Here is a 63,959-nt window from a genome sequence, read left to right as displayed (position 1 = left end):
AAATCTCTCTACTTACCAGAGGTTCAATTTTATGTAGCGGAAGGGTTTCAGCAACAAATAAGTTTCAGTATTAAGCACGTACACATTTGACTATTGAACTCGTTGGTATAATGGTATTTATATCACGAGAGGGCGCTCCGTTGTTCTAAATTGAGTACCTGGTATCCGTATGTATGTACTAAAAATAGACCTTGTATCTGGGAAGACGGTGTGTGACCTCGGGTCAGGGAGAACAACAGAATTGGGGTCTTCCGTTGGAACGTACGTAAAAAGTTGTCGTTTTTGGGGAGTTGGGTTGTTGTTACGTGTTGCTGACACTGAAAACGACATGGCGCCCTGAGTGTCACGAGGGAAGACTCACCACTATATGTTTGCCAGGGGATAATTCTTGAATCAGGGGGGATACCTCATCACTTTCACATCATTTATTACCTGTACCTGCTGTGACTGACTGGAAGTATACTCAAATTTTGGGAGAGCTGGAATAAATGCCAGAATCATCAAAATCAGACAGCCGTGTCTCAGGGCATCTGTTCGTCTGTCAAGAGACAATTGATACCGCGGCTCTACGCGGAGCCCCTCAACATACTACAGTTTTTGGTAACACGGATGGGGTGGTGTTGATGCAGGTTGGACGCTGGTGCTGTTGATTTTGACGGGTGATTTTCCAATTGCGGGCCGGGGAGACTTCAAGCTGTGCGGTAGTGTGCTACGCCGAGGTACTGCGGCGGTGTACGGGGTTGCCAACCAACAGCCAGGCGGCGTGCGTTGGCCGGGCCGACGCGGGGTGTGCTGAGCCAGGCGGAGGTTTGTGAGCTGGACCGGCGTAGAGCGTGCTGTACCTGTCGGCGTGCGGGGCCAAGGACGCGGAGCGGTCTGGTGTGTGGCAAACGGAGGACGGAGTTCGTCGAGGGTTTCTACCGCCAGGAAGCTGTCCATCTCCAAGACCAAGTGGACTGGACTGGACTTAAGTAGTAGTAAATTGCTTGAAGTTTGGTTCATGTAGCGGGTTGTTGCCCAATTGCTGTACATATACGTGGGATTCCAGTCAGTTGCAGGTAAAACTTGTTGACCTATTAATTGCAGTTGTAATTGTGATTTGGTTTTGTAATTTTGTAAAGTTACTGAGTAACGTTAGTGTACTTGTTGTATGGTGGTGTAATGGCGACCTCGGAGTCTGCTCTGGTCGAGCAGTTAGTTAAAGGGGCTAACGGATGCTTTGAAGCAGAGCCGACCCACTGTACAGAGGCCAGTTAAGTTGTCATGTTTTTCCGGTAGGCCAGTAAAACCAGGGGATCCGACAGTCAAAGAATGGCTCGAGGAAGTTGAAATATATTGTCAACAGTGCAAGATACCTGGTTCGGAAAAAGCGCAAATTGTGTTGAACCATCTGAAGAGTACGGCGCGGGATGAGATCAAATGCCATGGAGAGGCAGGGTTAAATTTTGAGTCTCTCAAGAAACTTCTTCATAAGCACTTTGGGGGCTGGGAAACGGTTCAGTCATTGCATAAGGCATTGTATGAGCGTGTACAATTAGAAGATGAAACACTATGGATTTTTCCAGGGTTCTGATCAGAATGTATGATCGGATACTGGAAGTGGCCTCTGACAGTGAGAAGGTTTCGCTGCAAGGTCTCCGCGACAAAGTTCTAATAGGACAGTTTGTGGCGGGGGGCTAAGAGTCAGGGTGTCAGACTTGAGTTAAGGAGATTAGAGTTGTCCAAGTCTCAACAAACATTTCCTGAATTGCGTGATGCTGCGCTGGAGATTTTTCGTGACCTTGAGAGAGCTCCAAAGGCAAAGCGTGCTCAGACAAGGCAAGTCGTCGCAGATTGCGATGAGGAAACACATGATCAGAGATCTGATGTGTTTGTTAATAGTGCAATGGGGAGCAAGGATCCCAAGCATAGTACAGAGTTGCAACAGATGTTGCAACAGCAGCATCAGATTATTAAGTGCCTGCAGGAACAGCAGGCCCAGTTGCAGAAGCAACAGGATCAAGTACTTGATCTTATGAAGCATTTGCTTCGTAGTCAGGAGTCTAAGGTTGTAGACAAGGGTGAAGTTGTGAAACCTTTTGGGAGGAAACAACATTGTTTGTTTCTCGTGCAAGCAACCAGGCCATTTTAAGAGTAGTTGTCCGAACCGAGACAGGAGTGCAAGCACTAGTAATAGTGGCACGCCAAGCCCTAAGGCTACAAACCGGTTACTGTTCAGTCAGGGGGTGTGCAGCCACAAGTAGGGGAGAGTTAAACTGACTCCCCTCACCACTGTGGGCCAAGTGGTTGAGGGATTTGAGAAAGAGGCCCCGCCCAAACTTCAGACTGATAAGGGAATGGGTTCCAATGTTAGGTCAGTAGATTGAAGTCCTTGATAAACTGGTACGCACCAGTCCAAGGGCGCAGGTAGAATTGGCAGGTTGTCCCCAGTTAGCGTTGTTCTTGACACTGGGGCGGAAACCTCCCTTATAAGTGCAGCATTTTATAGGAGTAAATTGGCCGCACATGTGACCGGAGTGGAGCCCGTGGGTACCTATTTACGCGTGTTTGGCGTAGGACCTTGTGAGGTACCAGTTGAAGGATATGTCCAGATTCCCCTGAGGGTTTTTCAACCAGACGGTTGAGGCACATTTCCTTGTAGTAAAAGAGAGCCCCGAGGTTGGTTTGGGGAGTGGGCGTGGCCCCGTTCTTTTGGGTTGCAATGTTTTGCACCAGTTAAGAAACATGGTGGTAGATCCCTCACACCGAGATGCAGAAGCATGGAATGTGACATTACAGTGGTATAATCTGACTAAAAGGGAGCCGGGTAGGGTTTCGGTAGAGCAAAAGAAGACTGTAGTTGTCCGTACGGGGCGTTGCACGACATTTATTCCCCCAAGGGAAGTGCGTTCCGTAAAGTGTAATGTGCGTGTACCTTCAAATGTGTGGGAAGGGAAGACTGTGGTGCTAGAGGGAATTCGGGATAGAATTTCGGGAGGGGGAACAGCATCAGCTCAGTTGGATCCAGGGTTAAGCAGTGGCTTAAGGGTCTATGATGCATGTGAAGTTGTGCGTGGGAACAAGGTTAATGTTCTTGTAGCTAATATGGGTGCACAAATGTTAGCTATTCCCCCACATTCTCAGGTGGCATTCCTCAGTGAGGTGTCCCCAGCCGTTCAGGTTGATTGTGATTTGGAGGGTAGTCAAGTGAACGTTTCTGTCAATAGGATAATGACCCTGTCAGGGTGGATAGTTATTACGACACGGGTCCGGAGGAGCAGAGTCCTCCAGAGTCAGATTCAGTATTGGGGAGCGATGAACCACAGAAGTCTGAGATACATGTATATAAGGATGGAAGTTTATTATCAGTTACCACCAGGAGTGGACTTAGGTTCATGTGATTTGAGTAGTGAAGAGCTAGATCGTGTTGTACATTTGATTCAGAAACACGATGCTGTATTTTCTAAGGATTCACTTGACTTGGGTACATGTGACAAAGTTCCACACAAGATACACACTGTTGTTGATGTGCCAGTGAGTCAAGCGTTTCGTAGGATACCTCCACAGTATATTGAGAGGTTAAGGAGTTGCTTCAGAGGTTTTTGGAGCAGGGTATCATCCAGAGGAGTGGCAGTCCATATGCGAGTCCCCATTGTTCTCGTTAAGAAACGGGATGGTGCTGTTCGCATATGTGTTGATTATCGGAGGCTAAACGCGAAGACGATACGCGACGCGTTCCCGCTGCGGCGTATCGATGAATCGTTGGAGGCTCTGCGTGGTGCGCGCTACTTTTCATCTCTCGATCTTGCGCACGGGTATCATCAGGTTGTAATGGATACGGAGTCCATTCCAAAGCCTGCTTTTCGTGTTCCTTTTGGGTTATTCGAGTACACCCGGATGCCTTTCGGGCTTGTAAATGCACGGGCACTTTTCAACGCACAATGGAAATGTGTTTAGGTGATATGAACCTCACCGAGCTTCTTATATATCTGGACGATATCCTTGTATTTCTCTGGCGATGTAGAGGAACACATTAGTAGGCTAGGTAAAGTGTTCACCAAAATTGCTGACTTTGGATTGAAGGTAAAAGGGGGGAAGTGTCATTTCTTCCAGTCACAAGTAACTTACTTAGGACATGTTGTGAGTTCTGAAGGCATTTCTGTCGATGCCGACAAGGTCCAAAGGGGCAAAGACTGGCCGGGTCCCACAAGATCTGGGGAGCTGAGGTCGTTCTTAGGATTGGCAGGATATTATAGGAGGTTTATTGCCGGGTTTTCTAAGATTGCAGCACCTCTCCATGAGTTATTGCCCTCATTGGTCAAGGGAAAGCCAGTTGTGAATCAAAAGAAGTTTGAGTGGACAGCAGAGGCCGATGAGGCATTCTGTAGGTTGAAACAGGTGCTCACGGAGGCTCCGGTGCTTAAGTACCCAGATTTCACTAAGCCGTTTGTGCTGGAGGTCGATGCCTCATTGAAAGGCTTAGGGGCATGCCTCGCCCAAGAAGATGAGCAAGGGAGGCGACATCCAGTTGCTTACGCTAGCAGGGGGCTTAGGGGTGCTGAGCGTAATTATCCAGACTATAGTTCGTTTAAACTAGAGTTGTTAGCGTTAAAGTGGGCGATTGTCGATAAATTTCGTGATTACCTCGTGGGGGCGAGATTTACAGTGTTGACAGATCATAACCCTCTTGCACATCTAAAAACTGCAAAGTTAGGGGCGTGTGAGATGAGATGGGTTGCTCAACTTGCTGCATTTAACTTTGGCGTTCAGTTCAGGTCAGGGGTTAGTAATAAGTGTGCAGATGCTGTTAGCCGGTATCCTGGCCATTGTTATTGTTCAGCCAGTGAGGTTGAACAGGTGTTCCAGTCAATGGTACACTCCACTTCAGTTCCACTTCGGGTAGATGTCTCACGGGCTGCCGTTCGTGAGTCAAATGTGCAGGATCACTCTCCAAGCGGAAACCCGCCGAGTGTGTTTCCATCATGGACTTCAGACCAGTTGTCGGCCTTGCAAAAGGACGATCCGGAGTTAGGAATTGTTTGGAGGCGTTGGGAGGCAGGTTGGCGTCCAGGGGAGCCAGTGGCGGATTTGGGTTCTGAGTCACCCGAGTTGAAAGCGTGGGGGTGGCAGTGGCCGCGTTTTGTTGAACGTGACGGGGTTCTCTGCCGTCAGGTCAACGATCCATTGCATGGAGAGTTGTTTCAGATTTTACTGCCGAAATGTCTCATCCCTCGGGTGATGCAGGGTTGTCATGATGGATGGGGACATCAGGGTGTTACCAGGACTTGCTCACTCTTAAGGAGGCGAGTCTATTGGCCCAACATGGCTACCATGGTACGCCGTTATATTAGTCAGTGTAGGCAGTGTATAACCGCGAAGGCCATGGAACCTAAACCCAGGACGCCTATGCGTCACCTACTTGCGTTTAGACCGCTCGAGGTTGTGGCGATTGACTTTGTGAAGCTTGACAAGGGAAAGGGTGGTTATGAAGATGTTCTTGTCATTACAGATGTTTATACCAGATTTGTGCAGGCGGTACCTTGCAAAGATCAACTTGCTGTTACGGTAGCCAAAGCTCTTATACAGCATTGGTTCACTCGTTTCGGGATCCCTAGTAGATACATAGCGATCAGGGAAGGAATTTCGAAGGGGAAGTAATCCGGGAACTTTGTGCTTTGTATGGGATAACTAAATCTAGAACAACACCCTATCACCCTGAAGGAAATTCACAGGCAGAACGGTTCAATAGAACATTGTTCGGATTAATTAAGTCCCTTAGTGAGCGGGATAGACGCAAGTGGCCTGAGTTCTTGGCTCATTTAGTGTTTGTATATAATGCCACGCCACATTGTGTGACTGGGGAGGCACCGTATACTCTCATGTTTTGGGAGAGAACCAACTATTCCTTTAGATCAGCTTCTTGGGAAAACTGACAGTGATTGGGGCCAAGACTTTGTAAAGAGCAGTCACAGTTAATTGATAGAGCTAACGAACTAGTCAGTGATAGAGTAGCTAAGGTTTGTAACCGTAACAAGGGCTGCTTACGATGTGAAAGCTACTGCAAAACCTATTGGAACTGGTACACAAGTGTTGTTGAAGAAATGTGCATTTCGGGGGCGACACAAATTGGCAAATGCATATGAGAGCACACCCTATGTAGTTGTTGGAGTTAATGACCATGGTGATGTGTATCACATCCGACCATTACTGGGAGGGGAACAAAAGAGTGTTCACAGAAGGTTGTTACGGGTTTGTCCGCCAGAATTTGGGGAGTCAAGCAGTAGTAGTGAAACTGAGTCAGATGACTCTGATTGGGGTTTTATTGAAACCAGTGGTAATGCTGCAGAGCAGACTCCGAGTTCGGGTGCGAAGCTGGTTGACCAACACAAAGTAGGGGAGCCAGCCACGGGGTCTAGTAGGATGTAAAGCCTCTTTGGAGATCCAAGCGGAGTACCCGTGGGAAGCATAAGAACCCATTTCATTTGCCAAGGTCAGCGGGTGCGCTGAGTATTTAATACCAAGGGTTGGTTGGTAGTGCCCTGTGTATGGCTGAAGGTTGGTTTAAAGGCCGACTGTTGGGAAGGACTGGGGTATCCAGCTTCCTTGCGGGCGCCCCCAACTGGATAGCAGCGCAGTGTCTACAGCCACCGTAGTCAGGTTTGTGGTTAATCATTGGGTGTAATTCAAGCGGGCAATGTGTGTTGGTGAGTCCCATTACCAATGGAAGTAGTTCACATGGTTGTATTGTTTTGGGACATAGTTTTGTTAAACGCCTTCGCCACCAGCGTGGATATTTTGATATTGAGTTGTCGAGAGGTACTTATTCGATAAAGTGTCTTGGGGAGGGTGGTCTCACAATTGGCCGTGTGCTAAGAGACCCTCAGCGATATTTGAATCAACTTAGGGAGGCTTCACCTAAGGTGCTTATTCTTGATCTGGGAACCAATGATCTGTGTTCTAGGGAGAATAGTCCGGAGGCGGTACATGTCTCTATGTGTAAATTAGTTAAAGAGTTTTCAAGTTGGGGTATTACGCAAGAGGGTGGTGTATTGTTACCGTTTTACCACGAACAAAGTGGCATGAGAAGTTACCAAGTTTCATTAGAAGAGTTCAATGAAAGAGTACAATGTTTCAATGAGTTGCTAGAGTGTTCAACATTCACAGAGGATAGATGGTGGCTGTGGCGACACAGGTCCATGAGAAATCCTAGCTTTATCCTTGACGGGGTACACTTAAACCAGTTGGGTATGATGCATTACGAGAAGACACTCAGCCGGCTTGTTAAGTTTTTGAATTTCGAGTTTTGTAAATTGACCAAAAAAACCCCTCTGGGTCTACTGTCTAACTTGATGTATGTCAGTATTCTGCTTTGCTAAGAGTAGCAAGAGTTATCATTGTACAAATGGACACATTGTGTTACATGGTCTGTTCTGCTGTTTATTTAACTGAAATTGTTAAAAAAATCATAGTTTGTATTGATTAGTAATCCCTGCGATCTTCAGGCGCAGATCGTTAAAGTAGGGGAGGATGTAGCGGAAGGGTTTCAGCAACAAATAAGTTTCAGTATTAAGCACGTACACATTTGACTATTGAACTCGTTGGTATAATGGTATTTATATCACGAGAGGGCGCTCCGTTGTTCTAAATTGAGTACCTGGTATCCGTATGTATGTACTAAAAATAGACCTTGTATCTGGGAAGACGGTGTGTGACCTCGGGTCAGGGAGAACAACAGAATTGGGGTCTTCCGTTGGAACGTACGTAAAAAGTTGTCGTTTTGGGGAGTTGGGTTGTTGTTACGTGTTGCTGACACTGAAAACGACATGGCGCCCTGAGTGTCACGAGGGAAGACTCACCACTATATGTTTGCCAGGGGATAATTCTTGAATCAGGGGGGATACTCATCACTTTCACATCATTTATTACCTGTACCTGCTGTGACTGACTGGAAGTCTACTCAAATTTTGGGAGAGCTGGAATAAATGCCAGAATCATCAAAATCAGACAGCCGTGTCTCAGGGCATCTGTTCGTCTGTCAAGAGACAATTGATACCCCGGCTCTACGCGGAGCCCCCTCAACATACTACATTTATATTTGGTGTACTTATGGAAATATCCGGAAAAGGAGCCAATGGTCATTGTCCCACTGCTTCTTACTGTCTTGCAGTTTTCCCTCTGACAACGCGTTACAGGGCGGAATCCCGCGCAAAGTTGACTTCGTCTATCTGTCCCCAAAAAGACTGAGAATGGTCCAAATCTGAAAATCTCGGTGGCATCTTAAAGCTCACATATTCCTTTGAAGTGAATTTCAATTCCATGTTTGTTGTAGTTATTGAAATATCCCGGAATAAGCCATTGGTTTTTGTTCCACTGCTTCTTATTTTCTTGCAATTTTCCCTCTGACATCGCGTTACAGAGCGGAATCCCGTGCAAAGTTGACTTCCTATGTCTACCCCTGAAAAGACCAACAATGGTCCAACTCTGAAAATCGCGGTGGCATCTTAAAGCTCACATATTCCTGTGAAGTGAATTTCAATTCCATGTTTGTTGTAGTTATTGAAATATCCCGGAATAAGCCATTGGTTTTTGTCCCGCTGCTTCTTATTTTCTTGCAATTTTCCGTCTGACATCGCGTTACAGAGCGGAATCCAGTGCAAATTTGACTTCGTATGTCTACCCTTTTAAAGACGGACAATGGTCCAACTCTAAAAATCGCGGTGGCATCTGAAAGCCAGCACGTTCCTCTCTCAACTTATGTAAGTTTCGATTCCATATTTGCTGTATTTATTGAAATATCTTGAGAAGAAGGTAGTGATTCTTGTCCCACGTTTTTTTATTTTCCTTCAATTTTCCCGTCATCCATCGTTAGAGGGCGGCATCCAGTGCAAAGTTGACTTCCTATGTCTGACCCCAAAAAGAATGAGAATGGTCCAAATCTGAAAATCGCGATGGCATCTGAAAAGGGCACATGTTCCTCTCTCTACTTACCCGAGGTTCAATTTCATATTTGGTGTATTTATTGAAATATCAGGAAAAGAAGCCAATGGTTATCTTCCCACTGTTTCTTATTTTCTTGAAATTTTCCCTGTGGCAACACGTTACAGGGCGGAATCCAGAGCAAAGTTGACTTCGTATGTCTGACCCCAAAAAGACTAAGAATGGCCCAAATCTGAAAATCACGGTGGCATCTTAAAGCTTTCATATTCCTGTGATGTGAATTTCAATTCCATGGCTGTTGTAGTTCTTGAAATATCCATAAATAAGCCATTGGTTTTTGTCCCGCTGCTTCTTATTTTCTTGCAATTTTCCCTCTGACATCGTGTTACAGAGGCGAATCACGTGCAAAGTTGACTTCGTATGTCTACCCCTGAAAAGACTTAGAATGGTCCCAACTCTGAAAATCTCTGTGGCATCTTAAAGCTCACATTTTCCTCTGAAGTGAATTTCAATTCCATGTTTATTGTAGTTATTTAAATATTCGGGAACAAGCCATTGGTTTTTGTTCCACTGCTTCTTATTTTCTTGCAATTTTCCCTATGACATTTTCCCTATCTCGAGAAGAAGGTAATGGTTCTTGTCCCACGTTTTTTATTTTCTTGCAATTTTCCAGTTGTCCACACGTTAGAGGGCGGAATCCCCCGCAAAGTTGACTTCGTATGTCTGACCCCAAAAAGACTGAGAATGGTCCAAATCTGAAAATCGCGCTGGCTTCTGAAAGGGCACATGGTCCTCTGTCTACTTAGAGCTTCAATTCCATATTTGCTGTATTTTGTGAAATATTCGCGAAAGAAGCCAATAATCCTTGCCCCACTCCTTCTGATTTTCTTGCAATTTACCCTGTGGCAACACGCTACAGGGCGGAATCCCGCAAAAAGTTGACTTCGTCTATCTGTCCCCAAAAAGACTTAGAATGGTCCAAATCTGAAAATCTCTGTGGCATCTTAAAGCTTACATTTTCCTCTGAAGTGAATTTCAATTCCATGTTTATTGTAGTTATTTAAATATTCGGGAATAAGCCATTGGTTTTTGTTCCACTGCTTCTTATTTTCTTGCAATTTTCCCTATGACATCGCGTTACAGGGCGGAATCCAGTGCAAAGTTGACTTCGTATGTCTACCCCTTTAAAGACTGACAATGGTCCAACTCTGAAAATCGCGGTGGCATCTGAAAGCTAGCATGTTCCTCTCTCTTCTTACCCGAGGTTCAATTTCATATTTGGTGTATTTATTGAAATATCAGGAAAAGAAGCCAATGGTTATCTTCCAACTACTTCTTATTTTCTTGAAATTTTCCCTCTGACAACGCGATACAGGGCGGAATCCCGCGCAAAGTTGACTTCGTCTATCTGTCCCCAAAAAGACTGAGAATGGTCCAAATCTGAAAATCTCGGTGGCATCTTAAAGCTCACATATTCCTTTGAAGTAAATTTCAATTCCATGTTTGTTGTAGTTATTGAAATATCCCGGAATAAGCCATTGGTTTTTGTTCCACTGCTTCTTATTTTCTTGCAATTTTCCCTCTGACATCGCGTTACAGAGCGGAATCCCGTGCAAAGCTAACTTCGTATGTCTGACCCCCAACAGACTAAGAATGGCCCAAATCTGAAAATCACGGTGGCATCTTAAAGCTTTCATATTCCTGTGATGTGAATTTCAATTCCATGGCTGTTGTAGTTCTTGAAATATCCATAAATAAGCCATTGGTTTTTGTCCCGATGCTTCTTATTTTCTTGCAATTTTCCCTCTGACATCGCGTTACAGAGCGGAATCACGTGCAAAGTTGACTTCGTATGTCTACCCCTGAAAAGACTTAGAATGGTCCAACTCTGAAAATCTCTGTGGCATCTTAAAGCTCACATTTTCCTCTGAAGTGAATTTCAATTCCATGTTTATTGTAGTTATTTAAATATTCGGGAATAAGCCATTGGTTTTTGTTCCACTGCTTCTTATTTTCTTGCAATTTTCCCTATGACATTTTCCCTATCTCGAGAAGGTAATGGTTCTTGTCCCACGTTTTTTTATTTTCCTGCAATTTTCCAGTTGTCCACACGTTAGAGGGCGGAATCCCCCGCAAAGTTGACTTCGTATATCTGACCCCAAAAAGACTGAGAATGGTCCAAATCTGAAAATCGCCGTGGTGACATCTAAAAAGGGGCACATGTTCCTCTCTCTACTTACCAGAGGTTCAATTTCATATTTGGTGTACTTATGGAAATATCCAGAAAAGGAACCAATGGTCATTGTCCCACTGCTTCTTACTGTCTTGCAGTTTTCCCTCTGACAACACGTTACGGGGCGGAATCCCGCGCAAAGTTGACTTCGTCTATCTGTCCCCAAAAAGACTGAGAATGGTCCAAATCTGAAAATCTCGGTGGCATCTTAAAGCTCACATATTCCTTTGAAGTGAATTTCAATTCCATGTTTGTTGTAGTTATTGAAATATCCCGGAATAAGCCATTGGTTTTTGTTCCACTGCTTCTTATTTTCTTGCCATTTTCCATCTGACATCGCGTTACAGAGCGGAATCCCGTGCAAAGTTGACTTCGTATGTCTACCCCTGAAAAGACCAACAATGGTCCAACTCTGAAAATCGCGGTGGCATCTTAAAGCTCACATATTCCTGTGAAGTGAATTTCAATTCCATGTTTGTTGTAGTTATTGAAATATCCCGGAATAAGCCATTGGTTTTTGTCCCGCTGCTTCTTATTTTCTTGCAATTTTCCGTCTGACATCGCGTTACAGAGCGGAATCCAGTGCAAAGTTGACTTCGTATGTCTACTCTTTTAAAGACGGACAATGGGTCCAACTCTCTAAAAATCGCGGTGGCATCTGAAAGCCAGCACGTTCCTCTCTTAACTTATGTATGTTTTGATTTCATTTTTGTTGTATTTATTGAAATATCTTGAGAAGTAGGTAGTGATTCTTGTCCCACGTTTTTTTATTTTCCTTCAATTTTCCTGTCATCCATCGTTAGAGGGCGGCATCCAGTGCAAAGTTGACTTCCTATGTCTGACCCCCAAAAAGAATGAGAATGGTCCAAATCTGAAAATCGCGATGGCATCTGAAAAGGGCACATGTTCCTCTCTCTACTTACCCGAGGTTCAATTTCATATTTGGTGTATTTATTGAAATATCAGGAAAAGAAAGCCAATGGTTATCTTCCCACTGTTTCTTATTTTCTTGAAATTTTCCCTGTGGCAACACGTTTACAGGGCGGAATCCAGAGCAAAGTTGACTTCGTATGTCTGACCCCAAAAAGACTAAGAATGGCCCAAATCTGAAAATCACGGTGGCATCTTAAAGCTTTCATATTCCTGTGATGTGAATTTCAATTCCATGGCTGTTGTAGTTCTTGAAATATCCATAAATAAGCCATTGGTTTTTGTCCCGCTGTTTCTTATTTTCTTGCAATTTTCCCTCTGTCATCGTGTTACAGAGCGGAATCACGGGCAAAGTTGACTTCGTATGGCTTCCCCTGAAAAGACTTAGAATGGTCCAACTCTGAAAATCTCTGTGGCATCTTAAAGCTCACATTTTCCTCTGAAGGGAATTTCAATTCCATGTTTATTGTAGTTATTTAAATATTCGGGAATAAGCCATTGGTTTTTGTTCCACTGCTTCTTATTTTCTTGCAATTTTCCCTATGACATTTTCCCTATCTCGAGAAGAAGGTAATGGTTCTTGTCCCACGTTTTTTATTTTCTTGCAATTTCCCAGTTGTCCACACGTTAGAGGGCGGAATCCCGCGCAAAGTTGACTTCGTATGTCTGACCCCAAAAAGACTGAGAATGGTCCAAATCTGAAAATCGCGCTGGCTTCTGGAAAAGCACATGTTCCTCTCTCTACTTACCAGAGCTTCAATTCCATATTTGCTGTATTTTGTTTAATTTTCAGAAAAGAAGCCAATAATCCTTGTCCCACTGCTACTTATTTTCTTGCAATTTTCCCTCTGACATCGCGTAAGAGGGCGGAATCCAGAGCAAAGTTGACTTCGTATGTCTACCCCTTTAAAGACTGACAATGGTCCAACTCTAAAAATCGCGGTGGCATCTGGAATCTAACATGTTCCTCTCTCAACTTATGTAAGTTGCAGTTCCATATTTGCTGTATTTATTGAAATATCTTGAGAAGAAGGTAATGGTTATTGTTCCACGTTTTTTTATTTTCCTGCAATTTTCCCGTCATCCACACGTTAGAGGGCGGCATCCCGTGCAAAGTTGACTTCGTATGTCTACCCCCGAAAAGACTGAGAATGGCCCAAATCTGCAAATCTCGGTGGCATCTCAAAGCTCACATATTCCTGTGATGTGCATTTCAATTCCATGGTTGTTGTAGTTCTTGAAATATCCATAAATAAGCCATTGGTTTTTGTCCCACTGCTTCTTACTGTCTTGCAATTTTCCCTCTGACAACGCGTTACAGGGCGGAATCCAGAGCAAAGTTGACTTCGTATGTCAACCCCTAAAAAGACTGACAATGGTCCAACTCTGAAAATCGCGGTGGCATTTGAAAGCAAGCATGTTCCTCTCTCTACTTACCCGAGGTTCAATTTCATATTTGGTTTATTTATTGAAATATCAGGAAAAGAAGCCAATGGTTATTTTCCCACTCTTTCTTTTTTCTTGAAATTTTCCCTGTGGCAACGCGTTACAGGGCGGAATCCCGCGCAAAGTTGACTTCGTCTATCTGTCCCCAAAAAGACTGAGAATGGTCCAAATCTGAAAATCTCGGTGGCATCTTAAAGCTCACATTTTCCTGTGAAGTGAATTTCAATTCCATGTTTGTAGTAGTTATTGAAATATCCGGGAATAAGCCATTGGTTTTTGTTCCGCTGCTTCTTATTTTCTTGCAATTTTCCATCTGAAATCGCGTTATAGGGCGGAATCCAGTGCAAAGTTGACTTCGTATGTCTACCCCTTAAAAGACAGACAATGGTCCAACTCTGAAAATCGAGGTGGCATCTGAAAGCCAGCACGTTTCTCTCTCAACTCATGTAAGTTGCAATTCCATATTTGCTGTATTTATTGAAATATCTTGAGAAGAAGGTAGTGATTCTTGTCCCACGTTTTTTTTATTTTCCTGCAATTTTCCCGTCATCCACACTTTAGAGGGCGGCATCCCGCGCAAAGTTGACTTCGTATGTCTGACCCCAAAAAGACTGAGAATGGTCCAAATCTGAAAATCGCGGTGGCATCTGAAAAGGCACATGGCCCTCTCTCTACTTACCCGAAGTTCAATTCCATATTTGGTGTATTTATTGAAATATCAGGAAAAGAAGCCAATGGTTATTTTCCCACTCTTTCTTTTTTCTTGAAATTTTCCCTTCGGCAACGCGTTACAGGGCGGAATCCCGCGCAAAGTTGACTTCGTGTATCTGTCCCCAAAAAGATTGAGAATGGTCCAAATCTGAAAATCTCGGTGGCATCTTAAAGCTCACATATTCCTTTGAAGTGAATTTCAATTCCATGTTTGTTGTAGTTATTGAAATATCCCGGAATAAGCCATTGGTTTTTGTTCCACTGCTTCTTATTTTCTTGCAATTTTCCATCTGAAATCGCGTTACAGGGCGGAATCCAGTGCAAAGTTGACTTCGTATGTCTACCCTTTTAAAGACGGACAATGGTCCAACTCTAAAAATCGCGGTGGCATCTGAAAGCCAGCACGTTCCTCTCTCAACTTATGTAAGTTTCGATTCCATATTTGCTGTATTTATTGAAATATCTTGAGAAGAAGGTAATGGTTCTTGTCCCACGTTTTTTTTATTTTCTTTCAATTTTCCCGTCGTCCACACGTTAGCGGGCGGCATCCCGCGCAAAGTTGACTTCGTATGTCTGACCCCAAAAAGACTGAGAATGGTCCAAATCTGAAAATCGCGGTGGCATCTGGAATCTAACATGTTCCTCTCTCAACTTATGTAAGTTGCAGTTCCATATTTGCTGTATTTATTGAAATATCTTGAGAAGAAGGTAATGGTTATTGTTCCACGTTTTTTTATTTTCCTGCAATTTTCCCGTCATCCACACGTTAGATTTGACTTCGTGTGTCTGACCCCGAAAAGACTGAGAATGGCCCAAATCTGCAAATCTCGGTGGCATCTCAAAGGTCACATATTCCTGTGATGTGAATTTCAATTCCATGGTTGTTGTAGTTCTTGAAATATCCATAAATAAGCCGGTGGCTTTTGAAAGCTAACATGTTCCTCTCTCAACTTATGTAAGTTTGAATTCCATATTTGTTGTATTTATTGAAATATCTTGAGAAAAAGGTAGTGATTCTTGTCCCACGTTTTTTTATTTTTTACTGAAATTTCCCCTCTGACAACGCGTTACAGGGCGAAATCCAGAGCAAAGTTGACTTCGTGTGTCTGACCCCAAAAAGACTGAGAATGGTCCAAATCTGAAAATCGCGCTGGCATATGAAAAGGCACATTGTCCTCTCTCTACTTACCAGAGGTTCAATTTCATATTTGGTGTACTTATGGAAATATCCGGAAAAGGAACCAATGGTCATTGTCCCACTGCTTCTTACGGTCTTACTGTAGACTATTTTCCAAGTTTAGTTGGCAATCTGGTTTATTGCATTTAAGAAGAAATTCAAGAAAAAACCCTCCCGGTATGTAGTTGCTGTCCCTCCCTTGAATATATGTGAGCTTCAAGTAAAGAGAAAACAAAGATAATTAACAGCACGTTTAATAAAGATCTTTTTATCATTACACTCTCCTAATGACTTCAATCTAAATAGAATGAAAAGGCACGCCGGGAGATGAGTTGGTATTCCAGCAATGATTTCTGCGTAATAACCCATAGTAAATTTTAGATAAATAACCCATATAAACGGCTCCATTATTTGCTTGAAAATGGCCTTGACTGAATAAAGATTTCAAATGATAACTACCCAACTGAATACTTCTGAACCCCCTAGGATGTATGATGATTGCTGATTTGAAACCCTGTTCTGAATTCTGTTAACTTGTATACACCGAGGCGCTAGCGCTAAGCGTGGCCTTTTTATGAAGCGCGCCCTCACGAGACGGCCGTGAAAACTCGGCACTGCTGCAACATGGCCGCCCCCAAATTTCACCAAGAAATTTGCTAACTGTTAAGGCAATGGCAAAAACGTAACACTTCAGTTGAAACGATAAAAAGTTGAAGAACGCAGTTGCGATGAGAACACAGTTTTTTTTTTTATTCTTACTCAAGCAAGCAGTTCCTCGTGCCACAAAGTCTAAAGGGAATGAGAGTTTGGGTTAGTAACAGATTGGCCAAACCTGGAGTATCATCCTCATCATACTTTGCCAGTCGCACCAGCCGGGCCACTGGGCGTTTGTACTTTCGGTCGTTGACTCGAACACTGACTACCCTCACTCTCTGGTCATCAATAGGAAACACTTGTGTAATCGTCCCCACTGGCCACTGAGACCTTGGGAGCTGGGGATCTGCTGTCATCACAACATCTCCTTCCGACAGGTTTTCCTCTTCCCTTTGCCATTTCTGGCGGGTTTGCAGGTTAGGAAGATAGGACCTAACAAAGTGACGCCAAAACTGATCGGCTAGTACTTGACTGTGCCGCCAATTCCTGCGACCCTTCAGCTCTCTCTCGTCATAGACCACCATCGGAAGTGCTGAATCCCGTCGCCCCATAAGGAGCATGTTTGGAGTTACTGGATCCACGTCAGCAATCTCAGAGGAGGCGTATACCAGAGGTTTTGAATTGAGGATACCCTCAACCTCCACTAGCACTGTGCGAAGAACTGCGTCAGTTACGGTCCTATCTCCAAGTACTGCCTTTAAAGCTCCTTTGGCTGATCTGACTTCCCGCTCCCAAGTACCCCCAAAATGGGGCGCATTGGGGGGGGGGGTTAAATTTGAATTTGACCTTGTACTTGGCAAGTCGCTGCACAATATCCAGCTCCATTGCCTTTAAAGTCTGCTCGATTTCTGTATTGGCCCCCTTGAAATTTGTTTCACAGTCACTAAGAAGTTCAAAGGGATTTCCTCTGCGAGAGGCGAAGCGCCTGTAGGCCATCAAGAAGTGATCGGCATCCAGACTTTCTAGAATATCGAGGTGCACTGCTCGGGTGGTCATGCATTTGAAGAGTAGCCCCCATCGTTTTTCCTGTCGCCGCCCAATTTTAACTGTCAGGGGCCCAAAACAGTCTACTCCTGTAGAGTAGAAGGGTGGCTTTTCCAGCTGCAGCTTGCATTCTGGAAGATCTCCCATGCGGGGCACCCTCGGCGTCCCTCGCCAGCGACGGCATTCTGGGCAAGCATGCAAGATTCCCTTTACCATACTGCGCCCCCGCAAGATCCAAAACCGGCGCCGCAAATGGGCGAACACTTGATCAGTACCAGCCTGATGACTAAAATAGGCATCAGCATCCTTTATCAGGAGTTTTGTGACAGGATGGTGTGGGTCAAGAACAACTGGATGGGGCTCAACCAAAGCAGTGTCTGTTGAGGAAGCCTTCCTTAGGCGACCTCCAACTCTAATCAGCTTGTTAACTGGGTCAAGTTCCGGTGCCAACTCAAGAAGACGACTATTTCGAGACAGTCCCTATTGAACAAAGGAGCACCGACTTCCTCCTTAAAGGTCTCGCTCTGTGCCTTTCGAAGCAACAAAATCTCCACCTCCTGGGTTTGTTTTGGAGTTAGAATACCATCCAGCAACTGATCATCTGGGTACAGCTGCCTTCCAACTGCACCGACCAATTCTGTCCAACTTGAAAAGGCTGTAAAGTCAACATCAACCTCTGAGGTAGGCACTGTGAGACCACAGAAGACACTCTTGATTTCATTTTGTTCAATGATAGAGTTGACACGAGTTTGTGCCAAGATACATGCACTGTCCTTCTGCCACTCCTCTTGAGGGTCATGAAGCCACCCTGGGCCATCAGTCCATCTGGAGCCTTTCCCTAATTTGGAAACTGGTAAGCTGCGGGTGACATCGTCAGCAGGGTTATCCTCACTTCGAACATAGCGCCACTCCATACCCTCAGACAATGTTTGTATCTAGGCTACACGAGTTCCAACGAAAACCTTGAACCTGCATGACTCTGACTGAACCCAACTGAGTACAGTGGTGGAGTCGCTCCACATCAGAGTATACTCAACATCAACTGTAAGAGCCTCTAGGACGACTTGCGCGAGTTGGGCACCAAGGAGAGCCGCCATTTGCTCAAGACGTCGCATAGATAGCAGACGCTTTGGTGCTACCCGACATTTGGCTGACACAAAGCTTGTGTGGATCTCCCCAACGCTGTCAGCGGTACGTAAGTAGGCAACTGCCCCATACAACTTCTCTGAAGCATCACAAAAGACATGTAAGGACCTCTTCGCCGTGGCTGTCTCAACAGACGGTGGTGTATAACACCGTGACAACCGTATCTGTGGGATATACTCCAACTCCGTGCACCACTCTTCCCATCTCTGAGTTAAACCAGGATCAGTTACCCTCTGGTCCCAATCCAGCTTTTCTAACCACAAATCACGAACAAGCAACTTGGCTCTAGCTGTGAAGGGTGCAATGTCCCCCAACGGTTCAAATTGACTTGCAAGGGTCAGCACATTGTGTTCTGGAACCTTGGCTGGGTGATACGGCTCATCACTCTTCCAGTCCCAGCATAGCCCAAGAGCTGGCTCTGGATCGCCCCCTGTGGGTCCAGTGACAACAATTGTACCTGACGAGTTGAACAAGCCTCATTGGGAAGACTCTCAAGTACTGTGGGGTGACTACTCGCATACTTCACCATCTGGAATCCTACTTCTTGTAAACATTTGCGTGTGCTCTGGACAAGTTGGATAGCCTCTTCTTCAGTGTCTCGACTGGCCAGCTGGTTGTCTACGTAGGTCTCTTTCTCTATTGTAGACTGGACTCGTGGATACTGGTCTACCCCATCCACAGCAGCTTTCTGAAGGGCAAATGTTGCACAGCACGGACTACATGCAGCCCCAAATGGAAGCACCAACCACTCTATGACAACCCATTTGTCAAGATGCTCATCTTTCCAAAGAAACCGAAACATTCGTTGCTCTTCCAGTCGGAGTCTAACTTGATGAAACATGGCGGGTTATATCTCCTGAAACCGCCACTCGACCCTGACGAAATCGTAAGAGAACATCCAACAGAGATGGACCCCAAGGTGGGGCCGGCAACCAGTTCATGACTGAGGCTCTGGCCTCCAAAACTCAAATGAGCAATTGAAACGAGACGGTTTTTCCCACTACTTTGTACATCATGACATGGAATATACCAACCTCGTAGTTGGTCTGCCGACAAGTCATCCACCGGTCCAAGAACCCTGACCTGTTTCTGGTCTTGGAGTTTCCGGATGTTACGTGCGACAATAATCTGCCAACTCAGAGTTTCCCTCAATCTTCCTCTGGTTTGAGCGGGCCAATGCCAATACTGCTTGTGGGAGACTGGAAGGTTTCTTGTGGTTCGGCTTCCACAAGAGTGGGAGTTTCAAGCCCGCTTCACCCCCATCAACTTCAACTTCCCTGGTGTTCTCTTCCAGCATGTTGATGGCAAGCTTGTCAATCCTCGACCGGGTTACCTGCTTTTCATTTACCTGAGGTAATTTATCAACTGTTATAAATTGCTCCATCAATTGGTGCAGCTGCTGGTCCGGTTGATGTGTAGCACATGATGTGAACAGAATGCCTCGGCCCTCCAAAGTTTTACAGGGAGAACCTTGGTGACCAAGGACAGTCCAGCCAAACAAGGTGTTTACTGCCACGGGGGAACTACACTTTGGACCACAGCGGGACTTCAGACGAAAGCGTGAGTTCGACATGGTCCGCACCGATGAGCACAGACGGTGAACCCTGTGGGCCCGAAAACAATGCTAGCCCTCGTAAGTGAGGCCACTTGTTTTGTAGATCTCTGCAGACACACTGTAATCAACTAGCTGAACATCTGGGGCGCCTGAAAGCACACTGTATGCCTTTCACTGTCTCCACGAGCAAGGACTTTGAAGTCAACACATTTTTCCCTCCAGCTGGTGTCACCCAGCACAGTGCTTATACAAAGTTGTTCTTCATGGCCAGGAATATTCAACTTGTCAACAACAGACTGCAGGACCATTGTCCTCTCCACACATTCATCCAACACGCCAAAGGTGTCAATGCGACCTGAAGGCCCATGCACTGTAAGTGGCACAACTTTAATCAAAACATCACGCTTGTAGTCCACTCTAGGGCTAGGCCCCACCCCTGAACACATTATTGCTTCCTTAGCTATGGGTTCAGAAAGTTCGTGGAGGCTGGTGCGGTGGTCACCTTTGCATTCTTTACACTTTTTAGGATACAAACATTCCTTTTCATGTTTCTTTGCACATTTTTTACATCGTTGGTTTGTCTTCAACCACTGCAACTTCTGTTCTCTTGTCAGGCCCTGAAATTGTTGACAAGTTTCGAGGTAGTGGCCCGATTCTCTGACTTTGCAATACAAACAGCTAATCCTCTCTGGAGTCATTGCAGATGCATTGCTTTCACTTGGGACCTTGGTCTCAGTAGCAATCTTCTTTCTGACTGCTGATGCAGTCGCTGCTGACTGAGGACTGGCTTTGGCCATGTAAGATCTGGATGGATACGGTTGGTTGGATGGAGACTTCTTTTGCCCCTGACTCCGCCATTGTGAAGACTCCCTGGGGGACTTTGACTTGCTTGCCTTTTCTATGAGGATCAAACTAGCTGGGCCAGTCTTCTTCTTTAACCATCGATTAAGATCATGTACTGTGTAGCTCATACCATGGCCTTGATTCCACATTTTGGACAGGAATTCTGAGTGAAGCCTCTCAGGCAATTTTTTGACAAGCTCAGTGGCATAGCGGTGGTGCTTAAGCTCATCACTAAAGTCCAATTTTTCAGCTGTTTCTACTGCTGTGGCCAGCTCATCTGAGAAGTAACGGAGTCCAGACCAATCATTGTACGCAAGGACAGGACGGGCCTCTAGCTGATTGAGTAGGCCTTGGACTATTCGTGCTGGATCCCCATATGCCTTATGCAACTGCTTCATTGTCGCCGCACATGCTCCATCTCCCAAGATGAGATTACGGTCGGCAATGGCTAGAGGACGACCTCCGAGATGACTTCGTAGGTAGGTGAATTTGGTGGCATCTGGCAGTTGATGCATGGGGCCTTTCATGATGCTGTCCCATAGAGATCTAAAGGTTACATACTGCCTAACATCATGCTCACTGTCGAACTTAGGGATGTCCAACTTGGGGAGGCTATCCCAAAATTCCAAAGCCATAGCCAAATGGGCCAGCGAAAGTCGTCACAGGGCCTTTACTGGCATTGGCAGCAGGAGTTGGGGATTTGCCCTTAGCCTTGGAAGATCCCTTAGAACAGTGTGAATGTTTGCTACCTTTATCACTCTCTGATGGGTCGTCACCATTGGAGGAACTTGATTCGCCCTGTTCTTCACCACTGGAAGTGTCTGTGTCCTCTCTTGAGGTCGATGGCTCTGGAACCTTGCCATTCTTGGTGGATTGCTGCCTGGGGGCACCATGCTGGGTTGGGGATTGACTGCCCACTCCTTCCATGGCGGATGCACCACTGATTAGTGAGAACTTGGAAACTGGCATGTCACTGAACAAACGAACTGTGGGCAAAGACTGAACTAACACGGTGTTAGGAAGAAATACGGAGGCATTTGGGTTAAAGACTTGTGGCAAGGAACTGGCCACTTGTACGCCTGCTGCCTGGTGTGAAACATACGAGTCTGCCATAACACACGAAACCGGCGCATTTATTATCCCAGGAGGATGAGTGCTTGCCACCCCGTGTGAAATGTATGCGCCTGACATGACATGCGAAATGTGCGCGCTTGCTGGCCCAGGAAGGTAGGTGCTTGCCGCCCCGTGCGAAACGTATGTGCTTGACATGGCATGTGAAGTGTGTTGACTTGCTGCCTCACGAGGGTTAACACTTGTCATGGGGATGGCCATGCTGTGCTGCATTAACGGTACAGGCTCGGGCAAGTGCGCATTAAGATTGACAGAGGTATTCATACTAATATCAGCCAACATGGATACAGAGGGCTCAGAAGTACTTACCCCTTCATTACCCAAGCAAAGGTTCTATCTTTAACTGACTCCACCTGCCCTGGTAAGTGACCACCCACTTTTGTTTGGTCTTTTTCTTCCTGATAAATTACATCAATTTCATGTCTCAGTCTCTCAGTTTTCTAGTTCTATCTCTGCCCGCCTCAAATCTGAGTTGATTTGAATTTCCATCTGCTTGGCTTGGAACTGGACTTTCGCTCTTTCCTCTTCCGCCTTCCTCCTGAGCTCCTCCAGTTTCCTGCGTGATTCCTGTTTTAGCAAGACGTCTTGTGATCTTTGACTTGGATGAATCTTGCTGAGGAGCTTGCATGAGGTCCCGCTGTACATGGAGGAGGTCGTCCTGTAATTGGGCACATCAGCATCTGCAGGTTGCCTGGCAGAAAAACACTTGGTTGATGAGGAAAACTTGAAGGCTGTATGACATGGTGGTCATGGGCCTCGGGGAACATGTCGCGGAATAACGCCCTTGGGTTTCTGGAACACGTGGCGGATAATGCTCTTGGGCTTCTGGTACATGTGGATAATGTCCCTGGGGATCCGGAACATGTGGCGGATAACGCCCCCGACGAACATGTAGGGTTTCTTCAGCTTGGGTTTCAGTAGTGACAGACATGTTGAACTTGACAGTTCTTAGTTAGCTGGATGTCATCCGGTTCAAAGGACCAATTTTCTGTAGACTATTTTCCAAGTTTAGTTGGCAATCTGGTTTATTGCATTTAAGAAGAAATTCAAGAAAAAACCCTCCCGGTATGTAGTTGCTGTCCCTCCCTTGAATATATGTGAGCTTCAAGTAAAGAGAAAACAAAGATAATTAACAGCACGTTTAATAAAGATCTTTTTATCATTACACTCTCCTAATGACTTCAATCTAAATAGAATGAAAAGGCACGCCGGGAGATGAGTTGGTATTCCAGCAATGATTTCTGCGTAATAACCCATAGTAAATTTTAGATAAATAACCCATATAAACGGCTCCATTATTTGCTTGAAAATGGCCTTGACTGAATAAAGATTTCAAATGATAACTTACCCAACTGAATACTTCTGAACCCCCTAGGATGTATGATGATTGCTGATTTGAAACCCTGTTCTGAATTCTGTTAACTTGTATACACCGAGGCGCTAGCGCCAAGCGTGGCCTTTTTATGAAGCGCGCCCTCACGAGACGGCCGTGAAAACTCGGCACTGCTGCAACACTTACAGTTTTCCCTCTGACAACGCGTTACAGGGCGGAATCCCGCGCAAAGTTGACTTCGTCCATCTGTCCCCAAAAAGACTGAGAATGGTCCAAATCTGAAAATCTCGGTGGCATCTTAAAGCTCACATATTCCTGTGAAGTGAATTTCAATTCCATGTTTGTTGTAGTTATTGAAATATCCCGGAATAAGCCATTGGTTTTTGTTCCACTGCTTCTTATTTTCTTGCCATTTTCCATCTGAAATTGCGTTGCAGGGCGGAATCCAGTGCAAAGTTGACTTCGTATGTCTGACCCCAAAAAGACTGACAATGGTCCAAATCTGAAAATCGCGGTGGCTTCTGAAAAAGCACATGTTCCTCTCTACTTATCAGAGTAGTGGGACAAGCTATAAGAGGCAGCAGGACAAGGACCATTGGCTACCTTTCCGAATATTTCAATAAATACAGCAAATACAGCCAATATGGAATTTTCCCTGTTGCAACACATTAAAGGGCGGCATCCCGCGCAAAGTTGACTTCGTACGTCTGACCCTAAAAAGACTGACAATTCTGAAAATCACTGTGGCATCTGAAAATGCACATGTTCCTCTCTCTACTTACCAGAGGTTCAATTCCATATTTGGTGTAGTTAATGAAATATCTGGAAAAGAAGCCAATGGTGCCAATGTTGCTTTTTTTTCCTGAAATTTTCCCTCTGACAACGCGTTAGTACAGGGCGGAATCCCGTGAAAAAGTTGACTTCGTATGTCTACCCTTAAAAGCTGAGAATGGTCCAACTCTGAAAATCGCGGTGACATCTGCAAGCCAGCATGTTCCTCTCTCAGCTAATGTGAGTTTCAATTGCAAATTTGCTGTAGTTATTGAAATATCTTGAGAAGAAGGTAATGGTTCTTGTCCCACGTTTTTTAAATTTTTTTCAATTTTCCCGTCGTCCCCACGTTAGAGGGCGGCATCCTGCGCAAAGTTGACTTTGTACGTCTGATCCAAACACACGATTAACCTTTATACGTTTTTATGGGCGGAGCCATAACTTCATCCCTGGCCTGAGCCTGCAGCCGATTGGCTCGCACAGTCTGCGGTCCGCAACGTTTCATTCAAGCTATCTAGAAACTATTGTGGTCATTTTGTTTTCAATTTTTCCTGTTTTTTTTCCGTTTTTCTGTTGGCGTCCGCCATGTAATTCTGTTGTCAGCCTATAGCTGGGTCATTACTGTTGTGGAAGTAGCTTGTGTTTACCGTTTGTAGAAGCGAGGTGAGTTTGCTCGATTCTGTAAAAATGTCAGAAACGTGGTCTTCGTTTTCCTGTATGCAGTGTACCTGTACAGTACGCGAAGCATGTTCATAGTGTACTTGTACATGTACATAGTTACGATACGTTCATGCGTTGTATGTATCTATCGTCCATTGGATGTCGAAGGTCAAATTTGCTGTGGCTCATGTACGCGTTTACGAAATATGGCTACAGCCAGGCTGTACTCGAGTTGTAATGGTGGGTGATTCATTTGTGCAAAGACTGCTAGATGACATTAAACAAAGAGGAATTGACGAATTTGAAGATAATTCTAACCTAAGTGTTTGCAAAGGGATTTGAAAAGTTACAGATGTTTGCGCTTTTTTTGCAACAGATTACTGTCATGACGGCCATTTTGCGCATATGGTCATTATGCTAATTGGAAGCAATAGGGTCTATTGTCGATCGGTTGATTTCAGCAGGTGGCACTCTGCGCTGAGGCATGCTGGGAAGGGAAAGGGAGCATCGCGCGCAAGTGATTTGACTTGCGTAAAATTGCCAACAAAATGGATCTTCATCAGTAGGCATATTGTAACGGAATCCATGAAGGACCCTGATAACAAATGTTGGATCAAAGAAAATAACTGAAATGTATGATACTTGGCCAACTTGCCAATCCGCAGAAATCTGTCAGCGGCTTATTTATTTTCTAAAAAAAAGTAAACAAAATCAAGTAATTAATCACACACGAATATGGCTATAGAGATAACAAATTAACTACAAGTAGTTGCTCCCTGCACGGTGCAGGGTGCAATGACATTAAATATGCTCCTGCACATGCTGGCCATTTTAAATCACACACATGTGAACATGTGAAGACAAACTACCCAGACCTCAAACCCAATGCGTGCGACGCCTCCCCCCAGAAATGGACCTGTAACAGAAAAAAAATACCCTGGCCACATGCACAAGAGCATAGCAATCTAGATATAAGGAATGGCTGGAGCGGAGTATCCCAAGTTTTTGTTAAAGAAACAAACACAAAAACTTACATATAGAAAAGACACAGGAACATCCCAGTTGTGGATGTTCCCCTGACCGTCCCAGTCAAAGAAGTCCCTAGTAGGCTAATTAACTTAACGATGAAAGGTGTGGCAATGTTAGACTGTTCCATTTAGTGGGACTAAACGTAGTGGTATAGTTCTACATTTAAATCCAGATCAACTGATATGGAAAGCAAACTACACATATATATGAACACCCAAAATATAACAATTTAAAATAAAATCTATAACACACAACAAAAATTAAAATAAAACTAATTTACAATATGTCAGAAGTTTCTGAATCTTACCAAAAACAAATTGTCGTATTTGAGGGCCAGGGGTGTGGCAGTCACTGATGAAAAACAAAAGAACAAGATGAACTTGTCGAGAAGGTTACTGGGTGGAAAAAGCTTGGTTTGGTTGCAAAACCAACAGAGAAGCTGAGGCAGCTTTTGCAAAATCAAAGGTAGGCCTAGCACTGAATACATTTTTCAAACAGATTTTCAACATTTTTGGAATGTGATTAAATAGACAATTAATATAAACATTTGAATTTAATTTTGGTTTGGAAACTGCCAAATCCGCTAAGCAAAGAAATGGGTTTTAGGCTCTAAAAATGAAAAAAAAACGTAATGTTGTGAATGTAGGCTAACTATTTATAAGGCCTAGCCTACTCAACAATCTGATTGTAGCCTGGTTGCACTTTGTTGGCCACACATCAAGCATCCAGACTTTATTTTGGTGCACTACAGAGGCAGACGTCAAACCATGTTGTTTGTACTCTCTGACATGTTTGAGGTTTCCCTTATAAGTATTCATCTCCCTGTCACACATTTGTTTGTGATCTTACCTCAGTTATCGACATGTAAGTTTGTAGTTTGCTTCATTGTCGCCACAGACCCCACGTGGCATTATTTCTTCAGGCAGTGCTATCTTTCATTGAAAGGCCTACATGTATTTCTTACACAGAAAATCGGTTACCAATAGGCTCACTTTTATGCATGTCCCTATTTATTATAAGGAGAGAAAGCTTTTATTGGATGGTGGTGTGATGCAGTTGCCATGTCCTGAATCCCTTTCAGAAGGGTGGGAGGTCTCCCCAGCAAGTTTGCCAGACACAATAAGGGCCCACAGTTACATCAAGACTGGTGAGCTTAAAGTGATAAAACATCTCCAAAAGAAGGAAGTCTCACAGTGGGGTAATAAACTGTAGTTGTAAGAGCTTTAGTAGTGTTGTATAAAAGGAACAATGTTGACAACATGTACTAACTTTTGAGAAAGAAACTTTTATTCTAAACTATTTTACAGCTTGTACAAGAGAGAGTGGGGGTATACTGCACATAGAGATGTTGCTTGGAGAGTGGTTGTGATGAGAATGGCTAAAAATGACCAAGTGGTAAAAATAGGGTTGGGAACTTAGGCCAGAAGAACAAGGGTAAATCTAATTATAAAGTAATAAATCCTGGACAAGAAGTCTGCAAGTGGAATGTGGTAGGAAGGCTAAAGCAATAAAAGTGGGTCCTTGTGTAGGGGTACTCTTAAATCAATTAGGAGGCTTGACATTACAGAGTCAGTTTTGACATTTCAGGGTCAAAAGTTAAAGGCTCCTAATCTATTGCTGAGAAAAATGTACACGGGATCTAAATGCAAGTATTTTTATTTTTATAAGGGAGAAAACGCTACAGAGCCATTGAACATACATTTATAAATAAGTTTGCATTTTTTCCGACATATTGTTTGACATATTGTTTTACAGCTGGACGCAAAGTTGGGCAGCATAACACTGATGGCATGAGAACTGTAGGACTTGGCAAAGGTCTTTATGTGTCTTGACCATGTGAAAGGCATGGCTTACCATGGCATCAGTGCAAACATCAGCTATTGTTTTGTACAGGGAAAGGTATGAAAGCCTAATCCTGTTCAATACAGTGAATTGTTGGAGAGTGCAACAAGTTAATGCCTATTTTAACCCTAACCCTCCAGCCTACTTTGGCTAGAAACCCTGCCAGACACCTCAGTCTGCATCATTTGCCAAAGTGGCTTGCCTGCCCAGTGTAACAAGATCCACCAGTTCTACTCTCCCCAAGGCCAAACAGCCTGGGGGTCTGTGGTTGCCAGTTACCACACTATCCAACAGTGGCATTGTTCAATAGGACTAGCTGCCGTTGTCTCAACATAGCCAGTGTGTGCCACTGCTGTTGATTGCCAAGTGCATCAAAGTGCATCAAACTTTTCACTTGGTGCACTGTGCTGCATCTGGCAGGGTTAGGGTTAATATAATGGATGAAATATTGCATTGCATTCGGTGCAAGGAATGAAAAACATCTGTTGAATTAACGGGCATTCATAAATACCGCAGACAGTCTTCCTATTCAACAACGTGCAACTTGACCGTATGATAGTTTGATTCCGATTGGTCATGAGTCTGTGTGCACACGGTTTGTTGCATGCGAGCCAGTTTGACAGTTTGCACAAAGAATGTTCCATTAAATGGATGGGGTGTTCGGGAAAATGAAAGTAAAATTCCAAAACAAAATTGCTGGAAATCATCATATATTGACTTCTTTTGACTTTTCTGACTAAAAAAGATATTTATTAATAGGAATAAATATGTGCTTAACCAGTCTTAAACTAACGTGTATGCAGCTTGGGCATTAGTCTTGTCTATTCTGAGCGGTATTAAATGCTGAAAAACACATATTTACTCCCTGTCTGAGGGATAATTTGTCAAGCACCTTTTAAGTGCATCAGCCAGTGTAATTATGTATGTTGTTTGCACCTGCTGAAGCAAGTCTTTGAATTAAGATTAAATCTACTAACTTGTTTTTCCCATGTTACGTTTAAATTTTATGTAGGTCATACTACTGACCAAAACCAATAAAGATCCATATTTTGCATGGGTGGTGCTGAACAAGGCCAGCGCGCAAGTTGTAACAGCAGAGTGTACCTGTGTAGTTGGGTAAATTGAAACCTTTTAATGGCAAGCTTACAATAATCTTCTAAGAATTTTGCATCAACTGAAATGCAATAAATCTTGGTTTGCACAGATTTTTTAAACCCTATTATTAAAGAGGAATCCTGTGTGCCTTGATATTGTTGTCAGATGTCCTTTTGTTTATTTTACCTTAAGCTTTATAATGAATGGCCATTGTTTATCTTTGTCAATTAATTTCTGAGAAACAAAAACCCAATGTTAGTATTAAAACCATGGGTCGAATCTTTACAAAAACCCAGTAACTGTTGCCATTTCGGTAATGATGTATTTGAATACATCAGTTTTGCAAATACTATATAATCATGACAGCATTGAAATAAATAAATGGTGTGAAATAAGTAGTAATTTTGATACAAAAATTACAAAAGATTTGTTACAAATAATACATTTACTTGTATCATTTGTTCTCATTTCATGGTTAAGGATCCAAGCTGGATGCAAGCATGTTGCAGCACTCTTTATTTGCCATAGTTGAAGCAGTGGAACAGGGGCGCAACAGCTCTTCAACTTCACAGAATATGGTGTGGAATGCTCCTCCAAAAAAGGGTGACAAGGTTCATAAGGCTAAATTTGCTGAGTACATTAAAATTGTCCGTGTAAAGTAAGATCTCGCATTGCAGAACACTGAAGCAAGTAATTGTGATACAGGTCCAAATATGATCCACGGGTAATTATAGACAGGGTTTCCCATCCTATTTCTGATTTTGACTTGGATTGTTTGGCCCATATTACTAATTGAAAAACTGGACTGCTAATGTACTCACAAGTGCAGCTTGACCCATCTCGAGAGACACTCGACATTTCAGAAGTGGAGAAACATGTTGATAATAGCATGACTGAGGAAGTACTAACAGTGAGTGAAGCATTCTCCAGAATTGAACCCGACTCTAGGCCTATAAGTGAGCAGGTTATTGGCAATTTCATAATAAACCAGCACCAGCAGCAACTGCTTGCACATGCCACATCACAGCAGAAATCAAGTGAAAAATGGTATGAACACAGGAAGGGAAGCATCACTTCTAGTACGGCAGGAGATTGTGCCGCTGCAGTAACTGGGATTCCTCCCAAACTAAAAGCTTCTCATTCCTGTGTAGCACGTATCATGGGGTATTATGGCAACCCTACATCCCCAGCCCTGCAGTGGGGAAGGTATTGCAAAGCTATAGCCAGAAAACACTATTTAGCACACCACTAATTACATAAGAAACATTCAGGTGTGTCATGTACAGACACTGGACTTTAGGTGAGCTTAAGGTTTCTGTATGTTGCAGGATCACCAGATGGGATCGTCAGTTGCAAAAAATGTGGCCATGGTCTTGTTGGAATAAAAACCCCTTTCACTCATTAAAGACACATGACAATAAGTGAACTTGTGAAAAGGAGGAATCATCTGGACTCATTAGTGATAATGAGGTAGTACATTTAGACGGGCTCCACAAATATGATGTCCAAATTCAAATCCAGCTACTTACAAAAATGAGTGGTGTGATTTTGTTGTTCACACAAGTTCACCCTCTGACAACATGCATGCTGAGCGAATTCTTTTTGATGACCAATACTTAAATGTGTTAATGCCTGAATGGAGTTTCTTCTTTTCCAATGCAATTGTTCCAGAATTGTGGACTGGAAATGTCTAAGAACAAGTACTTAAGAATGCAGTACAGAAAACGATGGAAAATGCATGTATGCTAAAGATGCTCGACGAATCCACATTAACAGCAATGTCAGTGGGTGGTTCTCGTTATCCATGTGGGATTTGTGGGGAAGATTGTGAGGGAGATCCCATTGATGATAGTCACTAAAGTATTAAATGTGACAAATGTTACTTATGGTATCATTATTCCTGCATAGGACTTACTGGCCAAGAAGTCTCCTTAGGTAGAAGAAAATCGAAATGGAAATGTGACAAGTGCAAGAAAGAGTCACAAAAACATAAAATGTGTGTACGTTCAGGAGATTGATGTATCTTCACAAGTCATATCAGGAATTGTTGTCACATCATCATACATTTCTTTAGTAATTTCAAGTACAGTACAGTTCCACGGTCACAATGACAATGTTGTATGGAATAAAACTACAAATTTGTTTTCATAATTTACGAATTATATTATGTGATAAACATGGTTAATCTTTGCATTTTGAAAATTTCAAACATTGCACTGGATTTTAAATCAGCTTTATGTACTGTACGTACACTTAGTTTTCCCACATAGTGCAAGAACTGTAACAGGAAATACATGTATGCACTTAGGAGTTAGGAAATATTCATGCAAAAAGGATGGACTATACATGTTCATTTAACACTATCTCTTCAGAGAAATTACCCTTTTTTTTAAGAAGTCCACATAAGAAAATGGCCATTATTTGAAGTTGTATGGATTTTTTTGCAGTGTGAATATGAATTCCTCATCTGTAAATATGTGCATATACATGTAATCATGACTGCTGAAATACCATCATTGTATTTCCTTTACCATTGATGGCAAGTGGAATGACCATGTACACATATGTCTTTACCATAAGTAACCTGTACTTCCTGACAATACAGCAAATTTGTATGTTAACTATCACAGTTTTGATAAAATATATTGTTTATGAACTAATAGAATTACATAAAAACCCTGTGCAATCAGATTGAAATATGTGCACATTTGCTTGAATAAAACAGTAGACAAGACGTGAAACTACAGGTACATGTATCAGATTTATTTCAATAAATGAACCCATCTATTTCTTGTACTGAAAAGGTATCCAAGTTGAGAGAATCTGCGAAACTGTGCACTGTGCTACCTTATACCTGAAGGCAATCCTCTCAAGTTCAATCACAGTTTCATCAGAGTCATAAGAAGTTCAACTGAAAGACACTGTTTAGGGCCTGGCTTAGTGACATTGCTAACTTGATAAAATTTATCCCAGTCCATAGATTGCTTACCACGATAGTACTGTAGCTTTTGTGCATGTGACCGCACCTGGTCTGCAAGCCATTGAAAGATTTCATACGAGGGTATACCTGTGTACATTTTGATAAGTTCATCAGAATGTGCAGTTTGCTGCACTGAGAAGTGTTTATGTTGTCTCAAGCTTTCTTCAAGATGATTCATTTCTTCTTGAACAGCAACATCAATTAAATTGGCAAGTCTCATGGGCAACAGGGTACAGGGACTAATCGATCATTCAGTGGAGTTAAAGGGACAGGATCAGGACATCAACGGCCTGTTAACTAACATGATTATCACACCTGTCAATGTACATGCAGTTTTTGTTAGGTTATAACCCGGACAAGACCAAAGTTTTGGTCAATGGATTTGAATGCAGTTTTAAGCTTGGGCATGTGGGTTTGCGCAGGGGCAAACTGCAAAAATGTAGTGTCAGCTTTGGATATGCCTGGCGTTGTTACTGAGAAACTACAAAAAGACCTTACTGCTGGCAGGTTGGTTGGCTCTTGCGATGATCCCCCATTGCCCAATTTTGTTGTGAGTCACATAGGACTGGTACCTAAGAAGCAGCCAGGGAAATTCCGTATTTTACACCTCCTATCTTACCCTGATGGTGATTCGGTGAATAGTGGCATCCCAGATTAGCCAGCAGTGGTTCACTATGCATAGATAGAGGTGCAGTTTCCATTATCATACAGCTGGGCTGGCATTGTTTAATGATGAAGCTTAATGTCGAGTCTGCATTCAAAATCATTCCAGTGTTCCTCCAGGATTATCATTTGTTTGGCTTACAGTGGGACCAGAAATTTTATTACGATAAAACTCTCTCGATCGGTTGTAGGTCCAGCTGTGCGATTTTTGAAAGATTTAGTGCAGCATTCCAGTGGAATAAATCAGGAGTCCAACATATCCGTCTGTTGGACGACTTCCTGCACAAGAAACTCAAGGCCATTGAGAAGATAACCTCAATGTCAACATACAAGAAAGTCACGTTGCGTGACTTGCAGTCTCTACTTGGCCTACTAAACTTTGCATGTAAGGTTGTAGTTCTGGGTAGGGCTTTTCTGGGTAGGCTCATAAATTTAACACTGGGGGTTAGTAATCCCAGGCACCATATTAGACTCACACAAGATGCAAAGGCTGACTTGGCTGCATGGCAGGTTTTCTTGGAAACTTACAACTGTAAAGCATTTTTCCTTTCTGACGCCTGGCTCAGCAACAAAGCTTTGCACCTATACACTGATGCATCAGGGGCACTTGGCTATGGAGCCCTTTTAGGAAGACAGTGGTTCAATGGTTGGTGGCCTAAGACCTGGTTATTGGAAAATATAACAATAAAAGAGTTCTACCCCAGTGTTGTGTCAGTTGAAGTGTGGGCAAGTTGTTTTGCCAACAAAAAGATCATGCTGCATACTGACAACCTAGCTCTGGTATATGTCATAAACACCACCACTTCTAAGGATAAGAAGTTGGCCACTCTAAGGATAAGAAGTTGATGATATTAGTTTGTACATTCGTGCTCCAGTGCATGCGCTACAATATACTGTTTAAAGCTGAGCATATACCAGGCAGGCAGTTCGAATGTATTAGCAGACCATTTGTCTCGTCAACAGGTCACTGCCTTCAAACAACTAGTGCCCTGGGCAGAGCCATCCCCAGTAGTGGTGCTGGAAAACATCCTGCCATGCAATTGTTGCATGAACTCTTGGGATGGTTGGACATATCTATGTCCAAAGCCACCTGGAATACCTATCAGAGAGCGATAACAGTTTTGTCGGAATTTCTTGAGCTCTTTTCTTTTGATAAGACTTTGCCAGTTGCGCCTGTTCTGATAGCTCTATTTGTTGCTCATTTACATAGCAGGCAATATGCCTCGACAACGATAGCTACCTGTGTCTCATCCATTGGTTATGTACACAAACTACAACATGTATGATCTTTCCGATCATTTTCTGGTACGCAAAGTAATATTAGGTTCAAAAAGGGATAACCTACGGGTAGACATGCGTTTGCCCATCACGTGGCCATTACTTCAAAAGCTGGTAGATGCTCTTAAGCATTGTACTGACTCAAATTTTCAGCAGGTTTTGTTCACCAGTATGTTTCGGTTGGTGTTTGCTGCATTTTTGTGTGTTGGGGAGATGACAAAATCCAGTGGGAACCTAGACAACATCTTGCAAGATGCAAGATGTCACAACAAAGAAAGAGACGGGTAGTTTTCAAATAATATTCAAGACTTACAAGCATTGTGCGGGGAGACAAAAAGCTATTGAATTGTTTCGTGAATACCAAATTGGGGCAGTGCAGGCTTTGGAGTAATATATTAAACTATGAGGTACTCAGCCAGGATACCTGCTTATTTGGCTGTCGGGTAGCCCGATCACTTGATCGGAATTCAATTCAGCCTTGCAGGTTGCACTTCAATTTTGTGACCTGGACCCCATGATTTATAGAGGTCACAGTTTCCGCATTGGAGCTGCATGCTATGTAGCAGCCATGGGGTTCTCAGACACACAGATCCGTGAAATGGGGCGTTGGAACTCTGATGCTTTCAAAAGGTATATTAGGTTGTAAATGTGCTGCTCCTTTGTTTTTTTGGGGGGGGGGTTATTTTGCACCAGTATTGTGGAGAGCCCCGTCATCCAGGGCCCCAACCTCTACACTTTGATCACAAAGTTGGTGGCGGTTGGCCCCAAATTCTGGCTGGTTTTCGAGTTGTAGCATGTTATTCATGTATAAGATTTATATAACCTTGTGTAACTCTCTTGTTAATAAAAGCAAGTACATGTATTGACATATTGAACATTTTATAGAATTTAATTTGTATCAGCTTTTGGGGGTTATGTTGATACTCTGTAGTGCAATGCTAGTCAAACTAATGTCAGTTATAAGGGGAATTTTTGTATATGCAAATAGCGATGCTTCAATCCTTATTCATCTCATTACTGTTTTATTACAATTTTATTAACAGTTGAGAAGTGTATTTCAACTTGTCGGAAGCAAGTAACAGACCATAACAATAAATTGGTCAGAAAGGGGACTCCTATTACATATAAAGCAGAGTGTGCTAGTCTATTATTGGGAGCTTTTGTCATATGTTACAAGATAGATATAATTAGTCACATTTTAAGCTGAGCGATGGCCCATAAAAAGACTGAAAATTGTGCAAATCTTAAGACCTTGTTAGTATCTGAAAGGGCACATGGTTGTCTCTCTACTGATGTAAGTTTCAAATTCATATCTGGTTGAAATATCTGCAAAACAACACAATGATTCTTGTGTCACTGCTTCTTATTTTCTTGTAATTTTCTCTCTGACAACAGGTTACAGGACGGCCTCAAGCGCAAAGTTAACTTCATGTGTCTGACCCTAAAAAGACTGAGAATCGTCCAAATCTGAAAATTTTGGGGGCTTCTGAAAGGCCACATGTTCCTCTCTCTACTGATGTAAGTTTCAATTTCACATTTGCTGCAGTTGTTGAAATATCAAGAAAAGAATGCAATGGGTCTTGTCCCACTGCCGTTTATTTTCTAGCAATTTTCTCTCTGACAACACGTTACAGTTCACGCAAAGTTCACTTCGTATGTCTGACCTTAAAAAGACTTAGAATGGTCCAAAAATAAAAATGGTCTAAAAATCTCAGTGGCATCTGAAAGCTCAAAGGTTCCTCTCTATTCATGTGAGTTTCAATTCCATATTTGCTGTAGTTGATGAAATATCTGGAAAACAAGGCAATGGTTCTTGTGTAATTGCTTTATATTTTCTTGTAATTTACCCTTAGTCCCAAGGTTACAAAACGGCTTCCCACGCAAAGTTGACTTCGTATGTCTGACCCTAAAAAACTGAGAATTGTCCAACTCTGAAAACCATGGTGGCATCTGAAAGGGCACATGGTCGTCTCTCTTGTAAGTTTCAAATTCATATCTTTTGTAGGTGTTGAAATATCTGCAAAAGAAGGCAATGATTTTTGTGTCACAACTTTTAATTTCCTTGGAATTTTCCCCTAGTCCACACATTCCAAACGGTTTCCCGTGCAAAGTTGACTTCGCATGTCCGACCCTAAAAAGACTGAGAATAATCCAAATCTAGAAATGCCGCTGGCATCTGAAAGCTAATATGGTTTTCTCTCTATTGGTGTGAATTTCAATTCCAGTAGTAGGGATAGGAGAGTTCTGGACCACCTCCTCTTTCACCCCCTTTCACCCACACGCGCCGGGGATTCCCACTCACCTTGAACTTTTGACCGGGCGCACTTTTTGTGTAAACAACTCGTGACTAGCACCGATCGCTCCAGCAATCACTCACAAACAAAAAGGGACTTTCCGTCGTTGGCCCGTTATAAAAAACGAAAAAAATAAACACTACATAAAAATAAATGGTAGAGAAAACTACAAACGTGAATTGTTACTTTTGCAAAGACACGAGAAATTCGATCGACTTGATAGATTCGTACGATTGCTTTCGTTGTTTAAATTCCAAAAGTTTACACAAATGCACCGATTGTAAAGAATGCCACAATTGTCACCAATGTAACGATTGCGTCAGATGTAAGGACTGCTCCACCTGCGACGATTGCGGTAGATGTATAAATTGCGTAGCTTGTTTTAATTTATACGAATGCCGAAATTCAAATGCCTTGGACAGTTGCGAAGACTGTTACAAGTGTGCCCATTGTATCGAATGTTTTGGTTGTACGTACTGTACCTGCTGCGTAAATTGTGTCGAGTTGGAAGGAATGGATCACGTGGTGCTCGTAGACGGTAAGCATAAAAAGCGGAGGTACGCGCCAGAGAACTAGCCACTGCCCGATTCAGCGACAAAACTCGACGCGGATTTACACAAAATTGGATTAATTATTGAATACGACGCTGATGTCGAGCATTTAATTAAAGTAGAAATCCCAGGTTTACCTTAAATAAATTAACTATTAATAAAAGATGACTGATGCGGAGCTTTGTCACTTGCTGAATCTAAAGGAAGTACACGTAGCAGGATCTAAAAAACAAAGTAAACCGATACCCGCTTGTAACCACCAAATACTTGAAATAGACGAAAGATATGCGTGTAAACATTGCGGTCTAATTTTTGGATGGGTTTCCTCGTACACCCCCGTAGACATGGGAGATCGATACTACAAGCATCACGTTTGGAGGAAACCGCCGCCACCAAAATCGAGAAAAACCCTACAAAAATATAACATTTGTTTTAAAAACGGCGAAGCGGGTGAAATAGAATACAAGTTAAACCAAGTTTTAAACGGTAAGATCTCCAGAGGTAAACCGTTGAAGGCTTTAATCGCGGTATGTTATCAAGAGACAACTGGGGAAACCGAATCTAAAGTGAAAGATCTATTTCAAGTTTCGGATAAGCACTGGGAAAACGCCCTCGACAAATTAAACCTTGCCAAACAAGATTTTTCAAAACGTATATAATAAAATGGAGACTAACACGTTTTACTTAACCGAGAGCGAGCAGACGTTTAAATTGAGAGATGTCATCAACAACACCAAAGGCGACAAGGTCAACCGAGTAAAGAATATTCAGTTTGAAGCTGGATATTTTAACGTAACAAACGCCACTGAAATTGAGTGGGATACAAACTTGGACGGTAGGCCCGCGGGAGTACTTGGCGAACGACCGCCCGGAATACCCTCAGTGGAAAGAACGGACGTATCTCCCACTTCAGAATTAGTACAAACAGCTAAAATCAGATTGATCCAAGCAAATAAGCAATTCAGCGGAAGAAATTAGAATCATCGCTGATGAAATTGAGCAGCTAAACCAAGAAATCGCAACTTTAGAAGATCAGTTAAACCAAAAACAACCATCAGAAACGCGAGCTCTTTTAGCTTTTGATATCGATGATAAAAAAGTCAAATCAGCTTCACTGCTCGAGGGGCAAAGACAAGCTTTAGATGAAATTTACGAAGGGAATCCCCCGACTCGACCTACCACAAACTCCCCCGTAACACCCACGAGACCCAGAAGAGAATAAACTAAAAGACTGTTTTTGACGGGGCTAACTGAACCTATATACGACAGACTTCATTCGCGAAGCTCATCTGAACCATTACCCCAGGGCCAAAGAGGAAGCATCGTGGTATCCCCCGGTTATTGTAGCATGGACTGGTTTCACTTTTTGTTAATTTCGATTCTGGGCGTTTCTTTTAAGGTTCATTCAGAATCTAAACGGGTGACTTTGGCCATTACGGACCCCAATCTCAAATTGCGACTAAATAAAGAAGTGTCTAAGCTACTGAACTTACCCAAAATAAAACTTTTACCCAACGTTATTTACGAAGGCAACTACGATTTAAACCCATTGAAACTCGCGTTTATTCATTGCAAACAATTAAGTACATTTGATTAAATACATTTGATAATTTTTATAACGGGCAGTCTTTAGGCTTGCTGTACGTGATAGCTACCGAGCCTCGCACCTACAATCACAGTGAAACGCCTAAAAAGTTAATCGACAGGAACATCAGTGAATTGACTTTTTCTGTTAAAAACGATCAAGGTGAGCTCTTGAATAACATCGGCAAAATTTTAATCGAGTTAGACATTTTTTAAAACGCGTAATTGTAATAGTAATATTATAATAAAAGATGACGACTAACGTATACCCAGATTTAAGTAAACACCCGGATTTGACTTTAAACTCGGCTGAACAAGCGGAAACCAAAATTTACAGACTCAGAAAGATCGAAGAAATTAAATCTCAAATCCAAAGAGAATGCGACAGGAGGGAAAATAGTTACAAAAAGATCAAACGGCCTTTAACCGCACTCGGATACGTGGAGTACGGCGTGGAAGCCCTGGGCGCGACCTCGGCAGCCGTCAGCATTCCCGCCATTTTGGGAGTCGTTACCGGACCCGTCGGACTTGTGATGGAAGGCATCGCTATCGGTGCGTTTGGCACTTACGCGCTTCTAAAGTATGCCTCCCGTAGACTCACCCACAAAACAAAAAAAAACACGACCAAATTCGAATTTTGGCAGACGCTAAATTAAACACCATCGAGGAATACGTATCTCACGCGATTAAAGACGGTGACATATCCCAGGAAGAATTTGTCCTCATTTTATCCGAGCTGAAAAGGTTTAACGAAATGAAAGAAAAGATCAGATCGCGTACGTCTACAAAATTGCAAGCGAGCGAAGCGAGCACCAAAGAAGAATTCGAACGTCAAGTCAACGAAAGAGCAGAAGCGCTAGCCAACGAACGGGCTGCGGTTTTGAAAAAAGATCTTATGAAAAAAAATTGGCGAGTAACTTTAACAAAGTCGGTTAAGTTTGAAGAGAAACCAGAATTTTCAGGGTGCTCAAAATTACCAGAATCTCCACCCGCTTATCGAGAAGCCACCCAACCGACGGCACCTAAGTTTTAAAAGTCTTTTGAAATAAATGGGAGCCAATTCTAGTAGCCTAACAATTTTAGTCAACGAAGAAAACGTCTTTACAGCCAAGTTTCCAAATTTAACGCACGCGTATAAATTACCGAAAGTAACCACGGACGAAGCCGTTAATCGCTGGTCTACCGAGTCGATATCGTTTTACCAAAATCAATTTAATTTCGCGGTCTATTGCGCAACGACGGCCTGCGGTGTAGGTTTTGATCTGCTGTCCGACCCCAATCCATACGTCTCGGCTTTATTTGACTTTCACGTATATTACACCGTACGAAAAATATTTTACGACTGCGTAATGCCCATTCCTAGCGACAACGCATGTGACGCGTTACGCAATAATTACGACCATCGGAAGTTTACGGACACGTGTCTATTATACGGAGTAGACCCGAATAGATCGCATAAACAAACTCGCGACACGTCAAACGGATTAGGCACCGCTTATTATTACGACAACGGTAACGTACCTGCTCCGGGTAAAAACTACGACGCGCACGACTTACACGTGACCAAGGGTAAATACGCGGGATCTACTTACATGGGATTTGGCTAGGCTAAACCGCCTAAATGTTCCGGTCACGCGAGTACCTACACGGTCACCTGGATTTCACAGTCGGACGCAGTCACTTTGGCCTTGTGGGATTTTGTTCCTAAAAAGTTTCGGTTGACGGACGTGGGAATCACCAAGGTAAACGAATCAATTCGAGCTTACGTCTACGCGTTACTCGGGGCACAGGCACAGACCAAGACCAGCGTTTTGGCCACCGGAACCGGATAAGACGCGCAACGGCAATTTATTACGATCGTGGAATCTTTAATCAATTCGGACCCCGATCTCGAACAGTCGATCGACCAATTCCAAGATTCGCTACAATACGCGAAAACGCCTTTAAACTTCGTAGTCGCCCCGGGTTTGTACCTGGTGCCCTCGGACATGGACTTACGCATCGGCACTTTTTAGGGATATAACAATAATTTACAAATCGCGACTGCGGATATGAAGACTGGATACGTACCGAGTTTGAATAACGAAGCTGATTTTAATGAAGAAGCGACCGTGGCGAACAAAAAAGAACCGGAAGTGTTACCGAGGCCAATTGTAAAGCCAATTGTAAAGCCAGTTTTAAGTAAGATCATTAACCAACGGAGCCGTTGCCGTGGGTGTCATCGGTGTTATGTTATATAAAATTTTAACTTAAACGATTTGATTTAAGGCGTAAAAAAACCTGACCTCAAATTTGAGGTGAGGTTTATTTTTTTTGCCTTTTTACCCATTCTTTTGCACGGACATCAAAACACCCACGCCTACAAACAAGGTCCACACCTGATCTGCCACCCACCCGACGGCTTTACTCGCCGCGTTAAAAATCCAACTCAAAACGCTACCGATGATTCCGGGCAAAGCGCCTAAAGCTTTCAACCCGATTTTCTTCAACACGTTTGCCAGGTTCCACAGTTGACGTTTGATCCAATCGGTAATTCCACCTTTGGAAGGAGGAATTGGCGTGGGAGCTGGCGTTGGTTTAGGTGCAGGTGTGCTCGCTCCGCTCGCTCCAATAGCTCTGACGCGAGCCACATTACTACTAACGATGGTACTCGCGGCTAAACTAAAAGCCGTTAAAATGCTTACGATCGTGACGCCTTGCTCTCTAAATAAAATATTAGTTCGTTCGTGTAAAGTTAAATCTTTACTTAGAGCTGTTTAAATCGTTTCTTTTAACGTTTCAAATTGGTTTCTAAATCCCATGTTTAAATTTTTTCGCTGGGTATTCAATGCTGCTACCTCATCGTTAAAATCTCTAAGAATTTTAAGCTCTGATTCTTTTTGTTCTCGCGTGATACCTGGTTCCTTCAATGCGTCTTCAGTTGTTTGAATATTTTCTTTTACTCTTGCAATCTTAGCTTCTACAAGTTTTAATTGACCTCTTAGTGTTTGTAAGCTTTGGTCAAGACTTCTAATCTCTCTGAGAGTAAATTCTGAATTTGCATCTTCTTGGTTTAAGTTTCTAGACTGTTGCGCTATTAATTGAAGTTGATCGAGTGCCTAATCTAATTCGTCTACAGATCCTTCTTCATTTGTGATCTTTTCTGTTTTGTCTGAAACAGCTTCTACCTCTTCAATTAATTCAGTTGCAGGATCCTTGTAGCCTTTTAACCCTAAAGCGGTTGTGATAAAATCTATACTACCTGCATCTTTTTCTTAGGTAGATAATGCGAGAAACAGCCTTCCTCCTGGGTCTCTTCTTAATCTAGTCAGGCGGATTTTTTCACCATTAAAGTCTGCATAAAGTAATTTTTTAGAATCAAGGCTAAATGTATTTGTGTCTTTCACGGTCGATTTAAATCCGTCAACTCGTTATAAAAGTCATACATTGCATCTTTAGTGACATCATTAAGTTGGTCTTCAGTAGTTATCCCCGGCCTCACTATGGGGTCATTTCCTTCCACAAAACTCGTTTCTTGTCGATCTGAAGATAAGTTACTGTCAACAAAATCTTGGTCGCGCTCGCTTTGATCAAATTTTTCTTGTTCACGCTCTTGTCCCATTTCGTCCAGTTCAAATCCTCCTTCAGCCATTTTACTTTAACTTTAAAAGAAGAAAAAATAACTACTACTCATAGGAAAACTCGCGGGCAGGATACCCTGTGCTATCAACCAATCCTGGGTAGCCAATGCACCGCTAGACAGCGCGGTCAATTTCAACGCGTCTTCGGCAGATAATTTATTTAGATCCGACGGTTTGATTTTAAATAGCTTGCTCGATAGCATGGCATAACCCATGGAGATTGCCGAAACGACTGCACCGTGGTAAACAGTATTGGCGATTCCGTTTACGTCGATTGATTTCAGCGTTACTCGTATTTAAATAATAAGGAGTTTTTAATATATTCCATGTCCAAAATCTGTTCTTCAATTTTATTTTCATGGCTCGAGTTTTGCTCAGAATACTCCTTTCGCTCGTTTCGTTCGCTTTTTGGTTGAACGGTCGGTTTCGTCAACTTGTTTTTCCAAATTAAATAGACCGCAAGCGCTCCAATGGCCAATCCACCAAATATCAAGTTTCTGTTCTCTATAGCCGTTTGATAAATTTTATTTTCATTTCTATTTTCGCTGCTCTCTTCGCTGCTCGCTTTGCTCGCTTCGCTTATTTCATCTTGGCGAGCTGTTGCTTCATCTTTTTGTTATGCTCGGCTAATTTCTTACCTTGTTCTACATGCTTCGGATTTTTACTTTTAGTTACCGTCTGAGGTCTCGCTTCGTTCGTCTTTACCGGACTGTTTGCTGGAGTCGGGTTGCTCGTTCCGCTCGCTTCGTTCGTTTACATCTTCTTTTAATATAACAGAACTTTTGTTGAATTCCAGGTGTTTAGTGGTAATTAACGCGGCTGTAAGTGGTGACAGATACACTCCGTACTTGTAACAGATCTCGGTGAGTAAGTGACCCATGGTCTGACTGATAATCGGATCGTCGTTTAGGTCTTTGGTCAGCGCTTCTTCGGATTTTAAGTTGACGTTGAGCCCAAGGAGATCGATCGGAGTAGCTATACCGAGCAAACGAGAGTAGAGGCTCAAAATCGCGTTGCGTTGAGAGTTTTTACGATCTCTTTGCCAAATTTAACTTCGTACAAATGGAATAATTTTTCTCGGTCTTTGGGTGATTAAAGTTTCAATTTCTTTGATCGAGTGTTCTTTACCTAGGTACTTCTTACTTTCACCTGACGCAATTATCAAGCAAAGTCTGTCTTAAACGTTCGGTTGGGAATCACTTTTTGAATCGGACAGAATAGATTTGATATCGTCTATTTTAATATATACGATTATATTTTGTTGTAGTTGTATTTAAGTCGTAGATACTCGACCGTAAAATAGGTCAGGTTAGCTGCTATAACTAACTGAATAAGTAGTTGAACGTATTGTAACACGGCTATCATTTAATTATAACTAAAATAAAAAAATTTGTAACCAGGCAAACGTAACCCAGCTATAACAAAAAGTAAGTAGTTAATAGGTACTTAATAACTAGTTTTTAAGTCTTCAGACGACGTGACAATTAACTTAGCAGACTTTTAAGCGTTGTTACACTTTAGGCAACAGAGAACAATGAGCCTGCGACTCGAGTTTAGCTGTTTGGTGTATTGATGTGACATATTTACTTTTTTAATATACTAGTCTTATTTACTATTCTTATTTTTTTATTGAAATATTTTAAAAAGAAAAGAAAACGCAATTAACCTTAAACCCGCTGCAAAAAAACAGGTCTTCGTATTTTTCACTTTGGATCCCTAAAACCATATCGCCGACGTGATCTATATCGGCGCGCATGTCACCCAGCATGTGCTCGATATTATTTAAGTCTGCTTGAATCGCCGACAATTGATCTTTAACTTGATCTTTAATTTCGCTATTCATTTAATTTAATTTAACCTTATTTTAAATACGGCTAGTGCTTTAATGATGGTGGGAGGAGCGATAGTAAACGCCTTGGCATTTACGGGCTCAAATTTTTTATTTAGCAGTTTATCAAAAAGTAAAGTCGACGAAAAACGAAAGCGACACGACCTCGCGTTGGAGCACTTGGCACAAGCGAAGAAATCCCGGGAACAAAACTGCGTACACATGCTAGACTTTTTAAACGAACGAATGCGACAAGAACGCGCGAGTCAGCAGACATTTGTAAATGTGGACGAAGCTTTACGAGCTTATTCGGAATTGACCGGTAAGAGTATCTACCCATTACCGCCACAGCCTAAGTTATCCGATTTTTACGAGCCTTCCGAAGATCAAAAGACCCGCGAGTTTGTTTGAATTTTAGGTGGAACGGCTTTGGTCGGTTTCTTAGCGTATCGATTTGCATAACTTTATATTAAAATGGAGGAAACTTTAAAAAAAACTATTTTACAGCCCACAGGGTTACTGGCGAGGAGAAAGCGCGGTAGATCATCTACACGAAAAGACCGGTGCTGAAAAATCAGTTGTTAGAAACTGGCTAAAAAAGCAGGCCATTTGGCAAATATATTTACCAAAACCAAATTACGTACCCAGACCTACAATGTTGCAATCAGAATCGGTCAAACCTAATTACGCGCATCAAATGGACGTACTTTATTTACCCTGGGACTGCGTTAAAAGAAAAACGTTTAAGTTTTGACCGTGGTAGACGTGGGTTTGCGGTATAAAGAAGCCGAGCTGTTGACCAGTAAAACCGCCGAGCAAGTGAGCAAAGCGACCAAGAAAATGTACGAGCGATTACCTTTGACCTGGCCCAAATTTGTAATGGTAGACTCGGGATCTGAATTCAAAGGCGAGTTTAAAAAGTTAATGGCAAAACACGGGGTAGAAATTCAAGTGGGTGTGCCGGGTGTTCATAGATCTCAAGGAATCGTGGAAAGGTTTAACCGCACTTTAGCCGAGCGTTTATTCGGCCATCAATACGCTCAAGAAATGATAAACGTGGGTGAGCGAAATGTTGAATGGGTAGAACGTTTGCCCCAGGTCGTGAAATCGTTAAACGAAGAAAAAAACGCGTTTAATCGATGCCGTTCCTGCAGAAGCTGTAAAATTAGCGAGCTTAGCGAGCCAAACACCGAGTGCACCTGTTAGAGAATATAAGTTAAACGGTAAGATCTCTACCCAAAGAGAACTTCCTCCAGACGCGGTCGTTAGGTACCTCTATCATCCGGGCGAGCAAGAGGGCGGCACCGTCAGAAGGGCGACAGATCCGGTCTGGTCCGTGGACGTTTACCAAATTGAAAAGCGCACAAGTAGATTTAAACGGATGTATGGCAAGCGGATAAAAACGGGCCCAACTTTATATTATCTGTTAAACGGCCCAAATAGAAGTTTCGTCAAAGACGAACTTCAGTTCGTACCCGAGGATACCGAATTACCGGAGTAATACCCGCTTCGCTGTTGATTAGCTTAGGTTCGCTTCGCTTATGCCCGTAAGCTTACGTATCGATTCCATTCTTCAAAATATAGCGCTTTGTGTCTAACGGCGAGAGGCTCAGCTTGTTTTGCGACAGAGTAAACACCCGATGTTTGTCCGATTTCAATAGCTGCTGTTTATTGAAATAAGAAACCCGCTCAAATAGGCAGCTTTTATACATCTCGTGGGTTAACCGTTCTCGGTTACTACTTTTGTGACCCCTTTCGCCTTCTTTAAATTTTGATCGACCGTCAGAATCAAATACATTTTGGTCTGAATGCAAACGGCTTCTAAAATTGTTTTGCCACCAAATTCGTCTTTCATTTTGCCTATGACTTTTTTATTTTTTATTTGAAGTTGATGGTCGGGCGGGTAATTACTAAAGTCAAACAAATTGCGCTTTTCGTTTAGGTAGCCGGTCAAATCGAGTGAGCTTCGCTCGATCTGAACTAATAGAGAATCAGTGTCCGTGTAAAGTTAGTGTACCCCCCTCACCACAATTGGCTTTTAGCTCGTTGTAATAAAAATCAACGTTTTTGAGATATCGAGCACGCTTACGCCGCAATAAATTGGCTTATTTAATTTTGTTTTGGTTCGGTACATCTCCACAAACGAAAGCTCACATTCTTTAAATGGTACCGTCGATTTGTAATTTGGTTTATAAGTTAATTTTCTGTATTTGTCAGCGTCTTGTACGTCCCTCAATAAATGACCGTCAATTCGATATCTGACATTTTCCATCGTCTTGCCAAAGACCGAGTTATTCATCAATTTGAAAAAGTCTTTCTCAAAATCGGACTTGGCCAATTTGTGCAATTTTGTGTTTTTATCGATGTAACCCTTCATCCACGGCTTTTGACGAAATTTCAATACTCGGTGAACTTCTTTGATCCACAACCCGGGTTTGAGATATTTTTGCAATGTACGATAAAGAACCACATATTTTCGTTTGGTGTCCAAAGTGGCCACCAGTTTGTCTACCGTGCTCGCTTTGCTCGCTACTCCGTCGCTAATTAAATTTTGTTGATAGCTTGAAAGCCATTCGTTCGGTACCGACATATTTTCGGGTGCAAGTGGAAAGTCATTGTGTTTGTCATGGTGACTGTGGCTTATTTGGGTCGTAGTCAGGTAGTTCTGGATTATTGGCCTTTGCATATCGTTTGGCTCCCACACTCGAAATCCCGCCCCTTTTTGCCCTTTCAAAGAACAAGTGGTTATCAATGTCTGTCAGTAGTTCCAATTGTATACCCAAATGCTTTAACAATGCATCCCACGACAGACCCGGTGATGTGTAATAGTTGGCTGGGTCAAGGCCGTAGTGTTGTTTACAGACTTTCCGGAAGTTTTCAAAAACAGCCGCTAGCAATAACACGTCCGTTTCTACATATAGGTTGTGGTAGTCGCCTAAGTTTTTACAACCAAAGGCTTGCCATACTGTTTGTGCACGAGCGTATTCTTGCTCGGTCACGGCTTCAAAGAGCTATAGAAGGCTTCTGAAGGCGGGAATTTTGTTTCTTGAAATCGATCAAAGGAATCGATATATTCATAAGGGTAAATTCCTTTTTCCAAGAGTAAATGACTGTTATTTGGAAACCTTTCACATAATAAGTTAAAAATCATCGGGTGAACAATGTTTAACCAACCGATCTAGCGAAGCCGCCATGAAATGAAATGAGTCTAAAAATCTGAGTCGGCCAAAAGAAAACGAAATTTAATTTTCAGTAATTTTAGCGATCAACTTAATTGATTTCCCGTAAAATTTGTGAGCGCCTTGCATGATTAAATGTGCGTCATATTTTTCTAAATTATGTAAAATCAACGGAATGGGTGTTTGACCACTATTCTTAACTTGAGATTACACCTGGCATGCGCTGGGCCTCGGTACTTCCCCGTCACGTGACAATGATCTCTGACCTTTCTAAAATTATTGATGGGCTTTTTGCAATCTAAACATACCCATTCTCTGAACCCAGCTTCATTTTTATGACAGAAATAAATTTTGTCAGCTTTTGTTGTTGGTTCATTTGGAATGTCACACTGGCATTGAGATTCTTCAATTCTCTTGTCTATCAACTTTTCGCAGATCCAACAGCTATTACATTTTTCGTAGATTTTTTGTAACTCGGGTGACCAGATCAACTTCGCTTTGTTTTTAAACGTTTCGTTAATCCCCTTTTTTTCCTAAGAAAGTGACCGTACAAAATTAACAGCCGCATCATCACCCCTGTACGTCTTTTGGCTAGTGCAAACTCCATCGCATCTGACGACCGCCTATGAGTATCCACAAGGCTTGTGAATCTGTGTTTTGAGAGGTTTTGTATCGCTCGCTGTTGGCGGTAATTTTTCTAAAACAGACTCAAAATCGGCGTTAATGACAAAAGGCACGTCTTGTTTATTTTTGTAATTTTTAAACTTGAGTATATTTTCGCCATGGCAACTGGACCGTACATGTGGAAACGTTTAATCCTTGACAATCTTCTTTGTGTCTGGTTAACTTTTCTTCCGTTTGGAAATGCTAAATAAAATTGAAACACCAGTGTTTTTGGCCGTTGTGATGATCGATATCACTCGTCAACCGAGAAAAGTTTTTAATCCAACAATAGTGATTTTCGTCACCTTTATTAAAGTAAAGTAAATTGATCGGTTTCTTCTGGCGCTTGCTTTTGTAAAGAATGTAAAGACCGTCTTTTTTAGTGTAACCAAACACATTGATCGCCAAGTTATTTTGCGATTCGATACGTGGGGATTTGTGAAATCGGTGTTGGAAAGCTTATGCTTGTAAATTTAAAGGCCGCTCGTCATGTATAACTGACTTTTGATGTCGTCTGAATATAACTTTAAAGCTGCCCGCAACGCCCATCGGATACATTATTTATCTTTATTTTGGACGTTTATGATTGCTTTTTTGTCTCCCAATTCTTTAGGCAACGGAATGTAAGAAGAACCCACTGGATTATATTTAACCACGTTGACGTAGAAAGCGACAACTTTGTCAAAGATCCAACCCGAGCCTTTTTGTGTATGAGCCTCCACCTCTTTTAGTTGTTTTCGCAGTGATTGCGTTTTTAACGTCGGCTTTATTTGCGACTGCATCGTTGTCGCTCGGAAAGGGGAATACGCCAAATTCAGTTTTTTCGGGTTTTTCCAATCTAAACTGAACTTTGATATTTGTTTGCAATTTGTACGAACCAATTTCTTTTAGTTCTTCCAAAGCTTTTTTCTCGATGAAAGTTTTGTAAAAATCAAAAAAGTGCACGAGGTCATATTCAAAGAAACGGGGTATCAATTCCCAATTGCGAAAATTACCCTGAAAGCGCCTGACGTTTCTAATGTCGACTTCCGCAATTTCCTCGGGCTGAGTGTAAGCTTCAATCGCTTCAATAAAGTCCTGTTTGACGTATCTGTCTTTGTTTGCAAAAGGAATATTATATTTTTGAACCGTTCTCAACAGCTGCCGATATGACTGACGCGGGAGGTACCTAAATTGTTTTTGATCTGCCCGTATAGCTTCAATGAGCTCGGGTTTAGTGTGAGAATTACGTGTTTTTGGTGCTGGTAATGAAATGTTATACCGCTTAACAAAATCTTCTAAAAACGCCTTCTTAAATCGATTAAAGGTCGATAGTAAAGGTCGGTGTTGTAGGTTGCTCATGTCTCTATTTATATGTAGGTCTCTAAAAATTTTATCATTTTTTTCTAACGACTTGACATGTTTTTTTATATATTGTTATTTTTATATATAGGCCATTTAGTTCAGGCGGTTGTAAACATAGCGTGTTTTGCTTTGAACAGAGCCACGCTTTAAGTAGAAGTCACGAGTTCAGGTCGGGCAAGTCTCGACTTGTAGCAAGGGGAAATCCCCTTTTTTGTGCGTGATTGTTTGTGTGATCGGTGCTAGTCACGAATTGTATACAGGAAAAGTGCACCGGGGTCAAAAGTTCAAGGTAACTGGAAATTCCCAGGCGTGTGAGTGAAAGGGGGTGAAAGAGGAGGTGGTCCAGAACTCTCCTATCCCTACTACTATTCTATATTTCCATTAGTTTTTTAAATATCCGGCAAAGAAGGCAATGTGTTATCTTGTCAGTGACTTTAATTTTATTGCACTTTCCAATCAGAAAACACGTTACAAGGCGGCATCCCGTGCAAAGTTGACTTCGCGTGTCCGACCTTAAAAAGACTGAGATTGCTAAAAATCTGAAAATCCCGCTGGCATCTGAAAGTTAAAATGGTATTTTCTCCTTTTTGTTTGAGTTTAAATTCCATATTTGTGCTGTATTTATGGAAATATCCCAAGAAGGTGACGGTTATTTTCAAGCTGTTTCTTAGTTTCTTTGCAATTTCAAATGTGACAACACGTTACAGGGCGGCATCCCCACGTAAAGTTGACTTTGCATGTCCGACCCCAAAAAGACAGAGAATAATCCAAATCTGAAAATCCCGCTGGCATCTGAAAGCTAACATGGTTTGCTCTCTACTGATGTGAGTTTCAATTCCATGTTTACTGTACTTCCGGAATTGTCCCATGAAGGTGATGGTTATTTTCAAACTGTTTCTTAGTTTCTTTGCAATTTTAAATGTGACAACACATTACAGGGCGGCATCCCAGGCAAAGTTCACCTTGTATGTCTAACCCTAAAAAGACTGAGAATGGTCCATGTCTGTCAATCGCGGTGTTATCTGAAAGCTTACATAGCCCTGTCTTTACTGGTGTGAGTTTAACTTCCATATTTGCAGTTGTTTTTGAGACTGCTTCTTCGTTTTTTTTGCAATTCTAAATGTGACAACACGCTAAAGAGCAAAGTTGACTTTGCATGTGTGACCCTAAAAATACTGAGAATGGTCCAACTCTGTCGGTCACGGTGGCATCTGAACGCTCACATGGTTCTTTCTTTATTGATGTGAGTTTAAATTCCATATTTGCCCTACTTACAGATTGTCCGAAGAAGGTGAGGGTTCTTGTCAAACTGCTTCTTAGTTTTTTAATTTTAAATCCAACGATCCCATTACAAGAGCGGTATCCCGTGCAAAGTTGACTTCGCATGTCCAATCCTAAAATAATCCAAATCTGAAAATCCCGCTGGCATCTGAAAGCTAACATGCTTTTCTCTCTACTGATGTGAGTTTCAATTCCATATTTGCCTTACTTTTTGAAATATCAGGGAAAGAATGCAATGTGTTCGTGTGTCAACAGGTTACAGGGCGGCATCCTACACAAAGTTGAATTCATATTGTCTGACCCTAAAAAGACTGAGAATGCTCTGTCGGTCGCGTTGGCATCTGAATGCTCACATGGTTTCCTCTCTACTGATTTGAGTTTAACTTTCACATTTGCGTACTTATGGAAATGTCCAAAGAAGGCGATGGTTCTTGTCAAAGTGCTTGGAAGTTTCTTAACAATTTGAAATGTGATAACACGTTATAATCCCGTCCAAAGTTGACTTCGCGTGTCCGACCCCAAAAAGACTGAAAATAATCCAAATCTGAAAATCCCGCTGCCATCTGAAAGCTAACATGCTTTGCTCTCTACTGATGTGAGTTTCAATTCCATATTTGCCTTAGTTTTTGAAATATCAGGGAAAGAATGCAATGTGTTCGTGTGTCAACAGGTTACAGGGCGTCATCTTACACAAAGTTGACTTCATATTGTCTGACCCTAAAAAAACTGAGAATGGTCTTTCGGTTGCGATGGCATCTGAATGCTCACATGGTTTCCTCTCTACTGATTTGAGTTTAACTTTCAAATTTTGCTGTACTTATGGAAATGTTCAAAGAAAGCGATGGTTCTTGTCAAAGTGCTTGGAAGTTTCTTTAGAATTTGAAATGTGATAACACGTTATAATCCCGTCCAAAGTTGACTTTGCGTGTCCGACTCCAAAAAGACTGAGAATAATCCAAATCTGAAAATCCCGCTGGTATCTGAAAGCTAAAATGGTATTCTCTCCTTTTTGTTTGAATTTAAATTCCTTGTTTGTGCTGTACTTATGGAAATATCCCAAGAAGGTGACGGTTATTTTCAAGCTATTTCTTAGTTTCTTGCAATTTCAAATGTGACAACACGTTACAGGGCGGCATCCCACGCAAAGTTGACTTCGTAGGTCCGACCCCAAAAAGACTGAGAATAATCCAAATCTGAAAATCCCGCTGGCATCTGAAAGCTAACATGGTTTGCTTTCTATTCCATATTTGCATTAGTTTTTGAAATATCCGGGAAAGAAGGCAATGTGTTCATGTGTCACTGCTTTTAAGTTTCTTGCACTGTCCAATCTGACAACACGTTACAGGGCGGCATCCCAGGCAAAGTTCACCTTGTATGTCTAACCCTAAAAAGACTGAGAATGGTCCATGTCTGTCAATCGCGGTGTTATCTGAAAGCTTACATAGCCCTGTCTTTACTGGTGTGAGTTTAACTTCCATATTTGCAGTTGTTTTTGAGACTGCTTCTTCGTTTTTTTTTGCAATTCTAAATGTGACAACACGCTAAAGAGCAAAGTTGACTTGGCATGTGTGACCCTAAAAATACTGAGAATGGTCCAACTCTGTCGGTCACGGTGGCATCTGAACGCTCACATGGTTCTTTCTTTATTGATGTGAGTTTAAATTCCATATTTGCCCTACTTACGGATTGTCCGAAGAAGGTGAGGGTTCTTGTCAAACTGCTTCTTAGTTTTTTTAATTTTAAATCCAACGATCCCATTACAAGAGCGGTATCCCGTGCAAAGTTGACTTCGCACGTCCAATCCTAAAATAATCCAAATCTGAAAATCCCGCTGGCATCTGAAAGCTAACATGCTTTCTCTCTATTGGTGTGAGTTTCAAATCCATATTTGCCTTACTTTTTGAAATATCCGGGAAAGAATGCAATGTGTTCGCGTGTCAACATGTCACAGGGCGTCATCTTACACAAAGTTGACTTCATATTGTCTGACCCTAAAAAGACTGAGAATGCTCTAATTCTCTCGGTCGCGATGGCCTCTGAATGCTCACATGGTTTCCTCTCTACTGATGTGAGTTTAACTTTCACATTTGCTGTACTTATGGAAATGTCCAAAGAAGGCGATGGTTCTTGTCAAAGTGCTTGGAAGTTTCTTTAGAATTTGAAATGTGATAACACGTTATAATCCCGTCCAAAGTTGACTTTGCGTGTCCGACCCCAGAAAGACTGAAAATAATCCAAATCTGAAAATCCCACTGGCATCTGAAAGCTAACATGCTTTGCTCTCTACTGATGTGAGTTACAATTCCATATTTGCCTTAGTTTTTGAAATATCAGGGAAAGAATGCAATGTGTTCGTGTGTCAACAGGTTACAGGGCGTCATCTTACACAAAGTTGACTTCATATTGTTTGACCCTAAAAAGACTGAGAATAATCCAAATCTGAAAATCCTGCTGGCATCTGAAAGCTAAAATGGTATTCTCTCCTTTTTGTTTGAATTTAAATTCCTTGTTTGTGCTGTACTTATGGAAGTATCCCAAGAAGGTGACGGTTATTTTCAAGCTATTTCTTAGTTTCTTGCAATTTCAAATGTGACAACACGTTACAGGGCGGCATCCCACGCAAAGTTGACTTCGTAGGTCCGACCCCCAAAAGACTGAGAATAATCCAAATCTGAAAATCCCGCTGGCATCTGAAAGCTAACATGGTTTGCTTTCTATTCCATATTTGCATTAGTTTTTGAAATATCCGGGAAAGAAGGCAATGTGTTCATGTGTCACTGCTTTTAAGTTTCTTGCACTGTCCAATCTGACAACACGTTACAGGGCGGCATCCCAGGCAAAGTTCACCTTGTATGTCTAACCCTAAAAAGACTGAGAATGGTCCATGTCTGTCAATCGCGGTGTTATCTGAAAGCTTACATAGCCCTGTCTTTACTGGTGTGAGTTTAACTTCCATATTTGCAGTTGTTTTTGAGACTGCTTCTTCGTTTTTTTTTTGCAATTCTAAATGTGACAACACGCTAAAGAGCAAAGTTGACTTGGCATGTGTGACCCTAAAAATACTGAGAATGGTCCAACTCTGTCGGTCACGGTGGCATCTGAACGCTCACATGGTTCTTTCTTTATTGATGTGAGTTTAAATTCCATATTTGCCCTACTTACGGATTGTCCGAAGAAGGTGAGAGTTCTTGTCAAACTGCTTCTTAGTTTTTTTAATTTTAAATCCAACGATCCCATTACAAGAGCGGTATCCCGTGCAAAGTTGACTTCGCACGTCCAATCCTAAAATAATCCAAATCTGAAAATCCCGCTGGCATCTGAAAGCTAACATGCTTTCTCTCTATTGGTGTGAGTTTCAAATCCATATTTGCCTTACTTTTTGAAATATCAGGGAAAGAATGCAATGTGTTCGTGCGTCAACATGTCACAGGGCGTCATCTTACACAAAGTTGACTTCATATTGTCTGACCCTAAAAAGACTGAGAATGCTCTAAATCTGTCGGTCGCGATGGCCTCTGAATGCTCACATGGTTTCCTCTCTACTGATTTGAGTTTAACTTTCAAATTTTGCTGTACTTATGGAAATGTTCAAAGAAAGCGATGGTTCTTGCCAAAGTGCTTGGAAGTTTCTTTAGAATTTGAAATGTGATAACACGTTATAATCCCATCCAAAGTTGACTTTGCGTGTCCGACTCCAAAAAGACTGAGAATAATCCAAATCTGAAAATCCCGCTGGCATCTGAAAGCTAAAATGGTATTCTCTCCTTTTTGTTTGAATTTAAATTCCTTGTTTGTGCTGTACTTATGGAAATATCCCAAGAAGGTGACGGTTATTTTCAAGCTATTTCTTAGTTTCTTGCAATTTCAAATGTGACAACACGTTACAGGGCGGCATCCCACGCAAAGTTGACTTCGTAGGTCCGACCCCAAAAAGACTGAGAATAATCCAAATCTGAAAATCCCGCTGGCATCTGAAAGCTAACATGGTTTGCTTTCTATTCCATATTTGCATTAGTTTTTGAAATATCCGGGAAAGAAGGCAATGTGTTCATGTGTCACTGCTTTTAAGTTTCTTGCACTGTCCAATCTGACAACACGTTACAGGGCGGCATCCCAGGCAAAGTTCACCTTGTATGTCTAACCCTAAAAAGACTGAGAATGGTCCATGTCTGTCAATCGCGGTGTTATCTGAAAGCTTACATAGCCCTGTCTTTACTGGTGTGAGTTTAACTTCCATATTTGCAGTTGTTTTTGAGACTGCTTCTTCGTTTTTTTTTTTGCAATTCTAAATGTGACAACACGCTAAAGAGCAAAGTTGACTTGGCATGTGTGACCCTAAAAATACTGAGAATGGTCCAACTCTGTCGGTCACGGTGGCATCTGAACGCTCACATGGTTCTTTCTTTATTGATGTGAGTTTAAATTCCATATTTGCCCTACTTACGGATTGTCCGAAGAAGGTGAGGGTTCTTGTCAAACTGCTTCTTAGTTTTTTTAATTTTAAATCCAACGATCCCATTACAAGAGCGGTATCCCGTGCAAAGTTGACTTCGCACGTCCAATCCTAAAATAATCCAAATCTGAAAATCCCGCTGGCATCTGAAAGCTAACATGCTTTCTCTCTATTGGTGTGAGTTTCAAATCCATATTTGCCTTACTTTTTGAAATATCCGGGAAAGAATGCAATGTGTTCGCGTGTCAACATGTCACAGGGCGTCATCTTACACAAAGTTGACTTCATATTGTCTGACCCTAAAAAGACTGAGAATGCTCTAATTCTCTCGGTCGCGATGGCCTCTGAATGCTCACATGGTTTCCTCTCTACTGATGTGAGTTTAACTTTCACATTTGCTGTACTTATGGAAATGTCCAAAGAAGGCGATGGTTCTTGTCAAAGTGCTTGGAAGTTTCTTTAGAATTTGAAATGTGATAACACGTTATAATCCCGTCCAAAGTTGACTTTGCGTGTCCGACCCCAGAAAGACTGAAAATAATCCAAATCTGAAAATCCCACTGGCATCTGAAAGCTAACATGCTTTGCTCTCTACTGATGTGAGTTACAATTCCATATTTGCCTTAGTTTTTGAAATATCAGGGAAAGAATGCAATGTGTTCGTGTGTCAACAGGTTACAGGGCGTCATCTTACACAAAGTTGACTTCATATTGTTTGACCCTAAAAAGACTGAGAATAATCCAAATCTGAAAATCCTGCTGGCATCTGAAAGCTAAAATGGTATTCTCTCCTTTTTGTTTGAATTTAAATTCCTTGTTTGTGCTGTACTTATGGAAGTATCCCAAGAAGGTGACGGTTATTTTCAAGCTATTTCTTAGTTTCTTGCAATTTCAAATGTGACAACACGTTACAGGGCGGCATCCCACGCAAAGTTGACTTCGTAGGTCCGACCCCCAAAAGACTGAGAATAATCCAAATCTGAAAATCCCGCTGGCATCTGAAAGCTAACATGGTTTGCTTTCTATTCCATATTTGCATTAGTTTTTGAAATATCCGGGAAAGAAGGCAATGTGTTCATGTGTCACTGCTTTTAAGTTTCTTGCACTGTCCAATCTGACAACACGTTACAGGGCGGCATCCCAGGCAAAGTTCACCTTGTATGTCTAACCCTAAAAAGACTGAGAATGGTCCATGTCTGTCAATCGCGGTGTTATCTGAAAGCTTACATAGCCCTGTCTTTACTGGTGTGAGTTTAACTTCCATATTTGCAGTTGTTTTTGAGACTGCTTCTTCGTTTTTTTTTGCAATTCTAAATGTGACAACACGCTAAAGAGCAAAGTTGACTTGGCATGTGTGACCCTAAAAATACTGAGAATGGTCCAACTCTGTCGGTCACGGTGGCATCTGAACGCTCACATGGTTCTTTCTTTATTGATGTGAGTTTAAATTCCATATTTGCCCTACTTACGGATTGTCCGAAGAAGGTGAGAGTTCTTGTCAAACTGCTTCTTAGTTTTTTTAATTTTAAATCCAACGATCCCATTACAAGAGCGGTATCCCGTGCAAAGTTGACTTCGCACGTCCAATCCTAAAATAATCCAAATCTGAAATCCCGCTGGCATCTGAAAGCTAACATGCTTTCTCTCTATTGGTGTGAGTTTCAAATCCATATTTGCCTTACTTTTTGAAATATCCGGGAAAGAATGCAATGTGTTCGCGTGTCAACATGTCACAGGGCGTCATCTTACACAAAGTTGACTTCATATTGTCTGACCCTAAAAAGACTGAGAATGCTCTAATTCTCTCGGTCGCGATGGCCTCTGAATGCTCACATGGTTTCCTCTCTACTGATTTGAGTTTAACTTTCAAATTTTGCTGTACTTATGGAAATGTTCAAAGAAAGCGATGGTTCTTGTCAAAGTGCTTGGAAGTTTCTTTAGAATTTGAAATGTGATAACACGTTTATAATCCCGTTCAAAGTTGACTTTGCGTGTCCGACTCCAAAAAGACTGAGAATAATCCAAATCTGAAAATCCCGCTGGCATCTGAGAGCTAAAATGGTATTCTCTCCTTTTTCTTTGAGTTTAAATTCCATATTTGTGCTGTACTTATGGAAATATCCCAAGAAGGTGACGGTTATTTTCAAGCTATTTCTTAGTTTCTTTTTAATATCAAATGTGACAACACGTTACAGGGCGGCATCCCACGCAAAGTTGACTTCGTATTTCCGACCCCAAAAAGACTGAGAATAATCCAAATCTGAAAATCCCGCTGGCATCTGAAAGCTAACATGCTTTCTCTCTATTGGTGTGAGTTTCAAATCCATATTTGCCTTACTTTTTGAAATATCCGGGAAAGAATGCAATGTGTTCGCGTGTCAACATGTCACAGGGCGTCATCTTACACAAAGTTGACTTCATATTGTCTGACCCTAAAAAGACTGAGAATGCTCTAATTCTCTCGGTCGCGATGGCCTCTGAATGCTCACATGGTTTCCTCTCTACTGATGTGAGTTTAACTTTCACATTTGCTGTACTTATGGAAATGTCCAAAGAAGGCGATGGTTCTTGTCAAAGTGCTTGGAAGTTTCTTTACAATTTGAAATGTGATAACACGTTATAATCCCGTCCAAAGTTGACTTCGCGTGTCCGACCCCAAAAAGACTGAAAATAATCCAAATCTGAAAATCCCGCTGGCATCTGAAAGCTAACATGCTTTGCTCTCTACTGATGTGAGTTTCAATTCCATATTTGCCTTAGTTTTTGAAATATCAGGGAAAGAATGCAATGTGTTCGTGTGTCAACAGGTTACAGGGCGTCATCTTACACAAAGTTGACTTCATATTGTTTGACCCTAAAAAGACTGAGAATAATCCAAATCTGAAAATCCTGCTGGCATCTTAAAGCTAAAATTGTATTCTCTCCTTTTTGTTTGAATTTAAATTCCTTGTTTGTGCTGTACTTATGGAAGTATCCAAGAAGGTGACGGTTATTTTCAAGCTATTTCTTAGTTTCTTGCAATTTCAAATGTGACAACACGTTACAGGGCGGCATCCCACGCAAAGTTGACTTCGTAAGTCCGACCCCCAAAAGACTGAGAATAATCCAAATCTGAAAATCCCGCTGGCATCTGAAAGCTAACATGGTTTGCTTTCTATTCCATATTTGCATTAGTTTTTGAAATATCCGGGAAAGAAGGCAATGTGTTCATGTGTCACTGCTTTTAAGTTTCTTGCACTGTCCAATCTGACAACACGTTACAGGGCGGCATCCCAGGCAAAGTTCACCTTGTATGTCTAACCCTAAAAAGACTGAGAATGGTCCATGTCTGTCAATCGCGGTGTTATCTGAAAGCTTACATAGCCCTGTCTTTACTGGTGTGAGTTTAACTTCCATATTTGCAGTTGTTTTTGAGACTGCTTCTTCGGTTTTTTTTGCAATTCTAAATGTGACAACACGCTAAAGAGCAAAGTTGACTTGGCATGTGTGACCCTAAAAATACTGAGAATGGTCCAACTCTGTCGGTCACGGTGGCATCTGAACGCTCACATGGTTCTTTCTTTATTGATGTGAGTTTAAATTCCATATTTGCCCTACTTACGGATTGTCCGAAGAAGGTGAGGGTTCTTGTCAAACTGCTTCTTAGTTTTTTAATTTTAAATCCAACGATCCCATTACAAGAGCGGTATCCCGTGCAAAGTTGACTTCGCACGTCCAATCCTAAAATAATCCAAATCTGAAAATCCCGCTGGCATCTGAAAGCTAACATGCTTTCTCTCTATTGGTGTGAGTTTCAAATCCATATTTGCCTTACTTTTTGAAATATCCGGGAAAGAATGCAATGTGTTCGCGTGTCAACATGTCACAGGGCGTCATCTTACACAAAGTTGACTTCATATTGTCTGACCCTAAAAAGACTGAGAATGCTCTAATTCTCTCGGTCGCGATGGCCTCTGAATGCTCACATGGTTTCCTCTCTACTGATGTGAGTTTAACTTTCACATTTGCTGTACTTATGGAAATGTCCAAAGAAGGCGATGGTTCTTGTCAAAGTGCTTGGAAGTTTCTTACAATTTGAAATGTGATAACACGTTATAATCCCGTCCAAAGTTGACTTCGCGTGTCCGACCCCAAAAAGACTGAAAATAATCCAAATCTGAAAATCCCGCTGGCATCTGAAAGCTAACATGCTTTGCTCTCTACTGATGTGAGTTTCAATTCCATATTTGCCTTAGTTTTTGAAATATCAGGGAAAGAATGCAATGTGTTCGTGTGTCAACAGGTTACAGGGCGTCATCTTACACAAAGTTGACTTCATATTGTTTGACCCTAAAAAGACTGAGAATAATCCAAATCTGAAAATCCTGCTGGCATCTTAAAGCTAAAATTGTATTCTCTCCTTTTTGTTTGAATTTAAATTCCTTGTTTGTGCTGTACTTATGGAAATATCCCAAGAAGGTGACGGTTATTTTCAAGCTATTTCTTAGTTTCTTGCAATTTCAAATGTGACAACACGTTACAGGGCGGCATCCCACGCAAAGTTGACTTCGTAAGTCCGACCCCCAAAAGACTGAGAATAATCCAAATCTGAAAATCCCGCTGGCATCTGAAAGCTAACATGGTTTGCTTTCTATTCCATATTTGCATTAGTTTTTGAAATATCCGGGAAAGAAGGCAATGTGTTCATGTGTCACTGCTTTTAAGTTTCTTGCACTGTCCAATCTGACACCACGTTACAGGGCGGCATCCCAGGCAAAGTTCACCTTGTATGTCTAACCCTAAAAAGACTGAGAATGGTCCATGTCTGTCAATCGCGGTGTTATCTGAAAGCTTACATAGCCCTGTCTTTACTGGTGTGAGTTTAACTTCCATATTTGCAGTTGTTTTTGAGACTGCTTCTTCGGTTTTTTTTGCAATTCTAAATGTGACAACACGCTAAAGAGCAAAGTTGACTTGGCATGTGTGACCCTAAAAATACTGAGAATGGTCCAACTCTGTCGGTCACGGTGGCATCTGAACGCTCACATGGTTCTTTCTTTATTGATGTGAGTTTAAATTCCATATTTGCCCTACTTACGGATTGTCCGAAGAAGGTGAGGGTTCTTGTCAAACTGCTTCTTAGTTTTTTAATTTTAAATCCAACGATCCCATTACAAGAGCGGTATCCCGTGCAAAGTTGACTTCGCACGTCCAATCCTAAAATAATCCAAATCTGAAAATCCCGCTGGCATCTGAAAGCTAACATGCTTTCTCTCTATTGGTGTGAGTTTCAAATCCATATTTGCCTTACTTTTTGAAATATCCGGGAAAGAATGCAATGTGTTCGCGTGTCAACATGTCACAGGGCGTCATCTTACACAAAGTTGACTTCATATTGTCTGACCCTAAAAAGACTGAGAATGCTCTAATTCTCTCGGTCGCGATGGCCTCTGAATGCTCACATGGTTTCCTCTCTACTGATGTGAGTTTAACTTTCACATTTGCTGTACTTATGGAAATGTCCAAAGAAGGCGATGGTTCTTGTCAAAGTGCTTGGAAGTTTCTTTACAATTTGAAATGTGATAACACGTTATAATCCCGTCCAAAGTTGACTTCGCGTGTCCGACCCCAAAAAGACTGAAAATAATCCAAATCTGAAAATCCCGCTGGCATCTGAAAGCTAACATGCTTTGCTCTCTACTGATGTGAGTTTCAATTCCATATTTGCCTTAGTTTTTGAAATATCAGGGAAAGAATGCAATGTGTTCGTGTGTCAACAGGTTACAGGGCGTCATCTTACACAAAGTTGACTTCATATTGTTTGACCCTAAAAAGACTGAGAATAATCCAAATCTGAAAATCCTGCTGGCATCTTAAAGCTAAAATTGTATTCTCTCCTTTTTGTTTGAATTTAAATTCCTTGTTTGTGCTGTACTTATGGAAATATCCCAAGAAGGTGACGGTTATTTTCAAGCTATTTCTTAGTTTCTTGCAATTTCAAATGTGACAACACGTTACAGGGCGGCATCCTACGCAAAGTTGACTTCGTAAATCCGACCCCCAAAAGACTGAGAATAATCCAAATCTGAAAATCCCGCTGGCATCTGAAAGCTAACATGGTTTGCTTTCTATTCCATATTTGCATTAGTTTTTGAAATATCCGGGAAAGAAGGCAATGTGTTCATGTGTCACTGCTTTTAAGTTTCTTGCACTGTCCAATCTGACAACACGTTACAGGGCGGCATCCCAGGCAAAGTTCACCTTGTATGTCTAACCCTAAAAAGACTGAGAATGGTCCATGTCTGTCAATCGCGGTGTTATCTGAAAGCTTACATAGCCCTGTCTTTACTGGTGTGAGTTTAACTTCCATATTTGCAGTTGTTTTTGAGACTGCTTCTTCGGTTTTTTTTGCAATTCTAAATGTGACAACACGCTAAAGAGCAAAGTTGACTTGGCATGTGTGACCCTAAAAATACTGAGAATGGTCCAACTCTGTCGGTCACGGTGGCATCTGAACGCTCACATGGTTCTTTCTTTATTGATGTGAGGTTAAATTCCATATTTGCCCTACTTACGGATTGTCCGAAGAAGGTGAGGGTTCTTGTCAAACTGCTTCTTAGTTTTTTTAATTTTAAATCCAACGATCCCATTACAAGAGCGGTATCCCGTGCAAAGTTGACTTCGCACGTCCAATCCTAAAATAATCCAAATCTGAAAATCCCGCTGGCATCTGAAAGCTAACATGCTTTCTCTCTATTGGTGTGAGTTTCAAATCCATATTATTTGCCTTACTTTTTGAAATATCAGGGAAAGAATGCAATGTGTTCGTGTGTCAACAGGTTACAGGGCGACATCCTACACAAAGTTGATTTCATATTGTCTGACCCTAAAAAAGACTGAGAATGCTCTGTCGGTCGCGTTGGCATCTGAATGCTCACATGGTTTCCTCTCTACTGATTTGAGTTTAACTTTCACATTTGCGTACTTATGGAAATGTCCAAAGAAGGCGATGGTTCTTGTCAAAGTGCTTGGAAGTTTCTTTAGAATTTGAAATGTGATAACACGTTATAATCCCGTCCAAAGTTGACTTCGCGTGTCCGACCCCAAAAAGACTGAAAATAATCCAAATCTGAAAATCCCGCTGGCATCTGAAAGCTAACATGCTTTGCTATCTACTGATGTGAGTTTCAATTCCATATTTGCCTTAGTTTTTGAAATATCAGGGAAAGAATGCAATGTGTTCGTGTGTCAACAGATTACAGGGCATCATCTTACACAAAGTTGACTTCATATTGTTTGACCCTAAAAAGACTGAGAATAATCCAAATCTGAAAATCCTGCTGGCATCTTAAAGCTAAAATTGTATTCTCTCCTTTTTGTTTGAATTTAAATTCCTTGTTTGTGCTGTACTTATGGAAATATCCCAAGAAGGTGACGGTTATTTTCAAGCTATTTCTTAGTTTCTTGCAATTTCAAATGTGACAACACGTTACAGGGCGCATCCCACGCAAAGTTGACTTCGTAGGTCCGACCCCAAAAAGACTGAGAATAATCCAAATCTGAAAATCCCGCTGGCATCTGAAAGCTAACATGGTTTGCTTTCTATTCCATATTTGCATTAGTTTTTGAAATATCCGGGAAAGAAGGCAATGTGTTCATGTGGCACTGCTTTTAAGTTTCTTGCACTGTCCAATCTGACAACACGTTACAGGGGCGGCATCCCAGGCAAAGTTCACCTTGTATGTCCTAACCCTAAAAAGAGTGAGAGTGGTCCATGTCTGTCAATCCGGGTGTTATCTGAAAGCTTCCATAGGCCTGTCTTTACTGGTGTGAGTTTAACTTCCATATTTGCGTTGTTTTTGAGACTGCTTCTTCGGTTTTTTTTTGCAATTCTAAATGTGACAACACGCTAAAGAGCAAAGTTGACTTGGCATGTGTGACCCTAAAAATACTGAGAATGGTCCAACTCTGTCGGTCACGGTGGCATCTGAACGCTCACATGGTTCTTTCTTTATTGATGTGAGGTTAAATTCCATATTTGCCCTACTTACGGATTGTCCGAAGAAGGTGAGGGTTCTTGTCAAACTGCTTCGTAGTTTTTTTAATTTTAAATCCAACGATCCCATTACAAGAGCGGTATCCCGTGCAAAGTTGACTTCGCACGTCCAATCCTAAAATAATCCAAATCTGAAAATCCCGCTGGCATCTGAAAGCTAACGTGCTTTCTCTCTATTGGTGTGAGTTTCAAATCCATATTTTCCTTACTTTTTGAAATATCAGGGAAAGAATGCAATGTGTTCGTGTGTCAACAGGTTACAGGACGTCATCTTACACAAAGTTGACTTCATATTGTCTGACCCTAAAAAGACTGAGAATGGTCTTTCGGTTGCGATGGCATCTGAATGCTCACATGGTTTCCTCTCTACTGATTTGAGTTTAACTTTCACATTTGCTGTACTTATGGAAATGTCCAAAGAAGGCGATGGTTCTTGTCAAAGTGCTTGGAAGTTTCTTTACAATTTGAAATGTGATAACACGTTATAATCCCGTCCAAAGTTGACTTCGCGTGTCCCGACCCCAAAAAGACTGAAAATAATCCAAATCTGAAAATCCCGCTGGCATCTGAAAGCTAACATGCTTTGCTCTCTACTGATGTGAGTTTCAATTCCATATTTGCCTAGTTTTTGAAATATCAGGGAAAGAATGCAATGTGTTCGTGTGTCAACAGGTTACAGGGCGTCATCTTACACAAAGTTGACTTCATATTGTTTGACCCTAAAAAGACTGAAAATAATCCAAATCTGAAAATCCTGCTGGCATCTTAAAGCTAAAATTGTATTCTCTCCTTTTTGTTTGAATTTAAATTCCTTGTTTGTGCTGTACTTATGGAAATATCCCAAGAAGGTGACGGTTATTTTCAAGCTATTTCTTAGTTTCTTGCAATTTCAAATGTGACAACACGTTACAGGGCGGCATCCCACGCAAAGTTGACTTCGTAAATCCGACCCCCAAAAGACTGAGAATAATCCAAATCTGAAAATCCCGCTGGCATCTGAAAGCTAACATGGTTTGCTTTCTATTCCATATTTGCATTAGTTTTTGAAATATCCGGGAAAGAAGGCAATGTGTTCATGTGTCACTGCTTTTAAGTTTCTTGCACTGTCCAATCTGACAACACGTTACAGGGCGGCATCCCAGGCAAAGTTCACCTTGTATGTCTAACCCTAAAAAGACTGAGAATGGTCCATGTCTGTCAATCGCGGTGTTATCTGAAAGCTTACATAGCCCTGTCTTTACTGGTGTGAGTTTAACGTCCATATTTGCAGTTGTTTTTGAGACTGCTTCTTCGTTTTTTTTTGCAATTCTAAATGTGACAACACGCTAAAGAGCAAAGTTGACTTGGCATGTGTGACCCTAAAAATACTGAGAATGGTCCAACTCTGTCGGTCACGGTGGCATCTGAACGCTCACATGGTTCTTTCTTTATTGATGTGAGTTTAAATTCCATATTTGCCCTACTTACGGATTGTCCGAAGAAGGTGAGGGTTCTTGTCAAACTGCTTCTTAGTTTTTTTAATTTTAAATCCAACGATCCCATTACAAGAGCGGTATCCCGTGCAAAGTTGACTTCGCACGTCCAATCCTAAAATAATCCAAATCTGAAAATCCCGCTGGCATCTGAAAGCTAACATGCTTTCTCTCTATTGGTGTGAGTTTCAATTCCATATTTGCCTTAGTTTTTGAAATATCCGGGAAAGAATGCAATGTGTTCGCGTGTCAACAGGTTACAGGGCGTCATCTTACAC

The 63,959-nt window shown here is 42.0% G+C and overlaps 3 long non-coding RNA genes across 7 annotated transcripts; 1 reads left to right on the top strand and 2 right to left on the bottom strand.

The window, feature by feature from the left end:
* Positions 1–15,523: 15,523 nt before the first annotated feature.
* LOC147795374 (uncharacterized) lies at positions 15,524–19,036 on the bottom strand. Its single transcript, XR_015423958.1, has 2 exons — positions 15,873–19,036; positions 15,524–15,627 (listed from the first exon to the last, which is right to left on the bottom strand). It is a non-coding gene; the product is annotated as an uncharacterized LOC147795374 (long non-coding RNA).
* A 3,688-nt stretch (positions 19,037–22,724) lies between these two features.
* Positions 22,725–23,234, bottom strand: LOC147795373 (uncharacterized). The gene is made up of 2 exons (XR_015423957.1): positions 23,075–23,234; positions 22,725–22,828 (listed from the first exon to the last, which is right to left on the bottom strand). It is a non-coding gene; the product is annotated as an uncharacterized LOC147795373 (long non-coding RNA).
* A 1,154-nt stretch (positions 23,235–24,388) lies between these two features.
* LOC147795372 (uncharacterized) lies at positions 24,389–31,197 on the top strand. Of its 5 annotated transcripts, XR_015423954.1 has the most exons (6): positions 24,402–24,493; positions 25,857–25,984; positions 26,540–26,666; positions 27,275–27,418; positions 28,374–28,477; positions 28,937–31,197. It is a non-coding gene; the product is annotated as an uncharacterized LOC147795372 (long non-coding RNA). The 5 variants fall into 5 exon arrangements; XR_015423952.1 differs by lacking the exon at positions 25,857–25,984 and having other exon boundaries at positions 24,389–24,493; XR_015423956.1 differs by lacking the exon at positions 25,857–25,984 and having other exon boundaries at positions 24,389–24,493; positions 26,540–26,717.
* The last annotated feature ends 32,762 nt before the right edge of the window (positions 31,198–63,959 follow it).

This window comes from Acanthaster planci, unplaced genomic scaffold (genome assembly GCF_054643075.1).
Source record: "Acanthaster planci isolate LZ-2023a unplaced genomic scaffold, COTS_SCS Contig47, whole genome shotgun sequence".
NCBI lineage: Eukaryota > Metazoa > Echinodermata > Asteroidea > Valvatida > Acanthasteridae > Acanthaster > Acanthaster planci.
This window is presented reverse-complemented; position numbering and strand designations above follow the sequence as displayed.